Source organism: Mustela lutreola, chromosome 7 (assembly GCF_030435805.1).
Source record: "Mustela lutreola isolate mMusLut2 chromosome 7, mMusLut2.pri, whole genome shotgun sequence".
NCBI classification, from domain to species: domain Eukaryota; kingdom Metazoa; phylum Chordata; class Mammalia; order Carnivora; family Mustelidae; genus Mustela; species Mustela lutreola.
In genome coordinates, this window is record NC_081296.1 from 36,816,036 (window position 1) to 36,884,259 (window position 68,224).

The window sequence follows — 68,224 nt, forward strand, 5'->3', positions numbered from 1 at the left end:
GGGCCAGAGAATGGGGGTGGGGTGAGGGGAGCAGGCTGGCCATCTTTGCCATGCCTCTCTTCCTGGAAGTGCGGAGGGGGTCCGGACATGGGGGCTGTTTCACCCCCTTTCAAGCTCTCCTGTATCCTCAGACCGCCTGCCAGCTTGAGAATGAGGAAGGGAGGAGGGAAGAAAAAAACAGGAGAAAGCAAAAGACCAGGGAGGTGAATTATTTACTCTAGACTATGCTGTACTGATGGCAGGGTTTTAATGGCTGGGAAAAGGGAAGTTGGGGGGCAAGTGGCTTTCTCTGTGGCCCTCGCATCACATCAGGCGGGTGCACCAGTCACAGACCAAGTGACTGTGTGATAAGTGTGAATAAGTGGAAGCAGAAACCAGCCAGGGAGAGAGTAGTGGGCCAGTAGTCCCGTTGACACGCCCTGAGGGCTTGGGACTGGGGCGGGTACAGAGGAGGCCCCCCACCTGAGGGTATGAGTATAGGCCAGGTAGGAGGCAGGAACAAGGTGGAAGTGGGTGGGGGACACAAATGAGAAGGACATGGACTAGCAGAGAAGCCCTGAAAGCAGGGGAAGGAAGAGGGGAGGCAGGGAGAGGCCAACAGAGTCTGGAGACCCCTCAGCCTGTCCACCTCTGCCTGGGCCCCAGAGCTGGCTCCTTTTGCCCCAGAGCCACCTCCCTCCAGTGCAGGGACACACAGACCAGGGCTTCCTGAGGTTTCCCGGTGAGAGAAGGAAACAAGTGTGGAGGCTCAGCAGTCCCCCCCACTCCCTGACCCCAGTCAGCTGGGTTTGTGAGGACTCAGTGAGTGTTAACCCCCAGCCTCCCTCACGGCCTGGCTCTCTGCCTCTTTCATCTGGGTCCTGCAAACCACTGAGGGAAAAAGGGTCTGTCCAATCCCATTAAGCAGATGGCCCCTGGAGGGTGGAGTGCTGACGTGGGCCTTGCTGCTGACGCTGTTGAGGAGGCCCACGCACCGCCACCCCCCCCCCCCGCCCCGCCAACACACACACACCCAGCCTGGGGCTCCAGCTTGGGTCTCCTCCCGCTCCTGGAAGGTCAGGAGGGGTTTTTGTCCAGAGACTGCCCAGGGGGGCAGCCTAGGAGCAGCTCAGAGACACAGGCCCCTTCCCGGGAGACGCTCAGGCGAGAAGGCTCGGTGTGACAGCTCAAGTCTTCCCATCCTGGGCCTGTGTCCCCCTCCTTGTCTTCACCTTCCTCGTGCCTCGTCCTCTCTTTCTCCTCCCTCTTCCACCTGTTTCTCCCCACATTACCTACTGAACAGGTTTTATGTTTCGTGCTCTTATTTTACAAGGGAGGCCCAGTGGAAACTTAGCCCTGAAACCAAGCCCTCCTATAGCCGTGCTGCCTGTAAACCTTGGTTGGCTTCTGAAGGCTGGTACCAGGCAGCGGGCACCGGGGCTTGGTCTGTAGCACCCTGTTGCTGTTCAGGACCCTGGGTGGCCAGCTTGCGGTTGGTTTCCTGGACTCCCTCCCCACAAGTAAGTAGGATGAGATTTGTGCTCTTTATTTTTGTTTGTTTGTCTTTGTTTTCTAAGGAATCAGTTGTCATTTATTGATGGTTTGCCACACGCCAAAGGCTTTACAAACAGTCATCCTTTGAAACCTTATTACTTAGGAGGGGTTAATTCTTCATTACACAGCAGGGAAAATAGACTCCAGAGGGAAAGAGACCCGCTCAAAGCCATACAGCGGTGCCCAGACTGGGAGGCGGTTGTCCTGCCTTCTCTTAGTTACACCTTCCATCTCCGAGGTGAAAAGGGGGGATAGGCGTTGGTGCCAGAGACAGCTGTGATCGAACCAGAGCCCCTCCTGGGGTCCCAAGTAATGGCTTAGAGGCCCGACCTTGTCCACTGCACCCCCATCCAGCTGGCTACCACACCCTCTCCTCAAAGCCCAGACCTGTTTCATCCAGCCCCAGGCTGGACCTGGCACCTTCCATCTATGCAGGAACCCCGCCCTTGCCCAGGGGCCCAGAAGGGTAGGGCTTGAACATCTTACAGAGGCTGGCATTGTTATGAAACTATGGGTGAGGAGGACTGTGGGGCTACTAACCCCCAAATTCCTGGAGGTCTGTAAGAAGTGGGAAGATAGGTACATCATTTCAAATTTTTATTTTTCACGGAGCTGACGGAGGAGATCCAGCTATGGAATCCAGAGAGAGTTCTACAGGAACAGAACAGAAATTGCCTGGGCCTGGGTCCAGAGAAGGCCTGGAGCCGCCTGGGCTACCGTTCAGTGCCAGCTTCATCCTTGGCACTCAGCCCCTCACACAGCATCGCTCAGCTCCCGAGAGCCAGAGCCCACGGCACAGTGGCAGCCGCTCCTGGCTATGGCTGCAGCTGTTGTCCTGCCCAAGGAGGAGTGCGGGGTTGGCTCTGAGGGCCAAGGAGGCCAAGCCAGAAAGAGTCTTAGAAATTACCCAGTCCATCCTCATTTTAGAGATGATGCAGTGAAGACCAAAAAGAACAGTGGCTTTCACAGAGAATGAACATGGAGGCTCAACCTTGGGCTTCTGGTCTACTGAGGGTGTCTGCCCAAAGACCCCTCTAAGCATGTCTGAGTGTTGGTGTCTGGAGGGGCTGGCCTGTGTGTGTGTGTGTGTGTGTGTGTCTGTGTTTGCCAGGATGTGTCTGTGGCCCAAGCTTCCACCCATGCCATGGTTTCCACGTCTCTCTAGGTCTCTCTATGGGCGCTCCTGTGTGCAGGAACTTAGGGCCACGGCCAGAGAGGGATGGGCATATTCCTATAATCTTAGGAGGCTTCTCCAAGCTGAGTAGAGAGGGTGGGTCCTGAGGGAAAGAGAGGAATGGGGACTTTGGTCCCAGTGGAGAAGGAAAGACCAGAAGGCAGGATTGGGCCATGGATGAGAAGGGTCCTGAACTAACATGGGATGGGGGGGAAACAAAACTAAGATGGGGTGTGGGTCCCTGGGCATTGAGACATGCTCTTAACCCTCATGTGGACCCCAGCCCTCTGGTCACCCCAGTGGCAACCCCAGGGGGAGTAGTCACATGATATGGCACTTTTCAGCTGATTGCTTGAGGTCCCCCAGTGTGGCCTGGGCCTTGTCCTTGAGTGAGCCGATGTCCAAGCCAGGGAGACTGGCCAACTGCCCGAGGACAGAGGCCCTCTCCTCCTCCTCCTCTGTGTCCTCCGCAATCATCTTAGCCAGCTCCCGGGGCAGCTCCACGTCTCCACCTGCCATCTGAATCTGGCTCTCATCTGTCTCATTCTGAAGGGAAGAGGGGAAGAGGCAGAGTGGGGCTGGAGGCCCAGGAAGACCCAGAGTTGAAGGGACAGTGGGGAGGCCTGGCCTGGGCTCCCAGCCCCTAGATTCTCGAGCCACATGTTCCGGTGAGCTCAGCCCCCACCCGCACATCCCAGGATCGAGCTTTGGACACTTGGGACATGGAGACCTTGCACTTCCACGCCTTGCATTTTATACCACCTAACTTCATTCTGACATACTAAAGACACTCGCATAGTGAATAAAGCAAAATGGAAATGCTTAGGAGTCAAACTGTTCCAGGCAGCTAGGTCATAGGCTGGCGTTCATTGCCTACGCTGGAGGATGTATAGATCGTAGTGATGTGTACCATTTATTAAGTGCCTATTGTATGACTGACATTCAAAATACCCCTGTGAGGTAGGTGTTCTTATTTCTATTTTACAAATAAGGGGAAATTGAGGCTCAGTTTTAAGTAAGCAAATTACTCAACTTAAGTAACTTGTGCAAGTCACACAACTAGGAAGCAGAGGCACTTGTTTTAAACCTACATCATGGGGACGCCTGGGTGGTTCAGTCAGCTGAGGGGCTGACTTTGGCTCAGGTCATGGTCCCAAGGTCCCGGGATCGAGTCCTGTGTCAGGCCCCCTGCTCAGTGGGGAGTCTGCTTTTTCTCCCTCTCCTTCTTCCCCTGCTTGTGCTCTCTCTCTCTCTCTCTCAAATAAATAAATAAAATCTTTAAAAAAAATAAACCTATGGGGCACCTGGTTGGCTCAGTGGGTTAAAGCCTCTGCCTTTGGCTCAGATCATGATCTCAGGGTCCTGGGATAGAGCCCCACATCGGGCTCTCTGCTCAGCAAGGAGCCTGCTTCCTCCTCTCTCTCTCTCTGCCTGCCTCTCTGCCTACTTGTGATCTCTGTCAAATAAATAAATAAAATCTTTAAAAAAAAAAAAAACCTACATCATGGATTCAAATATCTGTGCTCTCTCTGCACACCTACTGGTTGCCATCGTATTTCTCTACCCCTTTGGGGACCCTGGCCCTTTCCACTCTATGTCCTACTCAGTTACAGCCAAGACTTCCCTCCACTCCACCCTACCCCCCGCTTTTTGAAAAAGATTTTATTTAATTGAGAGAGAGAGAGAACAGGCAGGGGATAGAGATGGAGGCAGAGGGAGAAGCAGGCTCACAGCCAAACAGGGAGCCAGATACGGGACTCGATCCCAGGACCCCAGGACCATGACCTGAGCCGAAGGCGGACGCTTCACTGACGGAGCCACCCAGGCACCCAGTCTTGCCTCTTTCATTAGATGCAGGTTCTCTGATGGCAGGAATTGTGTCTCTTAACGGGCTTAGTGCAAGCATTTGAGCAATGACTCCATTCCTAGCTGGGTTTAACTCATTACATTTCCTGGCTTCCTGGACTGGTTTTCCATCTGAGAGACTGGTGCCCTCTGGAGAGTCAGAGGCAGCCAAAGGATCAGTAAAGATTTGTTGAATGAGTGAATGTGATGTTCACATGTCTGATCTTCTAATTTAAGTGGAAGATTCTGGGCACTGGGAGTACTTTGTGCCTCACTTTCCTCCTTAGGCAACAATTCCATGCCCATCCAGTGCTGTAATGCCTGTAGGAGACATTTGGCTGTTGACCAACCAAGGGGCATTTTGCTCTCTGCAGAGGGACTCCTACCCTGGATGGCAGCTGGGGTCCTACAGCAACCTGAGGTTCCATGTTCACAGGCTTGAGCTCTGACCCCGCTCCAACACTAGCTGGCTGTGTGGCCTTGTCATCTTGTAATCTCTCTGAGCCTCAGTTTCCTTATTTGTAGTGTGGGTGATAGCCACCTGGAAACGTTATTGAGGGACTACATAAGGGGATGAAGACCGAGCACCTGAACCACAGAGGGTGCTGCATTCTCTACCCCTGTCCCTGTCCCCCTCCTCCCCCCACCCCGTGTGCAGGAGCTCAGTACTCAACCTCAACCTCGTACTCAACCTTGCAGTAAAATCAACTGCTTTCCGATTCTTCCTCTGCCTGGGCCTGATTAGGGTTTGGGGGAAGGGGACATGGGGGAGAGAAGGGGCTTGAACTGGCTCCAGAAACACAAACCTATCAGTCTTGGGAAGGCTGGGCTTCCTTGCAGCACCAAGCCGTGGCCTCTGAGTCTTCTTTCCTCTGAGAAAGAAGGATCCAACCAAGAACTCCCTGAGTTCCAGGAGCTGAGTTGTGGAGTCCAGAGTCTGGAGGAAGAGTGGGGAGCCCCAAGCTCAGGGTCCCAATGTGCCTAGCAGCCCAGGCTCCTAAGCTTACCTTGGGCAGCCGATATTTATCTCTGAAGTGGCTCCGCAGCGTGGCCCGCTCAGCCTTCCTCTGCGTGAACTGCGCATCCCGCTCCATCCTGCGGGGGCACCGGGGGCGGAGTCATCTCAGGGGCTGAGAGAATGGGCGGAGTCTGCGAGGGAAGGGCCGAGGGGTCTCTGTGCATCCCTTCCCGGGGCGCTAACATCATCCTGCCTGACTCGGCAGTGGCTGTGTGCTCCCACCTGGCGGGTCTTGGGTCTCAGTCTTTGCTGCCTCTCCCCACATCATCGCGGCCCTTTCTCTGCACCTGCCACTGGACTCTCCCGGCAGGAGCGTCAGCCTGTCTCGCTCATTCTGCAGACCCTAATACGTGTCCCTCGCAGCCTCCAACTCCGTCTGTCTTTTCCCTTCCTGACAGATTGTGTCGTGTGGGGGAAAGTATTCGGGACAGACTTGGGTTTGCGTCCCGGCTGCATTGCCACTTTTGGTACGCCACTTACTTCCCTCTTTTGCAACTCACAAAACTATTATCAGGATTAAGCGAAATAATAGCTAATGTTTAATGATATAGCATGTGCCAGGCATTGTGCTATGCAGTTTACATGCGTTAAATAATTTAATCCTTATAAATATATAAGGCAAGTTTTATGGTTACCACCCCCATTTTACAGAAGAGGAAACTGAGGCACAGAAAGGTTTAGGTAACCTGTCTAAAGTCACCCATCTAAAAAGAAGACAAACCTAGATCTGAACCTAAGCAGTCTAGCTCTGGGGGCCAGCCCCAGCTGCCTCTCTGTCCCAGCACTGCCCACACACAAGTAGACATTGAGACTCAGTATCTATGAATGCCCCATCTCAAGATCTGTCTCCGTGACTCTGACCCCCCTCAGTGGCATCGCTTTTCTCAGAACCCTCAGGCTCAGAGGAGCTCCAGTTGGAAGATGGAGACGGTTAGGACCAGATCGGATTAAGGGATTACCTGTTTCATCAGAAATGCACGTGCCCCCACCCCATCCCACAGCCTTTCTGCCCCTGCCCCCACTCCCTCTGGGCCCGGAGTGCGAAGCTGGGACGGGGTCCTGGGTTTGAGATAGGGTGACTCTGGGAGCAGCCTAGAAAGCACATGCCAGCCTCTTACCATGTCTAGAAAAGTAGGGTAAGGGACTCGGGGTCTGAAACCGCCCTAGAGGTCGGCCAGGTGGCTGGAGGGGGTGGGGGAAGGTCGTTGGAGCCAGGAAAGGATCCCACTCACTTCTCTTCCACCAGTTGCTTCTGATACTCCTCATACTCTTCTCGGCTCATGCCCTGCGCTTCGGCCGCCGATTTGTCCCCGTCCCCCTTGTCCTCGCCGCCCCCCAGGCTCCCGGTGAGATTCTTCAGCTGGCCGCCCACCATAGTCTTCACCATGAACGCCATGGTCTTCGCTGGCCCTGGCACCGGGCTCCGGGAGCCAGGCACGTCCGCACCTACTTCAGCACTAGGTCTCGCGGACAGCTCCTGCCGCGGGCAGGCGCCCCACGCTCTGAGCCTCCCGCCGCCCGCCCCCGCCCAGGCCCGCCCCCACCTCCCCAAACCCCTCCTCACGGGGGGCGGGGGGCATGCACGGGGCTGAGGAGGCTGGACCACGTGCCCGCTCCGCACTCCCGCCTCCCCCACGTGCCTCCTACCACGCCAAGCTCCGCCTGGGCATTGCTGACAACAGATTAGGGCCTGTGGGGGTGGGGTCGCTCCCCAGGGAAAGGGGCTGCACTGATGCGCCTGGAACACTGCTCCTCAGTCTCCCCCCACTCCCTCCCCTCTCAGGTCGCTGACAGCCAGGATTTCAGCTAGCTGTTTCAAGTGGTAGCAAGGGGCAAAGATTCTGCCCTGGCCCGTACCCCATCCTCCCCAGCCCGCTGTCCCAACAGCTGCTCAATGAGCTGGACTGGACGCGGGGAAAGAGAGGGAGACCAGAAAGCGGGAATCCCAATTATGTCTCCACGGGTTGCCTCAGAGTTCTCCCTCACACGCCAGCCCCGCCAGCCCCGCTGAACTCTAGAGCTGCAAAAAGTAGAGAAGGGGAGGGTTGTTCATGGTGATGCTGGCTGGGCTGAGCCAGGAAGGACACCTGGAGGTACCACTCTTTGTTCTGGAGGAATTTGGGGATAGACTTATACACGTTTGTGACTTCTACTCCCTCCATCCTCTAGGGCTCAAGCCTTGTAGGGTATCTGGGTTTTGGTAATCAAGTCAGTCCTTGACCCCCTTGCCTGCTTGGAGCCCACTGCCAGCTACCTGTCCAGAGAAAGTGGAAGCCTTCAGAAAGATTAAGGTGAAGTCAGAAGGTAAATGAGCATATCAAAGCACTGGGAGATGTAAATCACCTTTAATAAGACTGGCGCTTGCCAAAAGTAAGGTGTGAGCAGGAGCTGGGCACCCAAAAGGAGAGAGTACTGACCAAGCTCTTTACCCCCAGACACTACCCCCTCCTTCAGGGCTTTCAGGTGAGTCTTGCATGAATGCTAAGGGAGAGAGGCTGCCTCCTCAGAACCCCCAGAGCCCCAGGGTTTCGTGGCTCAGGACACAACCGTTTGCCTGCCGACAAACAGTCCCAAAGGCTCTTGTCCAGCTCCTGCCTACTGTCAGGGAAAGGAGAAGAAGGTTACTTGGATTTCTGCCTTTGGGGCTTTTAAGAACAGCCTCCCACATTAACCTCTCTAGCATCTCTCCCCCAGAGTCTCCCCTGTTCTAGCACCTTTTATGGCTCCCCTGGCCTGTCCCATCAGGACCACATTATTCCCCTGGCATTTAAGGTCTGTCCAGCTGGCTCCAGCCTTATGGCTACCATTGCAAGCCTACATAATGCATATAAGCTTGTCATCATTTCCACTTTGTACGTGTGCTGTTCTCACCTGGAGGCTGTCCTCTCTTCTACTCTGCTTTTAAAGCTCAACACATTTCACTTCTCCCCCGGGACCACTCCAGACCACACTGATTCTTCTTGTCTTGAAATTTCACCAATAAGGACTGTCAGTCCCATTTCTGAGCATCTTAGCACACTCTCCATCTCTAAATGTTTCATTCATTCCACAAACACCGACCAATCAGAATTAGTGACCTCCTCCCTCTTTTAAATTCTCTTTGCCCAATTTCACAAACTGGTCCCATACTTTGCTTTGATAGTACTGAACTTGCCACTTTTTCTCCAGAATATTGTGCCTTTTTCATGCTTCCATGTCTTTTCTCTGCATTAATGCCCTTACTTATCTTGACAGGCTGGAAAACTTCTAGTTATCTTGATGACTCATATCCAAGGTCCCTTCCAGGTCAATGCTCTGATCACCCCAAGCTGGGTCAAGTGTTCTTTTCTGGTACTATCATAGCCCCTGAGCTTCCTGCCATCATGGCACCGACCACAAAACTATCAGTTACCCGTCAGTTTCTTACACCAGCAAGTGAGTTCTGTGAGGGCAGGACTTAGATGGGGCCAGTAGCTACCTGGTGGTCAGTAGAGTCTATCAGAAAAAAATGGGTCCTAGCCTGAGGGCCACTCCTTGCCAGCTGGTAGACCAGGCACATTCCTCCTAGGCCTCAGTGCACCATCTCTCAAACTGGGTAGCTATGACCCAGAATTAAGGAATGCCAGGTGAGCATAGGATGCCTTACCCATGGGAAGACCCACCTGAAGTGCACATAACAGAAGAAGCCAACAGTCTGAATGAGGAGGAAAAACAAGAACATTCTGGGCCGTAGGCACGAGGAGGCCCCTGGGAGTTGGCCAGGTGGGTGAGCGTTCTTGGCTGCTGCTTTCTGAAAGGGTACATTCTAAAGTCTTGGATCAGCTTCTTACCCAAAGGAAGAGGGGACCTGGAATCTGGGCTCTGTGTGGGCTCTAATTCCTTTCCTCAGGCTTGGGGCACCCTGGTTCTCATCCAGGGAACTTGGAGAGGGTTCAGAGTAAAAAGCTGCTGCCCCCACCCTAGCTCCCATGGCTCTGTTTGTGGGAACAGCTGGGAAGGCCTAGGGCCTGGGATCTTCAGGGCTCTGAAGGCTCTAGAGTTGAGAAAGAAGAAGTAGAGAGTGAAAGCCAAGGTGAGGGTGAGGGTGAGGACAAAGGTAAGAGCAAGATGGGGCACAGGGAAGGGAGAGCTTCACTGCTGAGCTCTGAGGACTCCCATTTCCCTTCTGGTCACTGAGGGGGGTTGGAGCCAAGGGTCTTCAGGGCCCTGCTGGCATCGAGAGTCTATGGGAGCTTCCAGAGAGTGGATCGGGCAGAGAGAAGATTACATGCATATCACAGACACAGACATATGTGTGCCTGCCTGCAGTCCCAACAGGGGAGCATGAGGGCATGAGGGCCTGCAGTGCTGGAGGAAGGGGGCTGAGCCTGGACCTCAAGGATGGGGTCCTCCTGGTACCCCTTCCTTCCCACTCACCAATGGGCCCTGAAGGTCCTTCTGCAGGAAGCTCAGGATCTGGGCCAGCTCTAAGAAATGATGCTTGGTGCCCACCGGCAGATAGAAGAGCTGGGCTCTTGAGGCCACGTGGGCAGCTGCATCTCTGGTGGGGGATGGAAACCAAGGGAGATGACTCATTATGCCTTCTAGTTGCAGCCAAACCCCCTAACCACTTAATCCTAGTAATAAGTGGATAATCATAATCTCTAACGGCAGCACCTGGTGGGAAACAGACATCATCCATAGGGCCCCTTCTTAGGGGCTGGTCTTCTTTCCCCCAAAGCTTCATTCTGCATCCCCAGACAGCTTTAGGTCAGAGGAACGTCTCCCTAAAGTTGTCGTCTCAACTCTAGGCTCCCTGGGCTTTGCTTTCCATCCCCAGTCCCTAGGGGATTTAGTTCCTCTTCCTCTTTCCATCTTCCCACCCCTAAGTGTCTAGATGTGGGTAAGGGACCCAGAATCCAGCATCCAGCCTGATCCCTCCTCCATGGCATCAAGGTGACCTCTCTGTGCCTAGAGCTCTATGGGTAGCTCCTGAGACTTGGCCCAGGGTGGGATGTTGGTGGGAGGCAAGGTGGCAGGCAAAAAGCAGTCAGGGACCGCCTCCTCTTCAGCTGGGCCTGATCTTGTTTATGGTTCCTCCAAGAGGGCCATTAAAGCATCTACTCCATGGGGCGCCTGGGAGGCTCAGTCAGTTAAGCGTCTGCCTTTGGCTCAAGTCATGATCCCAGGGTCCAGCGTTCAAGCCCCTTGTGGGGCTCCTTGCTTAGCATGGGGCCTGCTTCTTCCTCTCCCCCTGCCTGGCTCCTCCCGCTTATGCTCTGTCTCTCTCTAATAAATAAATAAAATCTTAAAAACAAACAAAAAACCAGCCAAACAAAAAACATCCCGTCCTTCCAGGAGCTATCACCGAAGGAGGAGGGTTCAGATTTACCTGCCCTCCCTGGGAAGATGGGGTTCCGATAGGGGCTCTCATGAGGGGTTCTTCCCAGGGAAAGTTACTTTTTTTTTTTTTTTAAGATTTTTGATTTATTTATTTGACAGAGAGAGATCACAAGCAGGCAGAGAGGCAGGCAGAGAGAGAGAGAGGAGGAAGCAGGCTCCCTGCTGAGCAGAGAGCCCGATGCGGGACTGGATCCCAGGACCCTGAGATCATGACCTGAGCCAAAGGCAGCGGCTTAACCCACTGAGCCACCCAGGTGCCCCGGAAAGTTACTTTTAAACTAGGAATTTCAGACTTTAAACTTGATACAATTAAGTTCAGGTCCACTGGACAAACCTAACTCTGCCCCAGCCCCTTCCCATGTGTCAGACTTTGTGCTGGATGCTCAGGAAGTGAAGAAAGGAATAGGGAACCGATGGAGGGACTTGAGGCTGAGCAAGTGGGTGAAGCAGGGCTTCTCTGCTCCCCCTCTACCAGACCCCTCCTGGCAGGTGTCTTTACCTCATCTCTTGCAGGTCCTGGAGAAGAGTCCTCTGTCCACGGAGCAGGGCGCTGACCTTGGCCAAGTCCTGCAGGAATGCTGCCCTGTCCTCTAGGGCCCAGAGCACAGCCCTTCTCTTCCTAAAGTCCCTCTTCCCCAAGGACACTGTAGCCCCTTCCTTCTGGAAGGCCTTGCCAGCTTACCTAGCCCCTCGTCAGTTTGGACATGACCTGACACATTGAGTTTCTCCCCCTGTCCAGCTGGGCTTCTGGATTCCTCTTCCTCTCAAACCCCTCCCCCTGGGGGTCACAGGCTTTCTGCCCTTTGCAGAAGTGGTTCTGCCCCTGAAGGAGGCAGAGGCCCAGTCCAATCCTCTGTTATCTACCCCACCAGCCCCCGGGGCACAGTGTAAGATGGGACCAGTGCTGAACAACTCTCAGTGCTTGGGCCTCTGTCTTGCTGAGTGGCCTGGAGAAGTGACATCCCCTCTCTGGGGTAGAGATTCTGGCAGGAGTACGGCTTTGGAGTACGGCCCCATCCCCACTTCCCCCCTCCAGCAGCCCAGCCTCAGCTGCCTGGCCTGAGGACACGAGATGAAAGACCTGAGCTGCCAGAGCCCAGCCAAGCCCCCAGGAGCCACGGGCCTCTTCTGCCCGGCATCTCACAGCTTGACTGAGTCCCGGGCTCTCAGGCCCTGGGCTGGGCGTGCCATGGGACACGGCTCCCTGGAGGAGAAGCCAGGAGAGCAGTGGGGATGAAACGAGGATTCTGGTCCATCTGAGCATGAAGCAAACCATGTGTGAACCAAATCACATGTGGAGCTACATGCAAATTAGCACCCAGTCTATTTCTGGCACATGTCTACAGCCTGCGTCCAAATGCCCAGCGTCTCCCTTCCCAAGCCCTGCCATGTGGATCTGTGGGCTACCCTCCCTCATGCTCCCCTGCCTGACAGGTCCGCCCTACCCTGCCCCCTGCAGCACTACTCCCTGGCTCTCCTTCCCCTCCAGAGTTTGGGGGAGATGTGTTCCTAAGTAGAGTGCTCCCTCCTCTTTCTGGACAGAGGGAGCCCCCTGGGGGCAGGGACCCAGTCCCTGAGGGAGCTGTCTTGTCCAGACCTGCAGGCAGGGCCATGGGTGCCCAAGGGGCCACTCACCCAAGTTCCCATAGGCCTGGTGTGGCCCAGGGACCCCAGCTGCTTCTTCCATTGTCTCTCAGCCTGGGCCAGCTGTTCAGATAGACCCTGGAGAGCCTGCAGGGTCTGGCGGTGTCTGCCCAGCATCTCTGCCAGCACAAAGCTTCTTTCCCCTGGAGATTGGGGCAGAGCTGGAACAGGCAGCCAGCTGGGACAGGGTAGCAGATCCTATCTTTTGGGGGCTCTTTTGGGGGAGCAGAAAGGCATGGCTTCTGCCTCCTAGACTCTCCCCTGGAAAGCTATGTCTGGGTGGTGGAGTGGGGATAGGACAGAGTTCCTGGGACCCAGGGCCTGCTAGATATGCCCTCCTCAAATCTTCATCTCCCCATTAGTTAAAAAGCTCCTGCTTTGAATGGAAGAGGATCCTGCGATGCTCAAATGGGACCCTGCCCTACCTCCCTGCTCCCTTACCCTCTTCCTGGACTTCAGAGCTCCGCTGTGGAATCACGTGCTCCTTGGTGCCCAGGGCCAGCCTTGCCCAAAGCCCTTCCAGCTGCCTCGCCAGCCGGAGCTCCTCCATCTCCAGAAAGGGCTGGGGGGGAGGCTGGAAAAAGAAGACAAAACTCAGGCCTGAAATCCATGGGAGATCGGCGGGTGAGGGGAGCTTTCCCACAAGGTCTCCATTCCCCCTCCTGGAGCACCCCAGCTGGGTCTCCCTCAGCTCAGCCACCAGGCCCTGCAGTTTCTGTCCCACTCTGCTGTTGCCAGTCCCCACGGCCTTCCCTCCTGCTGCTGCCTGGGCCCCAGCAGTTCTCTCAGGACTCAGACCTTTGTCGCTGCTGCTCCTCTGCTCAGCTACATCTCTCTGCCCTTTCAAGCTCATCTCTCCCAGGTGGCCTTTCCTGCTCCCCCTGGCGGGTCAGGACCGTTCGGTGCTCCTACAGCCCACAGCCAGCTGTGGACGTGCTCTGGGACAGGGCCTAGCTCTAGGTCACCTCTGGCCCCCAGCACTGCCCGAAACAAGGCCTGGTCTGAGCAAAGCTCAGAGAGAGAGATAGCCTTAGAGATAAAGGCTGGAATGACAGGACTGATTGCACATGGCGTGAGCAGAAGCATCTGGGGCAGGAAAGTGTCCCTGGGCTGTGTTTCCCCCAGCTCTCCCCTGAAGGCCGGCCCAGGGCTGGCATCACCTTCGGACCCAGCTCACTCAGACTGAAGGTCAGGAAGGACAGGATGTCATGGTCATCTGGAAAGAGAAGAGAGAAGGGAAAGGAAGACGTCCCCTCACCCAGTGGCCCACTTACTCAGCCCTCCTCCTCCCCCAGGCTCCATTACATTCCAGGTAGGCAGGAGATCTGGGTGACTTTGGGCAACTCTAGCCCTCCTCTTGCTCACTTCATAGGAAATGTGTGAGGGTCAGACAAGCAGATGGGGGGCACTGTGAGGGTTGACCCACACACAGAGCCAAAGATGGGCCTGTGGTGAATGGCTAGAGCCAGAGCAACAGGCTGAGTGACACCCTCAGACCCCAGAGCGTGGCTGTTACTGACAGAAGCAACCACACAATGGCCACGTCCTCAGCATGGCTCCAACCATGTCACTCTTCTCCTCACAAACCTTCCATGGCTCCCTAGTGCCTACAGTCTAAAGACAAAAGTCTTGGCCTTGAAGAACTGCTACTCTCAGATTGCACCCTGATTTCCAGTTGTGGGTCCCTCCGTGGACTCTTCATGATATTATGTCCTTTTGCTCCAGTCCCCTAAATGTCCCTCTTCCACTTGCCCCACAGTTCCCAGCTAGAGGCACCTATAGGGCCATCCTTGGAATAAAGACTTCTTGTGCTTTATCCTATTTGAGACTTCCGGCAACTCTGCAAGGCAAACATGAGCTTCCCGATGGTAACAGAGGCCCAGAGAGGGCTTGTGCATGACTCTCCAGGCCACATGGAGAGGAAGTGGCTGACCCACACCCAGAGCTCTTTAGAGGGTGTGCTCAGGGTGGGTCATGGGACATTAGGTAGCACTCCTCTGCTCTTACCTGCCCAGAGGACCCTTACCTGCCAGGGTGTTAGTGGCTGCCGAGACCCCAAAGAAACCTCCAGGAGCCAAGAGCAGGGGCCCCGTGTCAACGCACACCTCCTCTTGGTCACCGGGAGTGAGGCCACTGTTCAGGGACACCTGAGGGGCACAGAGGACTGAGCCCCCTGCACCTGGAACCCCCTGATCCCAGCAGTGGGCATCGTCCCCACCTCTGATCCAGTGGCTCTCCTGGTTCTAAAGGCGGCCACGGGGCCCGATGTCGGAGTGGCAAGGAGGGACACGTTCACCTGGTCTCACGCTAGCTCCCCTAAGCATGTGCTCTGGGAGTTAGCAGTCTGTGCAGGGACCAGAGTGCAGCCCCTCTGTGCAACAGACCCCGCGTGGTGTCACAGGCACCAGTCTGCTGGGGTCACGGGTGCGCTCACAGCAGCTCTGTAGCTCTGAGCCTTATGGTCGGCCCCTCCCTGCCCAGAGAACCAGCAAAAGCAGAAGGGGTACTCACGCGCAGCCGCTGCCCCCAGTAGGTGATCCGTGCTCTGAAGGGGTGTGGTAGGTTGCGGAAATCCCAGCGGCAGGTGCCCAGCTCGCTGCCAGCTCCGTCCCTGTGGGCACTTGGAATCCAGCCGGGCGGTGGCAGGAGTGGGGGCCACTCTGCATGGGCCTACAGCAACCCCCTGACCCCCACTGGGTGACCCGGGGAATAGGACATGTCCCTATGTCTAGCTTGAGTCTCTCTTGATGTAGTCTGCCTCTTTAGTAGGAGACAGCGAGGAGCAGGTAAGCCAGCCTGGCCAGGCAGAGTGCTACCACTCAGAGTTTACCGAAGGGGCCTTCCTGTGACTCTTCCCTCAGGGAGACAGCCTGGGACGTCCTCAGTCCCCCAGGCCCCCCACATCCTCCTACCGTCCCTTCCTTAACCTCCATGTCCCCCTGCGCTTCTGGGAAGTCTTCTCCAAGCTTGAAGCAGCAGGACAGACTCAGGCCAGGCAGCACGAGGCGAGTTCTGTGTGCCTCCGAGGTCCTGAGTTTCTCTGGGCCCAGAGCCACATAGACCAGGCAGTCACTGCCGTCTTCAGCCGAGAGGGAGGCGGCCCAGAGCCGACAGAAGCCACAGCTTGAGCAGCGGCCCGTGTGACCTTGGGCAAATTAACAGGTCCTTCCAGGCCTGAGTTGCCCCATCTTTAAAATGAGGATAATAATTGAAACTACCTCATAACTTTGTTATGAGGGTTAACTAAGACAGTGAGTGCAAAGTGCTTGGCGCTGTGCCCAGGACACAGGTAAGCTGTGCTCCATAAACACCGCAATTACTCTAATTCTTATGAGCTAAGGGATGTTTGCTGAGAAACACTGAGGAGGCAGCTGGGCTGGGTGGGAAGGGCAGCCACGTCATCTGGGAGAAAGGGAAGGCGCTGGCTGGCAGGCGGCGGGGTGGAGGGGCAGGGTGTGGCCCATCTGGCCTCAAATCTCAGCTCTGCACAGAGCTGTGTGACCTCCGGCATGTCGCTCCTCCTCTCTGGGCCTGAGGGTCCTTGCCTGTAGCTGGGGACTAATAATGCCCCCTTCTCCGGAGTGTTGCTGACTGGGTGAGATGTGAGTGAGAGCGCTCAGCACAGGCTCTGCCCTGTGTCCTTTCACACCCCGCACCCCCCCCAAGTGGGGGCTGTTAGGTTGTACGAATTGAGGACTCAGTGGGGCAGTTACCGGGCCCATTTGGGACCAAGCGGGAGGGAGTTCAGGGCAGCAGCAAGCAGCTCAGATGAGAGGCCCTCGGGGAGGGGACAGTCCTGGTGGGGTGGGGTGGGGGGATCCCATCAGAAGCTGGGGCAGGGGCCTGAGTCTGCGGTGTGGTTAACCGCTGAGGCCCTCGTGGCCCAGGAGAGGGGTAGGAGTCTGTCCAGACAGGGCCTTACCCACGTGCCTCATAGCGAGTGTGTCCGTCGCTGGCCAGCACACGGATGGCGGGGCTGTTCTGCACGGGGGCGGGGGTGTGTGATGGGCAGCCTGAGCCATGGGCACAGAGATGAGGGGGACAGCGTGGATGGTGGGGGGTGGGAAATTACTCTCACCTGGGTGTCCTCATCTGAGGAGTCGAACAGGATCCCGATGCCATCCCACGAGGTCGGCCCCTCCGGGACGGAGCCTATTTGGCCTCTGTCCCGGGTGTACCACACGGCCTGCGGGTCCCCAGCGGCTCAGTCCCCGGGGTCCCTCAGGACAACGGAACCTAGGCTCACCACCCATCTTCCTGCCTCACCCCCTCTGCCAGGCCTTGGTTGGGGCCACTCACCACGCCCCGGGCTCCCCTGTGCCTTGGCCCAGTCACCCGCATCTGCACCTCCACCTCCCAGGCAGAGAAGAGGACAGGGACCCTGCTCCACACGGCGCCACTGCGGTTCTGCATGGACGGGACCAGCCGCACTTCTTCCGGGCCCAGCATGGCATCTGCAGACCAGGGCAGCTCAGGCCTGGGGCCCCACCGTCCCCGTTTCTCCCATCATTATCTCTCTGCCTGGGCTGGGACCGGGGAGCAGGGGAAAGGAGGGAACATCAAGGCCTGCCAGTAAATAACAGGCCTGTTGGATGCGGGAACCCACTGAGGAAGGGGGAGCTGGAGCCCAGCACAGCTGGGTTGGCGGGGGGGCTTTGCCAGGGGAGGGCGACGGACCCCAGACCCACGGGGTGGTGCTTTACCTGACTTCTCACGCAAGCCTCCCTACAAGCCTGTACGGCCTGCTTTTTAAAGACCCCATTTACACAAGGAAACCGAGGCTCCGAACGGTTAAGGAACTAAGTGGATTCGAACTTGGCTCCATAGGATTCCAAGTACAGCTGACCCTTAAACAACATGGCCACATATGGCGCAGGTCCATTTATATGCAAATGTTTTTGATAAATGCAGTATGATACTGTAAATGTATTTTTTTCTTTATGTTTTTTTTCTTCTTTTCGAAAAATGTTTTTAGAGTGTGAGAGAGCAAGAGCGGGAACAGGGGGAGGAGCAGAGGGGAAGGGAAAGGGGCCAGAAGGAGTCTCAAGCAGACTCTGTGGTGCTGAGTGTGGAGCCTGATCCCTGGACCCTGAGATCACGACCTGAGCCAAAACCAGGACTGGGTGTTTAACGGAATTAGCCACCCAAGCTCCCAGCTTCTTCATGATTTTCTTGATAACACTTTCTTCTCTCTGGCTTACCTTTTTATAAGAATCCAGTATATAATACATGTAACATACAATATGTGTTACTTGGCCATCTGGGTATCTGTAAAGCTTCTGGTCAAGCTATGAACAGTTAAGTTTTGGGACATAAGTTATACCCTAATTTTGCACTGTGCGTGGGCTTGGCTCCCCAGCCCCTGTGTTGTTCAAGCGTCAGCTTTTTCTACCACAGGAGAGATTTGTGTCACCCCTTTCCACGTCTCAGGTGAGAAAATAGGCCCTGCGAAGGAAAAGGATGTGCCCGAGGCCAGAGGACACAGCAGAGTGCTTTGCAAGAACAGCCACGCTGGGGTTCAGGACTCCAGGCTGGGGAAGTGGGGAGAGACTCTGGTGTGGCCAAATGAGGCCGGGGACTTCTTGGTGGGGGGGGGGGTAGGGTACCTAGGGGAAAGCATGAAAGCAAAGGTGGGAACTGGCTGGCAGGACCATGAGGAAAGGGTGGAGGATGAAGAGTGTGTGTGTGTGTGTGTGTGTGTGTGTGTGTGTGAATTCTCAGTGGCTGTGCCTAGGGGGAGGCCTGTCTGGGAGGAGGAGGGAAAGGGGAGAGAAACTGAGGCAGGCTTGGCAGGAAATCAGGGGTAAGGAGATCAGAGGCCTCACCCCAGCTGGTTCCCCACCTCTCTGGCCTGCCAGCCTGGAACCTGGCCCAAGGCCCAGGCCTTGCCAGGACTTTCCGGAGACGGCTAATCCAGGGTGTTTGCTCAGCAAGGCCAGGGCTGGGGGCAGGGAGGCTCAGAGGCGGCAAGGCCAAATGTCCCTGGGAGTCCTTAGAAGCCACCACTGCCTCTGAAGTGACTTGCAGGAGGCAAGGATGGTCTGCTGTACAGGGCACTAATGCATTCAGCTTTACCTGGCTTGTCCGTGAGACCTCACCCTCAAACTGTGATTCCTTGAGGCTGACGGCCCCATGTCTCTGGGCTGGGCACAGAGGGCCGTGCTGGGGGAAGTCTGGTATAAGGATGAGGAAGTGCACGAATGGACAGGACACATATCACCACGTGATCTCAGAGAATGTGCCTCTGCTCCCTCATAGGGTCTGGGACACTCCAGACTCAACCGGGCCCAGAGCAGGGTGTGTTTTACAGGCCCTGCCATCGTAGGCCTGAGGCAGGGTCTGGCTTGGTGCTGTGAGAATTGGCCCCTTTCCTTGTTTACCTCCCATGTGTCTGTGAGGAAAATTGGTCCAAAGACCCTTCTGACAGAGCCTGTCATCTTAAAGGGATATTCGTTCTGGTCTCAGTCAGGAATCATGCCCTTTCTCACAGACACAGAAGTACATAGTGGATCTGCTTTCTCTCTTTGCTTTGCTTGCTGGGTGGCTCTGAACCAGATCCATGGCCGAACTCTGAAGGGCGGGCAGACCCCATGGCCTGTTTTGGTGACAAGCCATGTTCCTGGACTCGTGTCCTGCCTCAGCCTTAACCCTGAGTCTTGTTCTCCTTGGTACTACATGGGTCCTTGTAAGTCCTTGGAAAGCCTTTTTGACAGGTACCTGGGTGGGTTAAGCATCCGACTCTTGATTTTGACTCAGGGCATGATCTCAGGGTTGTGATACTGAGCCCTGCCTCAGGGGGAAAAAAAAGTCCTTTTTGAACAAGATCGAGTAGAAGACAGACTATGGAGGCCTTGGCTTGGGAGTTTCTGAAATATCTGAAGGAAGTTTCTGAAGCATGCTCTCACGCCTGCTTCCAACCAACACAGACAAAACAGCTGGCCACGAGGGTACCTCCCTCCAGCAGCCCCCAGTTCTCACGGACATCCACAGGCCTGGCAGCAAGGTGCAGGGAGAGGGGAGGCAGGTGCTCGTCCAAGTTGCCCTTGCATCTGTGTCTGGGACTCAGCATGTGAGCAAGCGTGTGTGTGTGCTTATGGGTCCGGCAGGCAGAGGAAGAAGAGGGGGTCCGAGGAGAGGCAAAAGGAGAAGAGGGAAGTCCTAGGGCAGAGAAAGAGAGGCAGAGGGGAGAAATGGAGACTGGTGGATGGCAGAGGTGTTGTGGTGAAGGAAGACAGGCCTGGGAGGGTTCCTGGGGCTGAGGCCACTGCCTGCCCAGGCCTGGCTCCATCTTGGACAGCAGCTGGTACCAGCAGGCCCACTCCCCACTGAGTCACAGCCATCTAAAGCTGGTCAGCCCCTCCAGAGGGTTCAACCCCACCCCTCACCTCCATGATGACTCCAGAAGGGTATTCCTGCCCCAGGCAACGCCAGTCTTGGTCCTTTGAAGCTCAGCTTGTACTCAAACCTTCTGTGAGGAGGACTGGCCCCCACAGAGCTATAGGGGCCCTGGAGCAGGAGGAGGAGAAGGCAGAACAAGGGCTCTGGGCCACTGACCACCAGCATTGCGAAGGGATCTGCTGTCTGGGCCCCTGGGAGGAGCTGCCGCTGGCAGGGCAGGGAGGGGCTCTGGGGACAGGGCCAGGTGGGGAGGAGCTGGTTTCTGGCACTGTTCTCTCCCTTCATCCCTGACACAGACATCCTGTTCCTTCTAGGCCTGACCTCAGGCCCAGCCCCTCCCTCATCTCCAGCCTGACCCCTGGCCTCTCACCCACCAAGCTCTGCCCCTGCTCCTGGGCTCAGGCCATCTTCCCACCTTCTATCAGCTCCAGCAGCCGAGAGGCATCAGGGATCATAAGGACAGGCCTTGGCCCCCAGCAGCCCTAGCCTCTCCCTTTGCTCAGAGCCTCCACCTCCTGCCTCCTTCCTGCAGACAGGAGTCCCGACCTGTCTGGTCATTATCCCCAACCCACCCCCAGCCTTCCCTGTCCCACTCGCTCTGCTGAGGCGCTCAGCGCAATCCCACATTCCTGACACTCAGGCCTCCAAGCAGCCTGGTTTCCTCCACACATAAATTACATGAGGAAGAGAAAGGGAGTCCCACCAGAGCAAATAAATGCAGTGTGTGGACCTTGTTTGGAGCCTCCTTTTAAACAACCAATTAGGGAAAAATGAGACTATTGGGGGAAATCTGAACAATGAATACTTGATTAAAATAAGGAATTATTGTTAAAGACTTTAGGAGTAATACTGGTATTGTGGTTACATGTTTTTAAAAAGTGTTTTGGGGGGTGCCTGGGTGGCTCAGTGGGTTAAAACTTCTGCCTCCTGCTCCAGTTGTGATCTCGGGGTTCTGGAATCAAGCCGGATGCATCGGGCTCTCTGCTCAGCGGGGCCCCTGCTTCCCTCTCTCTCTCTGCCTGCTGCTCTGCCTGCTTGTGATCCCTGTCTGTCAAATAAATAAACTCTTTTTAAAAATATATTTAAAAAAAAAGTGTTTTGGGGGTGCCTGGGTATCTCAGTTGGTTAAGCATCTGCCTTCGGCTCAGGTCGTAATTCCAGGGTCCTGGGATTGAGCCCCATGTCGGGTTCCCTCCTTAGTGGGGGGCCTGCTTTTCCTTCTCCCTCTCTCACTCCCCCTGTTTGTGTTCCTTCTCTCGCTGTGTCTCTGTCAAATAAATAAATATTAAATTAAATTTATATTTAATTATTATCAATTATATATTAATATATTATTGATAATATAATTATGGGTGTATTGTCTGGGGGCCCTATATTATATAATATATAATATTATATATTATTGATAATATGATTATTAAATTATAATTAAACGATTAATTATTTAAATTTAATTAAAATGAATTAAAATAAATAAAATAAGTATTAAAGTATTAAAAAAATGTTCTGTCTTTTAGAGAAACATATGAAAGCTGTACCAATGAACTGATATCATGTCTAGGATCTGCTTCCACAGGTCCCGGAGCTTAGAGCTTGGTGGCAGGTAAGGGGCCACAGAGGACACAGGATTGGTCTGGAGCTGCTGTTCAAGTTGGATGGTTAGGATGTGGGCATTCATTAGAATCTTCCCTCTACTACATATGTTTATGTGATTATTTCCATACTAAAAATGTTTTAAAAAAGAAATCCTACATTTGAAATATTTTCACTCAAATAAATGCTCATTTTCCAGAGTGGCTGGCTCATTTGCCAAGAATTCTGGCTAGCTGAAGTTTCACTGTACTTTGTAAGTTCCCAGTAGGATTAAGTTACCCAAGCTCTACAAATTAATTAAAATCAAGGCGGTAAGTGGAAAATTTTAGGACACGCTAAAAGGAAATCTTCATTTCTCAACAGTAAGCCTTTAGCCACCTCCACCAGCTGTCCCCATCAGCTTTGCGAGCACGGCCACAGCCACGCTGTGGAAAGGCAGGCCCCAATGCAGCCCAGCTCCCTGGTCTGCCACGCAGTCCTTCTGGCTCCTGCCCCCACTGCCCCATGACAACCGCTCCAGCAAGGCCTGACAATAACCCTGTTCTTTGTTTCTAGTGGACGCTTCTCCACCTGTCTCTGCCTTGTGGAAGGCACCGGAACATCCACTTTCTCTGTTCCCTTCCCCTGCTTGCTCCTGGAGGCCTTAGCTGCTCCTCTGCCACCACCCTTCCTCCCTGGTCCCTCACACGGCAGCTTCTTGCGCTTGTGCCTCTCCTCTCCCTCCAACTGCGTCCATGCCAAGTTGGCCCAGGCCAACAGCTTCCAGTGCCATTGCTCTGTTCCTGACCCCCAAACCTCTGCTATCAAGCAGGCTTCTCCTGGAGCTGTAGGCCTGAATGCCTAATCCTGCAGGGGACATCTCTACCTGGATGTCCTGAAGGCCCCCAGACAATACACCCATCCCCAGCTCTCCTGTTCTCCAACCTCTGGCCCATCCTTGTCCTAGGCTAGGGTCTCAGGGATGGCAGCCCCTCCCCTGCCCCGGTCAAATTAGAGCCACCACTTCAATTTCCTCTTGCTACCCCTAGACCGCCATGCCTGATCCTCTGGTTGCCAAGCCTGTTTCTTCAGCATACATCTCCATGCTAAGATGGGGGACATGAGATGATACCTCTAGGGTCTTGAGAATAGGGCCTGGCCTGTAGTGAGCGCTCAGATCAGTAAAATGCTAACTGCATTCACATTCCTCTCCACCTCTGATGGCTTCTCCAGCCCAGGCCGTCGCCAGTCACATCCTACCTGGCCAGCTGCTGCCTCCCCACTGTCTCCCTGTCTCTACTCCGTACACTCCCACTCCCAGGGCCAGATTGTAGCCAGATCATTTTTCTAAGATGCAGAGAGGACCACATCACTCCTTGGTCCTCACCACTGGCCATCTTTGTGCAAAATCTCATGGGATCTGCGGGGCTGGGTGGGGTCTGGGCCCTGCTTTCTCTCCAGCTTCGTGTGTTCCTGAAAGCCCCCTGTTGGCACCTGAGGACCAGACGCACCAGGCTAGAGCCCCCCAGCACCTTTGCCCTGGCAGTGCCCTTCCGTTGTCAGAAGCACCCCATTCTCTGCCCCTGCGGCTCCTGCCCCCTCCACCTCACCAGATTTCCAAGCACCAGGTTGAGCCTGAGTGGGATCCCTATTAATCACAAGCTCCACGAGGGTAAGAACTGTGTCTTCCTTGTCTATGCTAAGCCAGCAGCCAGCACATGGCAGAAGGATGAGAGAAAAGGAAGGAGGGAACAGAAATGCCATAGGCCAAGTGAGAGAATGCAAGGAAGGAATGGGGCAGACTCGAGTGCCACTGGGTGGAAAGACGGGAAGCACCTGGCTATCTGGGCTGCAGACCCACGGGTCCCAGTCCACCTGCCCCCACTTGTTCTTTGTTCCGATTCTACGGCCACACACTGTTGCAGGGCTCTGAACCCAGGCCAGTTTTCAAAATGCCCTGCCAGCAAAGTCAGGCTGGTGGTTTGACACTGGCCATGGCGAGCCCACCATACATGTCAGCAAACTCTGAATCAGAGCTCCCTGCCACCCTCCCCAGGGCTGACCATGACCATCACCACGGTGCTACCTGTGGCTCCCTCCCTGGGAGCTGGCTCCCACTGCAGGCCCACCCTCTGTGCTCTGGCAGGCGTCAGCCACCCCTCCCACTCTAAGGAAGGCTCCCCCTTCAATCACTGCCATGCCCGCATCTGTTTTTTGTCCCCTCCGCATGTAGGCTCCGCCTGCAGATAAACGTTCTTCCTGTTCACGCCCTGCTCATGCCTCTGCTGCCTTCAAATCCCCTAACTCATCCTCTTTCCTCTTCTTACAGCTCAGTCCCCCAAGATTGGTGACCCTCCCGCATCACTCACTGCCTAGCCAGGCTTGGAATCTGCAGCCCCACAAACTCAGGTTTGGCTAAAGTCCCCAGCGGCCTCCTTGTGGCTACCCAGGGGCAAGCTCTGGTCCTCTGGGAAGAAAGGACCTGCTGGCTGGCCCCTTTTCACCTATGACATGAAGCCACTGGTAAGCTCACTCAGCTGCTTCTCCTGTCCCTCTGGAGGCTGTCCACTCCCGCCATCCCCTCCTGCACTTGTCAGTCTTCCCTGTGCTCCCTGGAACTTCTCCATCAGCAGCCCAGGTGATTGTTCCTTCCTGCTCAGAACCTGCTACTGGCATCCCATGGTTCTAAGGGTGACAAAAGCCAACCCTTCCTCTGGCCTCCCCTCTCCACCTCAAGTCTCCCTGTGTAGCTTCACCATGTTTCCAGAGACCCTGGATCGAGCTGCCTCCCTCCAGTCCCAGCATCTCTTCCTGGAATGCTGCTACCCAACCCCCACACCTCCTGTTTACCCTGATCTCAGCTTACATGCTGCCTCTTACAGGAAGCCCTCCCTGACCTACAGACAAGATCCCATTCCCACATCACGTTTTTTCCATAGCACTTCTCAGTTTGGCACTTCTCAGTTTGTAGTTGTCCGTGTGACTCCTCCTGACTGGAAAACTCCACAAGGTCTGTTTCGCTGCTGAGCCCCAGTCCTGGCACAAAGCAGCTATTCAAGTAACTCCTATTGAATGAATGGTCTGGTCTTGGAAAACGAGGCTGGCGATGTGCAGACAGGATGGACTGGGGGAGGCAAGGAGGCTTTTGCTCTGGGCTGAGGGGGTTGGGGCCAACACCAGCAGCTGGGCTGCAGGGGGCTGAGGCACAGACACGAGACACACAGCGAAGTTCAGACCTCCCTGGACTTCAGGGCCTGTTGGTTGGGACTGGGTCAAAGCCACAACCGGACAAGGGGACCCCCTTGCCCACCCTCCCCACACCACCAGTGCCTGTCTCTGTGAAAGAAATGAGCCTCCCCAATTCTTTACAGCTTCTACACTGACCACCGACCCTGGACAACCTGAGTGAGGGGAGAACATGCCAAGGCTGGTCCTCATTCTCCATCTGTGGCCCCCGAGGTGGGGTGGGGAAGGTCTCCACCTCTGTATCCTCAGGCACAAGGCTGGGCATGCGCTGGGAGGTGGCGGTGCTCTTACATCTGGGGTGAACCGTGAGAACTGCCAGCAGCTCAGAATCTTCCCCTCCCTCTCTATGGGCAGCACCTTCTGAGGCATGAGACATTTATCTTGCCTCCAACCGGGGTGCCCTGCTTCCATCTGGCCGGGCCTGGCTGCCTTGCCCATCCTTGGCTCCAGCCCTCCTTGTGCTGTTAGCTAGAGCAACAGGGCAGGGGAGGCAGGTAGGCCCCACACACAGGACCCTGTGGACGGGGTCCCAAGTTCAGGACGGCCCTGGGGCCCAGCCCGGGCCACAACAGGACGGTGGGGGAGGGTTGGTGATGAGGGCTCCCCCACGGCAGACACAGGACACTCGCTCGTGCAGCTGACACAAAGCGGCGGCTACATCTCCCGGCCGTGCTCCCCACGCCCCTCCCTCCACTCCCAGGGCAAGCACAGCCCCACTCACAGAGACAGGGGGATGGACAAGATGGCACAGGGACAGGGGGCCGGGCGGGACAGGCAGGCTCGGCGGAGGAAGCGCCGAGGCTGGGCAGCGGTGTCCTCATGGAGTGGTTTATTACGGTTCCATCTCACAAGGCAGGTGGGTGGGCGGCAGCGGCACACGAATGAACTCCAAGCCCCTGACAGACGTCTGCCTCGGGCGCATGCAAACAGTGCGACATGGTCAAGCGCAAACACGGGGCGACCGAGGCGACACGGGACACAGAACACGGAATGGGGAACAAGGCTGGGGTGATGGGTCCCTAGAGAGGGGCCTGGTCTCCCCAATCCCTGGGCAGGACAGGAAAAATAAGATTCGTACTTCTTGTAAAATGCCCATTTGCTGGGTACTTTCTTTCTCCTTATCTTGAAAAATAATAAAAAATAAACACACGGGAAAAAAATCTCAAAAAAGGAAAGGAATAAAACTCTAAGAAGGCGAGAGATGGGAGGCCAGGAGAAGCCTGACCATGGCAGAAGGCATCTGCCTCACGCTCCCCAGCCTCCTCCCTTCTTGGCCCTTTGGTGGGGCTCCCGAAGCCCCTTGGGTGGGTCCATGAGAAAAGGTGCCAGGCCTAGGCGGGGTCTCTGGGGGGCCAGAGGGGGCGCAGGCTGGGGCAGAGGAAAGAGGCCCACTGGCCTGCTGGGCTCAGTTCAGGCTTGGGGCCAGCAAGTGGGGGCACCAGGTCCACAATCTCTCCAGGTTCAGTCCCTGCAGGTCCCCGACCTGGGTCAGGGGGTGCGGGGGGTAAGGGGGCCAGAGGTCACAGGTGCAGCTCGTGGGTTTTGATGTGCTCGAGCTGCTCCCGCAGCTGCAGGAAGGAAGGCCGCGTGGCGGCATCCAGATGCCAGCAGTTCTTCATGACCTCGTAGACTGCAGGCGGGCAGCCGTCGGGGGCGTCCATCTTGTAGCCCTTCTCCACCCGAGGGACAACATCCTTCAGAGGCTGCGGGCAGGCGGGTGGGGTCAGTCTGTGCAGGGAGTGACTCCCCAGTGGACCTCGACTCAGCTTCAGGGATCCCCTTCAGACCCAGGCCTCAGAGCCAGGCCCGGGAGGCTCCTGGAAAGTCCTGAGGGCTGCTCTGTGGCTAAGAATGGAAGGCAGGGCCCAGAAAGGCTGCCTCTCTGGCCCACCCCTTCCTCCTTGCTCCAAAAGCCTCCCCGTCAGCCCCAGCCATGCCCCGGCCCTGGCCATGACCCAGCCCCAGTACTCGACTTACAATTCTTGGATAAGGCACTCGCCCAAAGGAGTAGATTTCCCAGAGAAGGATTCCGAAACTCCACACGTCAGACTTGGTGGAGAATTTCTGCCACATGGGTGGAAGAAGAAGTGTCAGATCCTGGGAGTTTGGGAGGTGGTGGGGGTGGGGGGTGGGGAACCCAGGACCCCTACCTCCCACTCCTCAGGCTCTGGGGACAGGCCCGTTTCACCTTCTCTCTGAGGGCCTCCGGGGCTGTCCACTTGACTGGCAGCTTGCCTGTGTCCTGCGTGCTGGAGGCCTCCTTGGTGAGGCCGAAGTCGCTGACCTTGGCCACGTTGTCCTCTGACACCAGCACGTTGCGGGCAGCCAGATCCCGATGCACGAAGTTGTTGCCCTCCAGGTACTCCATGGCCTCACAGACATCTCTGGGAGAGAGCCGGACACGTGTCCCCTCAGACAGGGCCCCCGCAGCAGGCCAGGGTCCCCCCCAGTGGGTGCTGCGTCACTCACAGTGAGAACTTGAGGAGACAGTCTCCGCCCAGCACCGACCGACCCCTCGACCGCAGGTAGTCCACCAGGCTCCCCTGGGGCAGGACAGACAGACCAAGCGGCCCCCCAGGTCAGACTGGCCCTCCAGCCCTCTGGAATCATGGGCAGGGCTGGGTGAACACATGAGGGCGATACGAGCAGGGGGAGGAGCAGAGAGGCCGGGACTCAGTGCTGAATGGGTACCAGGTTCTATGAGCCGGCTACCACACTCAGCGGTTTTCATGCATTCGCCCTTAAAACTCATAAATCTCTCAGAGGAACTCTGATACTATCTCCATTTCACAGATGAGGAAACTGAGGCTTGGCAAGCTACCCAATTTGTCACACGGAATAAATGACAAGTCAGGACAAAAGCTGACTTCAGAGAGAGAGGGGCCTGAGGGAGCAGGGGCCCGAGGACAGTGAGGGGTTTGGGACAGCTGGAAGGCCCAGGTGCTCAGCTCCAGAATGGGGGCGGGCCCTCCGGGCAGGTGCATACCTTGGCCATGTACTCAGTGACGATGTAGAGCCCGCCTTTCTCCTCCAGGATCACGCCCAGAAGCTGTACCAGGTTGCTATGCCTAAGTTGCCTGGGGCAGGAGGCAGGTGGTCAGAGCCTGCTGAGCCTCCCTATCTCCTCCCTGTCCCGGGGTGACCTCCGCACCCACCCTTGGCCCCGGCTCACGTCATGACAGAGGCTTCAGCCAGGAAGGCCTGGGCAGTGGCGTCATTTTTAATGCACTTGACAGCGACTTTGTTCCCTCGGTAATCACCTAGCATCACATCTGGGGAAGGAGGGCTGGAGCTTGTTCCCGGAACTCTCCACAGGCCCTTGCCCACCCCCCCCAACGCTGCCACCCCCTCCCGCTCACCTCCAAACTCCCCCTTCCCAATGGTCTGCAGCAGCTTCAGATCCTTCATGTTCAGTGCCCAGCCGCCTGGCGGGGGGAGGGGGTGTCAGTGAGGGGTGAAGCCAGAGCAGAGCTCACAGCGGTCACAGCCTGGACCGTGTGTGTGGCGCTCCCTGGAGGTCTCCAGAGCCTCTGGGATGGGGGCAGTGCCAGGGAGCCTGGGTGGGAGGAGGCGGGGAGTCAAGTGAGGACTGGGGGCGGGGATGGCACTCACTGCGGAAGAACTCATCCTGGGCTGCCACGGTGCCCTCCATGACCTTTGGCTTGATGAGCCGCGTACAGAGTCCGTCTGCGTCTGAGGTGTAGTGCTGCGAGGGCAGGGCAGGCACTGAGGGCCAGCCATGAGGGCCACCAGCCACTCCCATGCACTGCCCGTCTCTAACCGCCAGAGGGCGGTGGAGGCCGAGCCCACCCAGCCTGGAGTGGCTTTGTGTTGGGAGGAGGGCTTCTCACTTCCAGCCAGGGGAAGGATTTGGGAGGCCCCAGACTCAGATTGGTGACCCATTTCCCAGTCACATCCAGATGCTGGACAGACACGGGGCTTTTGCTACTACTCCGGGCCTCGGGCCTCATCAGCATCCTGAGGCAGAAGGCAAGCCCTAGCTCAGTACAGATGTGCCCGGGACCCTCCCCAGCAGCAGGAGGCATCTGGGGGGCCACTGGGGCTTCTGGAAGCCTGATATGGCCTCAACAGGGCTGGCAGCACTGGCCTTGGGAGATGCAGGACCATGTGGGCAGATCGGTACGGGTGCAGGAGCCTGGGGCCATCAGGGTGCAACTCAGGAGGACAGGCATGGAGTTCTGTAGGCCTGGAAGGAAGCCTAGCCCTGGGATTGGCCAGTCTCAGCTTCTAGTCCTGGCACCGCTGATTTATAGCTGTGTGACCTGAGGCAGATCCCTGCACTGCTTTGAACTTGTCTCCTAGGCTGTGACATGGAGACAGTGCCACTCTCCCTATGGCAGCACTGTGGGCGGTCAGAGGGCAATCCTGGCACGGAGCAGGAGCTTTGTCAAGGCAGAGGACACACAGGCTCCCAGGGGCCAGGAGAGGTGGGACGGAACCGGAAGGCTGGCCAGGCTCACCTCGACCAGCTGCATGAGGTTCTCGAAGTACACCTCCTCGTCGATGCTGAGCTTGCTGGCGTGGTACATGATGCGGTAGTGCTCCACCTTGCCATCACAGCTCACGCACAGCGTGTAGTCCCCGGGGTAGTTGGTGCTCTCCCGCACCAGGAACAGGCCCGTCTCCGGCGGGCACAGAAGCCGCTCTGCCTGCTCCCGTGTGATCTTGCCGTGGAACCAGCTGGGGGGAGGCCAGATCATGGCTCACAGCGGCTCGAGGTCACCAGCCCCCACATGCGTCCTCCAGGCTCCACTCTCCAAGGTGCTCCCTCTGCCCCGCCCCTCACCACAGCCCCCAACGGCTCAGCCAGGCATAGGAGGCCCTCATCTCCTGCTTCCCACACTTCCTCCTCTGGTCCTCCCAGGCCCACCCCCTAAACCTCTGAGGTCAAGCACCCATGCCCTTCCCCTTATCTCGAAGTCTTCACACATTCCCACTCCTACTCCGGCCTCTCTGTTTCCCTGACTCCTCTAGGGGGAATCAGGGCTTCCCTTACTCCTCCCTCCCCACATCTCAGACCCCGACCGCTCCTGGGCAGTACTCACGGCATGAGGCTGAGCTTGGTGCCAGCCTTCACGCCCTCCCGCTTCTGGACGTAGTTGGCTGGGATGATGCCCTCACGGCCCACCTTGTTCTTGGCTTTGTACCAGTTTGGGTCCTGGGGAGAGGGAGCCCAGACACACTCTCAGGCCCACCGTCACCTGCAGGGGAGACCGGACCCAGCAGGAACGCCTGGAGGCCAGACAAGGTGTGGCCATGTGAGGCCCCCCCATTACCTTGGTGACCGCCACAATGGTGAGCACGTCTCCTTTGCAGAAGGGAAGATCCTGCTCAGCAGTGCCATGGAAGTTGTATTTGGCAATGCACTCTGTACCGGAAGGCCAGGCGGCCTGCAGGATAGGACAGGTGGGCAGGTGGAGGCAGCCCGGAGGCTATCTCCACCCACTTGCCCACCCACGCTCAAGGTTAGAGTCTCTTGGCCTGCCTTTGTGAGCCAAAGAGAGGCACTCCCCACCCCTACCCCCAAGAACTCTGGGTGCCTTGCAGCTGATATTCCCCCACCACCCCCAGATCTTTACTCCCATCTTGAGAACCCTGGGTCTAATAGCGCCCCCTGAATTTTCCTTTGTTGAAAGCCAGGGTTGGGCCAAGGGGAACAGATTGAGCAAGCCCTCATTCTCTCTCTTCCACTCAGCACCCCTCCAGAGGTGGGGGGACACTCAACTGCCCTAGACCCCTACCCCTGTGGTACCTGGATTGCTGACATCTTCTCAGAAGATCTGGCTTCCCCGTGTCACAGGAAGGCCACCCTGCCACTTGGTACCATGAGAGCTGCAGGGAGAAGGGAAAGACCAGGGAGGGGGTGAGGAGCTGGCCCCACCCAATCACTGGGCTTCCATTCCTTCCCCGCAGAGATGTGAACAAGCACCAAAGACCTCCAGAGCTGGGACTTGGGCAAGGGCCATCCATCCTCTCTTCCAGCCTCAGCAGCCTGAGAGCGCTGGATAGGAAGAGGCAGGAGCATGAAGGCTACAGCGTGCCAGGGACAGAGGGGTCCCCAACCCTAGGCCCATGGAGGCTTCCAGCCCGACCGACTGGCCAACAGAGGCAAAGGAAGCTGGGGGGGGGGGGCAGCACCAGTGCCACCTGACCCCTCTCCCAGCCCTAGGTCCGGATGTGAGCTGTGTGGTCTGCGGGGGAAGGGAGCTCGAGGCAGCTCTGTGAAGCTGGGGAAGGTGCAATGTGACTTGGGAAAATCACTTGTTCTCTGTGAGCCTCTGAGTTCTGCTGCCTGTAAAAACGTGACTGGGAAATATGTCTGAAGTCGAAGGTATGCCGACCTCACAGCCCAGTCACCCCACTGCTAGGTACACACCCAAGCGGACACAGGGCAGGTGTCCAGTGCCATGGGCATGAGAGCACACGCGCAGCACAATCTGTTGCCAGCCTCGCACTGGGGGCGGCCCAGTTGCTCATTGGGGGTCAGCTGCCAAACCGTGCAGCTTCACAGAGCGGTACTCTGCTCAGTGGCAAACACCAACACTCTGAGTAATGAAACCACGATGACGAATTTCCCGAGTGGTATTAACTGAGAAGCCGGTCAGAAGAACACAGGCAGTGAAATCCCATTTATACTGCATAAAGTTCAAAATCTGGCCAAGTCCACGGTGTGGGATGGCAACTGCCCTCGGGAAGGCTAGTGCCACCAGAAGAGGGGTGAGTTTCCCTTGTGGTATCTCACTGAGCTGCATCCTTATGATGGGGGCACTTTTGGGACTGTAGGTTTACTCCAGTAAAGCGGAGCCCCTCCAAGAAGCCTCCAGCCCAGCCATACTCCAAAAGCAGCAGCCACACTGTCCCGCATGCACATACTCTGTGGCCCTAGCCTGGTGCCCCTCCAGCACGGCCATCTTCCTCCAGCCCCGAGCCCCAGCTCCTGTCTCAGGAAGCAGCGGGCCTGGGGCTCCTGCTCTCTGCTGCCAGACAGGAGACTGAGGCGGCTGAGGCTCAGACAGGCTGCCGATTCCTCCACGGTTGCAGTATGTCAGGAGGAAACCTCCAAGAGTCCCATTCCCAGGCTCATCGGACAGGATGGACAAGGTCTAGGGCCAGGCTGCAATGCCACCTCCCCCAGGCCAGGTAGGGGGAGGCAACGCTTGAGCGCATGTGCCCGGGTGTGTGAGGTGAATAAGGACTGCAGGGCTTTGGCGGGCTTCTTGGAGGAGGGAGCCCCAGAACTGAGCCCTGAAGAATGGAGAGCTTAGGGACAGGAGACAAGCAGAAAAGGTGGCCCCGGTCTGGGGTGACAGCAGAGCAAGGGGTCAGGTAGACAGGGACCACTGAGAGAAAAGGGCCCGGCTGTGAGCCCACGGGAGGGATTGGCAAGCACACCCCGACCATCCAGGCATACTGGCAGTCTGCTAGCGGGGGCTAGTTTTGTGGTGGTGGTGGGTGGCCTGCCTGGCATCAACCCTGCAGGTCAGTAGGGGCTTCAAACGCCTAAGTGAGGAATCACATTCTGCTCCCAGGGCCTTGGCAGAGAAGCATGTGGCTGAGGAGAGCAGAGGCTGGGGAGAACCAGCACCCCTTCCAGGCCTTGCTCCTGCTTCTGGTCAGGCAGACCTGGCTCTGTTGAGTTTGCAACTCGGAAGAATGACTCAACCCTTCTGAGCCTCAGGTCCCTCACCCTGACAGGCAGGGAGGGACAGGCCCCGCATGCACGCAGGCTATGGACAGAGCAGAACAAGACCCCTGGACTGAAAAGGTCTGGCGCAGGGCTTGACATAACCCCTGCCCCCAGCAGACAAAAAGGCGACCCTTCCTCCCAGGATACACAGTGCTTTTTGTCCCCAGAGGCCAGCCCATGGATCTCTGCTGTCTGCACAGGGAGACTGGGGCCCAACAAGGCTGAGCAGATATGCCTCCCCACCCCCCCCAACCCCAAACACACATTCACATGACTGAGTTGGGGACAGGAACCACCCGCTGGGCTCTTGTGGTCCACAAACTGTGGTGAGCTGTGAGCTCTTCTTACCCCCATTTTATAGAAGTAGAAACTGAGGCTCACAAGGTTGAACAGCTTGGGTAAAGTCCTATAGCTAGTTAGGGGTGGACAGCCCAGAACCCAAATGAGGGTTCCCGAATGAGGGCTGGTTGGGTCCCTGATCTTCAGGCCCTTCTGAACAGGGGCTCTGCTAGCTTTCCACATCCCCATGTTTCCCCCCACTCCTCCATCCCCAGACTCACCACCACTGCACCACCAGGGAGGGCAGGGCACCCTTAGTCATCCTCCTGGCTGTCAGTTTGCAAACACTCCCTTCCCAGCCTGCAGCTGCAGCGGCCGCCTCCCCACTGACTTGATGATAATAATACAAATAATAATAGGCCCTGTTTTCTGAGCACTATTCTGTGCAAGGCCCGGTCCCTAGCACACTACAGCTCATCAAATCCTGTAAGACGGAGGCTACTCTTACCACATTTTACCGACAAGGACCCTGAGCAAGGTCAAGGAGGCAAGGTGGCCTTGCCTGAGGTTTAAACCTTAAGCAAGCGCCCTGACCTGCTCAGGTGTCAGATGCCCCAAGGCCCCCTGCACCACACCCCAGGAGCTGCTGTGGGCCTGGGAGAGCACAGGGGAGGAGAGAAGCAGGGCCCAGAGGAGGGACAAGGCCGGCTGCAGTGGTGCTAGGGGGGTTTCTCAGGGGGCTGCAACCATAGATTTGGAAAGCAGGGGAAGGAGCTGGTCCTTCCCCTTTTTTCTGCTGGCTAAAACTTTAGGACCTGATTTCTCATCTGTACAATGTGTTGGTGAAAACCCTGCAGCAATCAGGGCCGCCTCAGGAGACTGGAGTGGGCATCTCCTGCACCAGGAGCGAGACCTGCCTTTGCGCGAAAATGCCGAGTGCAAGACGTGGGCCCTGACAGCTCTTCCCTGGTGAAGTCCCGAGCCGAAGCCTGAGCCCAGGGCGGCTTAGCAGTCTCCCTCCCGCGGCAGGGGGCCAGGGTCAGAGAGAAGAGCCAGAATGGCTGGGAGGGGCTGCAGCAAACCTAGGCCTCTAAGCCTGCCTGGGCCTGGCACACAAGGGTTCTGTGTGCCTTTCAGGCCACTTTGGGGAGGCAGTACAGGAACACTGTTCTGGGACTGGGGGACTCTCAGTCCTGTTTCTGGACCTGCCACCAATTTCCTGTGTGTATATGACCTTGGGAAAGTCACTTGACTCTTCTGGGACTTGCTGGCTGGCTCTCCAACACCTCAGCCAGACCTGTGTCCCGCCTGCTTTCCTACCTCCCTGCCTGGCCATACCTCTCCACTCACTCCCTCTTCTCTACCCCAAGGAACTTCCTTCCTCCTCTCAACCTCCCGGGCGCACCTGAGGAACTGCTTCTGTTTCAAGTGTGCCTACAAAATCCTTCTCTGTGGCAGCAAGAGACTGGGAGATGATCTTTATGTCCATCAGTGAGGGACCAAGTGAAAAGACAGCCAGCTACCCCTAAGAGGGAATGACAGTTCTGGTGGTGACGGAGCCTGAACAGACCTTTAGGGGCTGAGAGCACAGTGCACCAGACGGTGAAGCAAGTGGAAACTGCAAAAAGCCAGTTGAAGTCGCTTAAGAAAAAGCTTCTGGGGGGAACAAGACAGGGACACTCAGGATTACTCAGAAAGCAGCAGCCCCTGCACAACAGGCAGGCCTGGCAGATATACTGTTAACCGTGCAACCGAATTAAGCATCACCCATGATTAAAGAAATGACGCCAAGTGCCTCCTGCTAGGATTTCGGGGTAGGATTCCCGCAGAGCCCGTCAACCTGACTAAAACCAGGAAGATGCCATCAGGCACAGACTCAACAACTGGCCGGGACTTTCCAAGTTAGTGTCTTGAGAGACAAAACAAAGGGGACACCTGGGTGGTTCAGTGGGTTAAGCCTCTGCCTTCAGCTCAGGTCATGATGGCAGGGTCCTGGGATCGAGTCCCACATCGGGCTCCCTGTTCAGCGGGGAGCCTGTTTCTCCCTCTCTCTCTACCTGCTGCTCCCCCTGCTTATGCTCTGTCTCTGACAAATGAAAAATAAAATCTTTAAAGAAAAGACAAAACTAATGAATAGGGGCTAGAGAATGTTCTTGATGAAACAGGACACAGGACACAACAACAAAATGGAATTTACTGGAGGTGAGCAGGTGTTGACCAAGCCCACTGAGGTAACTGTTTAGCAACACACATACATCAGTTCCCCTTGCTGTAAATCTTTAACTCACACAATACCGTACGTCAGTTACAGCTCCATAAAGCCGGAAAAAAGGGAGAAGGCAACAGGACAACGAGATTCAATGAATGATCCTGAATTGGATTCTGGCTCAGAGGGAGAAAAATAGTAGCTATAAAAATCAGTGGATGACAGTTGGAAAAATGGAAATGTTAGGTAATATTAGGGAATTTTAACAGCAATTTTCTTAAGCGTGATCCCGGTGCTCCGATTATGTAAGCAGTGCATGCTAAAGGACTTGGAAATGAAAGATAGATGGCTGTAACTGACACTCAAACGAACCAGTGCCAAGCCCCATGATTACACATGTACGTATATAAAAGAGGTAACCAAATGCGGCCAAATGTTAAGATCGGGTGAATATGCGTGAAGGATGTGTGGGTACTCCTTATATGACTATTTCAGCTTTTTATGATAATTGTCATTATTTTTAAAGATTTTATTTCTTTATTTCAGAGACCACGTGAGAGGGCACATACAAGTGCGGGGACAGGGAGAGGGACAGGCAGATTACCCGTGGAACACAGAGCCGGAAGAGGGGCTTGATCTCATAGCCGCGATGGAAATCAAGAGTCCGCCGCTCAACCAACTGTGCCACTCAGGTGCCCCTATTATTATTAATCTTTTTGGTAATCTCTATACCAGACGTGGCTCAAGCTCACGACCCCAAGATCAAGAGTCGCGGGCTCCACCCACAGTGCTGGCCAGGCGCCCTAGTTTGGCTTTTTTTTTTTTTTTTTAGAAAGGTATTTTTTTTTTTTTTTTAAAGATTTTATTTATTTATCAGAGAGAGGGGGGGGGAGAGAGCAAGCACAGGCAGACAGAATGGCAGGCAGAGGCAGAGGGAAAAGCAGGCTCCCCGCTGAGCAAGGAGCCCGATGTGGGACTCGATCCCAGGACGATGGGATCATGACCTGAGCCGAAGGCAGCTGCTCAACCAACTGAGCCACCCAGGCGTCCCCCTAGTTTGGCTTTTTAGTAGGTTTAAATACTACGAATACGAGGCTGTGAAAAAAGACACGGTGCAGGGGACATACAAATCATCCCTAAACTCAAATACACACGGATTATCCTTGAAAGCCAGGAAATTGGCAACACGAGTTGTCTCTGGGCTGGGAAGTGGGGGGAGTCAAGTTTAAGGGAAAATTACTTTTCACTGTGTATTTGCTATTTTGTCCTTTTGGACTTTTTTTTCTCTTTTTTCGAAAACCGCATGTATCTATTACTAACCTCTCCCTAAAAATAAGATTGAAAATAAACCACTTTTTGAACCCCATCCCCCTGCCAAGAGCCTTCCTTGGTTCCCCAGCTGTGCTCGCGGCTCCAGGCCTCCACAGCCTCTCACACATCCCTGAGCTCTGGTGAGAACCTCACTGATCCTGGCCTGGGAGCTCTGCGGGGGGAAGGCTGGGAGCTGACTCATGTCCCCAGCATGGGCTGAACCCAGAGTGGCTGCTCAGTAAATGAGTACCGAATGAATGAATGAACCAACAAAGGAAAGGAGGAAGCTAGGCCATGCCACACCAAGGTCCCCTAACTGCCGGGACTATATTTAACCCCAAAGGGACAGCAGCTGTCGGCACACCCGCCAAGGACCAGGGGACAGGGGCTTTGGAACTCTGTGAAGTCAGCGCTTCACTCTGACTTCCTGCCCCAAACTCTGCTCCCAGCAGCCCTTGTGCTGGGGTCCCGGGAACAGGCTGGGCTTTGTGCCCAAGCACTGAGGTCAGTGGCTGCAGCCTCAGGCAGGCCTTTCTTGGTAGCCTGGGCTGGCAGGGAGGGGGGAAGAGAGGAGTACTGGGAGCCCAAAAACTCCCAGGCTGCTCTTGCCCTGCCCTGGGGGCAGCCATGGACCACCACAGCCTAGCATGTACCAGAAGCTGGGGCAGGTCAAGGGTCTCCTGCCCTGCCTCTTTCACCAAAACTCCACTGCCCAGTGGGGCGTGGGAGCCTTCAGTAACTGTTTACACCCAGCTAAAAATATCCACTGAAAAGGGAAGTACACAAGAGACCTGGGGGGAACTCAGGCCGTGGCCCCCAGAGACTTTGGTTCTGCCACAGGACCCAGCTGGAGAGTCTGGGGGCAGGGGCAGCTGCCAGAGCAACAAGCAGGTTCACTCTACCTTATTCTTCGAGCCAGGTTCCTGGAGCCTCACTGGTAGAGCCCCTGCTAGGTGAGCCAGGATGGAAAGGAGGAAAGGACCCATGAGACCCCAGGGGGCTCTAGGAACCCCACTCATCTATCTCCCCTGTGGGCCCAGCCTAAGGCCACCACCAAAATGTTGCCTTACTTCTGTCCTCCTGGCTACCAGACAGCCAGTCATGGCCAGGGGTACTTGGAGTCCCCACTGACAGAAGAGACAGGGGCAATCTGGGAAAGCTTCCAGGAAGAAGGGGAGGGGAGCTGGAACTGGGAGGATTTCAGTGGAAGCAATTGCAGGGGGGAGGGCGTGGAGCAGGTGCTAGACTAGGCCAGGATTAAGCTACCCAAACTGTGGTATGGAAGAGTTAATGTTGGCAGAAGGCAGCTCACCGTGGGGGTGCACCAAGGTTCTGACCAGCCCGGAAGTTCTGACAGGTCACAGAACAGATAACAAGCAAAACTGAGCTTCCAGATTCAGGCACGCCCCTCAGATAGGGCAACGGAGCACCTGAGGAGGGCGGGGCTCCCAGCAGTTGGGCTGGTTTGGCAGCAGTAAGATCAGCCCCACCTCTGGTTCTGCAAAGGACACTCAAGCTAAGGGCACCATGAGGCCCAGGCCACACACCACGCCGTGAGGCTGTGGGGCTGGAGGGGCCCGCTGACCCAGGAAGGCGGCCCAGAGCGCTCAGCATACCCACTGCACACGTGTCTCAGGGTCAGGTACTGCAGTCTGGCACGCAAGACCCCAAATGTCCCTGGGGGTAAGGAAAGGGCTGGAAGGATGGCCCTGCTTTGGCTCCTGGGTGTGTTGCTTGCCCTCCCTCCCCACTAACCTAGGTCTCCCTCAGTCTTCAGGACCCCTGCCCTATGGGTAGGGGTGACTTAATGGCTAAAAAATGTTTGAAATGAAATTATAGCAACTCACTGCCTTTTTCCTGCCCCCAGTGACTCCTGGGACCGGAAATCCCCTCTAGTGGTTTGGGAGAGATGGGGGCTGGCGTGAGAGAAGGCTAATGGGAAGCCGCCTCCCCCGGGCACTGCTGCGGTGTGAGGCTGACACTTCTGGCCCAGAAAGGTTTCTAATTACCGCACAGGAGCCTAATTACCTACATGCACTGGGCAGCAGAGACTCGGGCCTTCCCCAGGGCCCTCACACAGGCCTCTGTCCCCCTGTCCCCCAGCACAGGCTGCAGGCTTTGCATGGCCATTTGCCTACATTTACATACAGCCTCTCAGTGCTGACTTCCAACAGCCACTTAATCATGAGTGTCCTTGTGCTTTATCCTGAAGTCTCCCATGCACATTACTGGTGGGGGGCTGAGGCCCAGAGGCTCAGGAACTGCCTAGAACTTTGGCCCCCAGATTCTTGGTCTGTCTCAGGACTGTGACCCACAAAACACATAGCTCAAAAGATAAAACTATGGGGGCCCAACACAAAGGACTTATAGTCTTGCTACACACCTGATGGAGAAGGAGATCATCAACACCTTCCCCTGGCAGGATGGGTGATGAAAATGAAATGAAATGGGCACAAGACCATGGGAATGAAAGCACGGGGATGACGGCCCAATGGTCCAACCCTGTGTTATTTACTTAATCCTCAAAAATCCCTGTGAGGTTTTACTGTTGATCGCTGTTTGACTCAGGAGGAACCAGGCTGACAGGTTGTCCAGTTTCCAAGGGGGCAGAGTAGAGATTTGAACTCCGATCTGTCTGAACTTGGTCAGGAGAAAAACCCCAGCCTTTCCTTGCGCAGGACAAATGACCCTCTGAAAATGGGCAGCTAGGTGAGAGCAGGTAGCTGAAGAGAGATCTGCCTAGAGCTTGACCCTCCTGCTCTGGGAAGCAGAGGTTACATTCGTGCGCCCACTCCTTAATCGTGTGCCATATTCTGCTTTGCACGGAGAAACCAAGAGTTTGCTCACGGCCATCTAGCTACTAGTGAAGCCAGCAACCTAGGGTTCTAGAGAAGGCAGAAATTCCAAGCAAGGAGCTCAAAACTTTTTGATTTTCATGGCCTTTCCCCTCCAGGAAGCCCTCCTGGCTGCTCCAGCCTACGCAGACCCCCCCAGCTTCTGAGCTCCCCACCAGCCATGACAGGAAGTTGAACCACAGGCTCCCCCGACTCCTCTCTGAGTCTGGTCTCTGCTGGCAAGCAGGGGAGCTCTCAGGGTTCCTCCTTCCTTTTCCCTTCCAGTCTCCCTACGGCACAGGACGCCAGCACAGGTGCCCAGAACCAACACAGAGACCGGGGTGGGGCAGGGCAGCCCTGAGAAGCAGCAGCCAGGGCAGGGTGGGCAGGCATCAGATGACACCCAGGTTTTCACCCCTATAAAACTTCCAACTGTGCAGAGAGCAGCATAGGCAGGGGTGGGGGGGTGCCTCTCTTCTGCTTGTTCCTGCAGCTCTGGGCCCTGATCACGGAAGGGGCGGAGATGGGGGGGGCAGGGGGACGGAGGGAAGCTGCGGTCAGAGGCCCAGCACCCCCGAGGCGTGCATAGCTGGTGTGTGATGAGAAGCTCCTCTCATCACAGTACCTCAAAACCAGGAAGAGAAACTGAACAGGCAGAAAGGATGAACTGGGCTGCGTGGGGCCCTCGGGTCCCTGGGTGCCTGCCAAAGAGAGCTCTTGGGCAGTGGCTGGACAAAACACTTCCCCCTTTTGGGCCTCAGTCTCCCCAGGGGAAAAATGGGATTCTCTCCCTGGTGTGGCTAGACTACCCAACTGGTGCCGGATAAAAGAGATGCCCTCTCCCCACCGGTGGAGGAGTCCTAATGCCCCAGCGGGCTTTGGCCTCTCCCGGGAAGCTAGCCTCGCCCTACTCGCTTCTCCCCTCAGCCACGCAGGGAGCACACTAGCTCTTCCTTTACCAGCTCTTTATTTTTAGGTCTGAATTTGACTTTAATCATTACTTAGCGGATTCTATTTCCAGCCCTTGAATGAAGGGACCCACAGGAGAGAAGGGAGGAAGGCAGTGCTCCCTGCCCGCTGTTGGGGGCAGCCTGCTCCTCCACCCATCCTGTCCCCAACCAAGGCGGGGGGACCAAGAAACACCCAAAGGGCTTGCCCCAGCCAAGCCAGCATCTTGGAGGGGACCCCACCCAGTGACCTCATCCCAGCCTAAGCTGTGGGACAGGAGGGTAGTTGTAATGCCTACTTCCCCTGCACCAAGACCAGGGAGGAGGGAGACACTCCACAGGCGAACTCTAGCAGGTAGAATCTGAGATCAGGTGCCTGGGGGATCTCTGCACTGAATGGGCCACATGGCGGAGGACCTCCTGCCTAGGTTAGTCCTGGATTACCCTAAGGTCACCTGGGGCTATGGTCTCTCAAGCCCAGGAGTGCCAAGGTGAGACTGATTTCCTCCTACTGCCCAAGGCATGGCTCCAGGAGGGCACTCCCAGTTACTCTGGTCTCCGCAGAAGCCCAGCAAGAGGAAGCAGGGGATGTCACAGCTGTACACACTCAGGTCAGAACCAGGTAGCACCTGGCGAAGAGGAGGCCGCTAACACACAGGACTTCCCCACTGATTTGTGGAGCACCTATGCTCCCTTCCAACTCCCATCTGGGAGGCCAGAAACCCTGACACCCCATCCCCAACCACCACCAGTTTTCTTCCCTTCCCCGCCCTACCCCCGCCACTGGGAAAGGGTAGGGAGATGAGGCTGGCATGCCATCCCTGGGTTGGGGCTCAGGATGCCTGGGCTTATTGCCCAAGTAGTGGTTTTCCCAAGCTAAGTAGGCCTCCAGCTCTGCTAGGGAAATCTGGGGTGGCCTAGGAAGTAGCATTAGCTCGCTTGGGGCAGAAGGCAGGCAGGCTCTCAGAGGAGAGGCCTTAACCAGTCAGCTCTGGAGCCGGGAGACCAAAGGCGGACAGGGAGGGTCAGGTCCAAGTCCTGGACCAGCCAGTGCCGTGCTGATGGGGGGCGAAGGCCAAGGAGGTGGGACAGGCACTGGCCGGTGTAGTCCAGTACCTCAAGAACAGAGGGTTTCGAAGGGCTCCATGAACCAAGACTAGTCCTCCCTGGCCCAGGTGTCGTCCCCACACACTGAGGGAGCCCGCAGTGGGTACTCTGTGAACAACAACAATCTCTCCTTACAAAGTGCTTACCCGAGGCTAGGGATGGTGCTGGGTACCTTCTAGTACCTTGGTTAGTTCGTTCGGACTCCTCATATCGCCTTCTGCCCCGTGTATGGCCACCCCGTGACAAAGGATCCCCATCTCTGAGGTGACCAGCCTTAACGGTGGCGCTGGGCTCAGGACCACATCGGCTGGGTGCCGAGCTGCCCACCCTTTGCCATACCCCAGGCTGCTCTGGGGGCCTGTGGTCCCACCAGCTGGAGCGCCCACTGCGGTGTAGAACAACGAGCTAATTAGTCAGGGGGCTTGGGGGAGGCCTGGAATCCAGTGGCAAAGTTACACCCTGTGTGGCAGCATGAGAAAAGGCCCAGAGACACAGAACTGAAAAGAAAAAAGGTGTCATGGTGCACATATTCAAATGACAACAGCAAGGAAGGAAAAAACATGTCAGGAAAGGACAGGGAGGGAACTCCAAAATGCAAACAGTTGCTCCTCTGATGAAGAAATTGTGATTCTTGTGGTGTTTTCTAAGTTTTCTGTGGTGCTGTGTTGCTACTTTATGCATTAAGAAAGTAATATGTACATAGTTTTCTCCTGAGCTCACATCTGCTTCCCTGGGATCTGACTGCCCCCCCACCCCGATCCAGCCCTGACCTCTGGGACATCTTCCATGGGATGGCCTTTCAGATACGGAACAGTCCCTCAGGCACCTGCAGGGCTCTCCCTACCTTCTCTTTCCTAGACTCTCGGACCAAACACCTCTTTCTTTGGGGACTACATGGCAAGGCTTCAAAATGCCTCAAAAGATAGAGGCCAGAACTGGACCCAGCCTGTTCTGCCCTATGAGGCCAGCTGGCAGTTTGCTCGGGCAGCTGCATCCCACACTGTGAATCCTGGGCCTCAGCCCCCATCTGTACTCGGGGCTGCTCCACAGTGGCTCAGCCTCTTGAGGTCCGGTGCCCCCTGCAGTGGTCCTGGGGACCATCATCTGGTCCTTCCTCACCCAGAAGCCAACACAGAGAGAAGCGAAGCCACTTCCGAGAGGCAGGAAGACACCAAGCTCCCCAGATAAAAAACACATCTCTGCAACTGTGCTAACCTGAAGCCAGACCCTTTTTTACAAAGGCCTGGGGACCCAGGGTTCGTCTCCATACAGCTCATAGTCGGTAGGAAAGCCCCCAACCTTCGGGCCTCAACCCCAGGCCCCAGGCTGGAAAGAAGTTAGGGCTGGGTGTGGGGAGCCTCACAGGCCCACCACATCTGGGTCCCCTCCACTACCCATGTTGGGGCAACTGGAAAAAAACTCTACATCAAGGGCAGAGTCTTGAGCAGGACAAAACTACCAGTGGCCCCAAGCAGGCCCAGACACAGTTCAACATCCTCCAGGGAACCTCCTAACCTCCAGGGAGCAAGAGGATACCACCACACTCTCAGCCTCCCTCCTGCTGCCTCTGCCCTCTTCTTGTTAGGGCCCCACCACGAAAGACACTGGAACCACCCAAGTGTGGGGAGCTTGGAAAAGAGCCCCTATGGTGCCCACTCTGGCAACACTCCTGTGCCAAGGCTGTGGAAACGGGGCTCTCACCTTCCCCATCTGGATCCCATTCATGTTCCTAGGCCAGCTGGGCCACATGTGTGGGAGGCCTGGGGCAGGACAGACCACCAGGCTGTTTCAGCTGAGCGCCAGGGCCACACCAGACACGGCGCCCCTTCCCATCACATCCCCTGCTGGTGGGACCCACCTTGGGCACCCAGGGGAAATCCCATGGGTAGTACCGATGCTGCCTGAGCCCAGACCTTGGCAGAGCTGGGCCCGGAAGCCCTCTTTGGGAAGCACGTGTTCACCCCACAAGGTCCCTTGGGTCAAGCTGGGGGCCTGGGTCCTTGGTGGGTGAAGGTACCTGCCTGGTTTCCCTCCACCCACGGCAGTCCAGCTCGGTGGAGCAGAGAATGAAAGGACAGACAGCCTGACTCTGCCAGAGACCTGGGGTAGCAACTCCATCCCCTGAGCCTCAGTACATTAGTCCCCAAAATGGGAGGGGAGGTGAACCTCTAGTTATGCTCCAAGGCTCTGGTGGCTGGACACGCCTCTTCCTGACACCTGGCCTGGGCCCTGAGGAGTCTGGGAGAATGAAATGACCAGGCTGCCAGAAGGTGGGGGCATCGTCCTAATGCCCAGTGTTATGTCCACCCACATAGACGCCCTGCCCAGTTTCCCCACCCAAGGGTCACAGGTCCCTTGGCTTAGGCCTGGTCTTTTGGGAGGTGTAGAGGCTCAACCTCTGGCCAAGTTCAAGGGAGGTGGTGGGCCCTGGGCTTCCTAAGAAGAGCCATTTGGCTCCTCGGTGAGGGAATGAGGAAGGGTTCAGAACAAGGCAGGCCAGAAGACCTGCAGGGAGGGCCTGGACAGTCAGGGAACGGCAAAGTGTCCATTCTCCAGGGTCCTGACCCACGCTTCCCCCTCCCTCCAGGCTCCACACAGCCCTGACACGGGGAGGCAAAGAGCGGACAGACAGACTCGGAGTGGCCTGAGATAAGTCCGTGGGGCTCCCAGGGCAGCACCTCCCTGGTGAGCTCCCCTCCCAGTCGGGCTGACAGTGACTCCCGGGAGAATTCGAACCGGGAAGGAGGGGGGTAAGGGAGGTGGGGGATGGGAGTGGACGTGACCGCAGCTGCAACGGAAGCAATAGAAGCGGGACGCGCGACCTCCACCCTCACTCCCTCGGGAAGCACTCAGACGCCCACCCCCTCCAGACTCTCCAAGCACTCACCTCTCTCGGGGCACTGCGGTCCGGGCCACCTCGCTGCGGGCAGCATCAGCGGCCTGCGGGACGGTCCATGCGGCCAGGGGGGAGGGGAGGGGCGCAGGGGTCCCCGGGGGGTGCGGTACAAAGAGGTATTGGTGCGAAAAGAGGGGGAGGAGGGACGGCCAGACAGAGGCAGGGGGATGGCCGCGCGGCCCGGGTCGGGGAGGGAAGAAAGGCGGGGGAAGGGGGGCGGGAGGGAGTCGGGGGGAGGAAACAATGTAGCCGGCGCGGCCCCGGCAGAGTTCCGCTTCCGAACGCCGCCACCGAGGTTCGAGTTTGGAACGTCGCGCGGGCTGCCGGGGGCTGCCCCGGACGCTGGATCCGGGGCCGTGGAGGCTCCCCGCGCTCCACGCCCCGGAGGCTCTGGCGACCACGGGCTGGCTGGGGCGGGAGGGACGGCTGGCCGGGGGACGGCCCCGACGGCGGCGCGGGGGGGGGGCGGTAGCCCCGCTCGGACCCCACCCCGGCAGGCCCCCCGGGCAGGGTGCGGGGTGGGGCAGGAACGGGAGGACGGCTGCGGTGGCGACGGCGGCGGCGGCGGCCAAGCTCGGCTTGCCCGGGGCTCCGCGGGGAGGAAGCTCACAGGCCTGGCGAGAGGAAGCGCGGCCCGGATCCTCCGCCCGCGGCAGCGCGCCTGCGCGAGGGGGCCTGCCCGGCGCGCGGCGGGGCGTGGGCCGGAGGAGCGGCGCCCCCTGCTGTGCACCGGCGGCACTGCGGGGGGTGTGTCTGCGCCCACGCCCTGCCCCCACCTGCGGTCCCGCGCTGAAGGCTCGGGAAGGTCCCACTCACGAGGGCCCACCAGGCCGCAGTGGGGCGACCTCAGAGCCTTCTCTGGGCTCCGGTCCCCCGATGCAGAGGCGATTGAGGCGTGACCTGGGCCTCTGTCCTCGGATCTGTAGTGAAGAGTAGGCCTCATTCGCGGCTACTAGTAAGCATTCATTCACTCATTCAAATGTTTCCTGGCTCTGACAACGTGACAGGTTCTGCTCTGAAGTCTGCTAGGCCACCTCACCTTACTGTCAGGGGGTTCTCAGTAGGATAACTGACAGGCCAACAAACAAGTGCGAAGAAACTGCTGAGAAAGGTGGAGAGGTGGTGTGGGAGGTCCACAGGAAGAGGAAAGAGGGGAGGGCTATCGGGAAGGCTTAGTAGGACGGGGAGCCCAGGTAAGGAACAACAGCCAGGAGGAAGGCGGGGAATGACGAGAACACTTGAAGGCTCGGGGAACCCTAAATAGCTCAGTATGGTTGCAGTTTGCTGGGTGGGTTCAGGAGAGTGGAGGGAGATGGGGGTCTCTGCAGGGACAAGAGAGCCAACGAACGTCGTGGGACTTTCTTGGACTTTATTTTCAGCCTGGAGGCAATGAAGTTGTTGGCAGTAGCTGTGTGACATTGGGAAAGTTACTTAAACTCTGTGCTATGGTTTCCCCATTTAGTAAAATGGGGGAAATAATAGCACCAATTTCTTAAGGCTTTGTGGTGAGGAAATGAGTTAAATCATTTAAAGTGCTTAGTGCGCACTGGTTGGCACATGATCAGCCCTCAGCTAAGTACCACTGTTACATGTCATAGTTAATGAGGAGCAGGGAAGTGGTCTGCTCTGAGCTATAGAAGCAGACAGTGTGTGTGGTTGTGTGTGTTGCGGGGGCGGGGTGCGGTGGTTAGTGATGGAGGAGAAACCAGACTCTGGTGTAGGTAGGAGGCATCAAGACACTTCTTAGGGACTGGGCCTTGGAGGAAGAATCAGGGTTGGGTGGGCAGAGAGGAGGGGCACTGTCTGGTGGGGGAAATGAAGCATACTGGCAAAGCGTAGTATACCCAGACTGAACGAATGAGAGGGACAGTAATGGGCCCTGGGGAGAGTGAGCTGGAGAGACAGCCTGGCTGAGTGTGCAAAGAGCCTCAAATGCCAGGAGCACGAGTTGGGTGTGCCTCCCCAGACAAACCACAGGCTCGCCCTGTGACCCACTGCACCCCTGGGCCAGCTTCCCAGTAAGGGGCTAGCCCTTCAAGGAGGTAAATAGGGGCGCCTGGGTGGTGCAGTCGGCTAAGTGTCCGACTCCTGATTTTGGCTCAGGTCATGATCTCAGGATTATGAGATCGAGCCCGGTGTTGGGCTCTGCGCTGGGTAGAGGAGCCTGCTTAAGAGTCTCTCTCCCTCCCCCTCTGTCCCCCACCCCCTACATGGGCACTCTTCCAGCTCTCTCAAAAATTGATTAATTATTTTTTAAAAGGGGGGAGGTAGTAGTCACACCTCTACCCTTTGAGGAGATATCCAGTCTCAGAGAGTGCTGTGGTGTAATGGAAAAAAAGCACGGATTGGGGGTTCAAATCTTAAGTTAAATCTCAGCTGAGCCACTGACTAGCTGTGTGACCTTGGGCTAACTACTTAAGGTCTCTGAGCTCAGTTTCCTCTTTTGTAAGATGAGGCTCAAAATATCCTTATGCTCTTGAGAGATGCTGCAGATTCAGCAAGATAACCACCCTGGGGGTGGCGGTCGGGGAGGGTGCTCAGCCCTGGTTGGTTTCCCTTTCTTTCCTCTGAGGTCAAGATGGAATGATAAGGGAGAGCTGTGTGGGGCCACCTCTCAGCCTGGAGGAAAGTAGCAGCTCTGCAGAAGGCTTCTGAAAGGGAGAAGTTGACAGCTCCCCTCCCCCCACGGGGTCAGCTGGTGAAATGGGAAAGGACTGTGGGGATTTGGGGAAAATGCTCTAATTCTTGTCCCAGTTTTGTCACCAAGCCATCTTCCTTTATCCCCCACACATTTGATTTTCTCCCTTGGTTTGCTACGGCCACGAGTGTGAACTTTGGAGTCAAATAGAATTGCATTTGAATTTTGGCTCTGCCTCTCCACACAGCAGAATGAAATACATTTTTTTTTTTTACCCTCCCTGAACCCCAGGTCCAGGAGACAAACCAATTAAGTACCCTGGCCCATTGGGTGCACTCTAGGGGGAGAGCTAACTTCCTACTTTCCCAGTCCCTTAGCATTCACTCACTCGACAAACCCTTATTGAACACCTACTAAGTGCTTGCTACAGTCCTGAAGGCTGGAGATGAAGGCACAAGCAAGGCCCCCATGGCTCTCGCCCAGCAGGATAAGCAAATGGGGTGATTAGATGCTGTGGCGAAAGACAGGAAGTCATGAATGCTGGGTGGAAGAGCACAGACTAGCGGAGCCAGGCACAGAGGCTCAGCAGCTTGAAGGTTGGTCAGAAGGCCAAGGGGACACAGTCCACAAGTGGGGAAGAGAGGTATTGGAGGAAGGGGCCAGATCCTGGGGCGCCTTGTTGGCCAGGTGTCCTATTACATGAGTTTAGTTTTTTTTTTTTTAAAGATTTTACTTATTTATTTGACAGAGAGATCACAAGTAGGCAGAGAGGCAGGCAGAGAGAGAGAGAGAGTGGGGGGAAGCAGGTTCCCTGCTGAGCAAAGAGTCCAATGCAGGGCTTGATCCCAGGACCCTGGGATCATGACCTGAGCTGAAGGCAGATGCTTTAAGCCACTGAACCACCCAGGTGCCCCTATTTTATTTTTTTTTTAAAGATTGTATTTATTTATTTGACAGAAAGAGAGAGAACACAAGCAGGGGGAGGGGCAGAGGGAAAGGTAGAAGTAGACTCCTCACTGAGTAGGGAGCCGGATGTGGGGCTTGATCCCAGGAGAGATCATGACCTGAGTCAAAGGCAGATGCTTAACTGGCTGAGCCACCCAGGTGCCCCAGAGTTTAGATTTTATTATAAGGCCAGTGAGGACCCAGAGGTGATGGGCATGGGTCCCCACGGACAAAGAGGAGCCACATGACAGCTCTTGCTCGGGTGCTGTTTGTGGGGAGTGAGGCCACAGGAGAAAGCAGGCCTAATCCTTGGGTATGGCTGGAGCATCTGGGAAAAGATGGGACTCCTTTGCCACAGTGCAGAGGACTTGGGAGAGGGCAAGTGTGGGAGCGCTCAAGAGCTGATTTGAACAAAGCAGCTGTAAGGCCCCTGTGAGACGTGGAGATGTCGGGCTGGCGTCTGGAGCCAAGTTCTACAGACAAGGCCACTGAGGCTTGAATGAAGTAAAGAACTTCCTCAGGGTCCTACCCTCCCAGGACTGGGATTCCGGTCTGAGGAGCTCCAAATGGCCTCAGAACTCAGCAGACTGTAGGCAAGGAAATCATCCCAGGAGGAAGGTCCTTGGGTTTTAGGACTGGGGAGGAAATTTAAGAGGAGCACCCCCGCTCTGCTTGGTAGGCTCCAGCACTTGCTCTCCCAGGCTGGGCCACTAGTCTCCACGGTGGGGGGAGTAAAAAAAGAGAGTCTGGAAACGCAGGATGGGGAGCACGGAGCTCGGGACTCCTGGCTGCATTTTTTTTTTTAAAGATTTTATTTATTTATTTGACAGAGAGAGATCACAAGTAGATGGAGAGGCAGGCAGAGAGAGAGAGAGAGAGAGAAAGGGAAGCAGGCTCCCTGCGGAGCAGAGAGCCCGATGCGGGACTCAATCCCAGGACCCTGAGATCAGGGCCTGAGCCCAAGGCAGCGGCTTAAACCACTGAGCCACCCAGGCGCCCTCCTGGAGGCATTTTAACAACATGAGCAAGGCTAGCTCTCCGCAGAGTTGGATGGGTGGTTGGTTGCCGGAAGTCCAGAGTTTAAGCACCTTTATGGCAGGACTGTTCTGTGTTCCCAGGGTCCCTTGAGAAGGCGGAGGACCTCTCCTCTCTTCCTCCTGCCTCCTCCCCTCCCCCTGGGCTCTGAGATGACAGTTTAGAGAAGCTGGTGTGAAATGGTTTGAAACTCAGACCTTCTGGGCGGTCCCCCAGGGCAGAAAACAGGAAGCCAAGATTAAAGGCAGATTTCCAGCAAAGTCCCCTTCTAACTTCCTGCCAAGCAGGTGCTCAGGCTGAGCTGGCTGTGGCAGTTGCCCTTGCCTGACAGCACCTCCAAGGCCTCCAGCCCTGGGAGCTGTTCTTTGGCCTCGACATCACTATCTCCACTTGGGGAACAAGGCTCCTCCAGAAAGGGGGTGTGGAAGGCGGAAAGTTCAGAAAGTTCTGTCCCTGGGGAAGAGGTCTAGGGGCACTGATAAGAAATAGCAGCTGGGACCCCCAGGTGGCAGTGAAACCAAGTGGAAAGGGCGTGGGCTTCAGGGGTCACTCAGGCCTGCGGTGAATGGCACTGCCATGCTGCAGGGTCTTGCTGACCCGAGGAGTGGTGGGCGACGGGGAAGGGTGGAGATAGTAGAAAGAGGGTCTTGAGGGAAGATGGCCAGGGAGACCAGACGTGTGTCAAGGGCTGAGATCCTTAGGGAAGCCAGGGGCTGCTTGGCTAGCTGGCCATGTTGATGCCCACAGCTGCTAAAAGCGCAGGGAACCAGGGGCCAGGGTGGGCTTCCCCTGGGCCCTCTTTCCCTTCCTGATCTGCAGGACGGCCGGCTTCCCGGGCTCCATCAAGTCAAGAAGCTGCACCTGCCTCATGTGGGGGCAAGGCCTTGGCAAGGCCTTCGAGCTTCAGCCTGAATTCCCACCCTTACAGAACTGTCCTTGGGAGTGAGTAGGCTACCTGGAATCCAGGGGTATCACACATCACCTCCCTCCTCGGGCAGGTGGAGTTTATCATGAGGATGAGGTGTTGGTCTAGGAAATCAAGGCTCTCGGGACAGACCTTTGCTTCTTTTTTTTTTTTTTTTTTTTTTTTTTAAAGATTATTTATTTATTTATTTGACAAGTAGGCAGAGAGGCAGGCAGAGAGAGGGGAGGAAGCAGGCTCCCTGCTGAGCAGAGAGCCCGATGCGGGGCTCGATCCCAGGACCCCGGGATCACGACCCGAGCCGAAGGCAGCGGCTTAACCCACTGAGCCACCCAGGCGCCCCCAGACCTTGCTTCTGACTTTGGGTGAGGCCTCCCTGTCTAGGCCCCAGCTTCCCCACCTGTGTCCTGAAGGGTCACGGCTGTCCCTCTCCTACAGCTCCAACTCCTCGTGCACGAGTGTAGGTGGCTGTTGGCCGACCGCCTCCAACTCCTCACTCCCCAGGTCCAGGAAGCTGCTGTTTGCTGAGTACCTATGTGATGGGTGCCCTTGTTACTATTAGTGATGGTGATGCCCAATATTTACTGAGCGCTTACTCTTGTGCAAGCATTTTTTTTTTAAATGGCAGATTAAGGTCTGTTCTCTTCATTGCCCCTCTTTGCTCCACGGCAATTTCCTGGGAAGTCAGTCTTTGTTTCCGACATGATGGTGGTTGCAGTCTTGGTGGAGGTGTTTTGGTGGCTTGGTGGCATTAGTGGTGTTGGTAGCAGCGGTGACCCAATTGAAAGGTCATTGGGGCACTGGCAGACCCCACTCTTGTGGCCTGAGGCCGCCCGCACACAGGCACTTCCCCACCACAGGGGGGTTAACTGGCCAGTTGTCTGCCCTCAAAGGTCATGGGTACTGTCTTGCCTGACTTAGAACCTCCCGGAAGTGGAGGCTGCCTAGCGAAGTCCGTGGCATGAATTGGTTAAGGTGCCTGTCGTCCCTGCTAGCTGTCTCAGTGCTGCCCTCATAGCACATGTTTCTCTCTTCCTCAGTCCCTGTCTTCTTGGAATGTTCTGGTGAATGGGGCCCGGGTGTGACGAGGTGATGAGAGTTACTAGAGGGGGTGTACGAGTGCACTGTGAGTTCAGAGCAGAGGCCTCCTCACCTGAGGGCTCAGACCCAGCCTGGGAAGCAGGCAGAGGCAGTGGAGCTCGAAGGGGTAGAACTTTCGAGAAGAAGGATGAGGCCAGGATGGAGTGATGGACAGGGTAGGGGGGCAGGGGGGCAGAGCCCCAGAGTTGAGCCTCCCGGGACCTTAAGCGTCTGTGGACCTCCTCCCTAAGCAGAGGGACCCTGCTCTTTGAGGGTTTTACCACAGTGATGGCTGTGCCTTCGTATTTTTTTTTTAAGATTTTTATTTATTTATTTGATAGACAGAGAGAGATCACAAGTAGGCAGAGAGGCAGAGAGAGAGGGGGAAGCAGGCTCCCCCGCTGAACAGAGAGCCCGATGTGGGGCTCGATCCCAGGACCCTGAGATCTTGACCTGAGCTGAAGGCAGAGGCTTAAACCACTGAGCCACCCAGGCGCCCCTGTGCCTTCGTATTTTTATAGATATTCCTCCTCACAGGTGGGGAACTGATTGACTTTCTGTCCTCTGGGAAGCAGCAGTGATCAGCCCAGGTCCCAAGGCTAGGTCCCTCCCTTCTGCTGGGCCCTGTCAGCATCACAGCCCTGACTACCCCTTTGTGGGGGGTTCCTGATCTGCTCTTGGGGGCTAAACTGCAGTGCTCAGAGGTTGGTTGAATGAATAACATGAATTTGAGGTAACAATAATAATGATAACTAGGTAACACTCATAAGAGGCTAACAACGTGCTGTACTTAGCTCCTTACATGTCTTTTTTCTTTTTTTTTTTCCTAAGATTTTATTTTTTCATTTGACAGACAGAGATCACAAGTAGGCAGAGAGGCAGGTGGAGAGAGAGGGAAGCAGACTCCCCGCTGAACAGAGAGCCTGATTCGGGGCTCGATCCCAGGACCCTGGAATCATGACCTGAGCTGAAGGCAGAGGTTTTAACCCACTGAGCCACCCACGTGCCCCATGTCTTTTTTCTTTTTAAGATTTTATTCGTTTATTTATAAGAGATAGAGAAAACGGAAATGAGATGAGATGGCGGAGGGTCTGAGGGAAAAGCAGATGCCCCACTGTGCAATGCGGGACTCGATCCTGGGCTACCCAAGAATCTGGGGTCATGACCAGAGCTGAAGGCAGACGCTTAACTGACGGAACCACCCAGACATCCAGCACTTTACATGTCCCTTTTTTTAATTAATTATTTTTATTAACATATAATGTATAATTTGCCCCAGGGGTACAGATCTGTGAATCGTCAGGCTTACACATTTCACAGCACTCACCATAGCACATACCCTCCCCAGTGTCCATCACATAACCACCCTCTCCCTAACCCCCTCCTCCCAGCAACCCTCAGTTTGTTTTGTGAGATTAAGAGACTCTTACGGCTTGTCTCCCTCCCAGTCCAACCTTGTTTCATTTTTTTCCTTCCACTTTACATGTCTTAATGGGCATTTCATCCTCTCAATATACTCGCAAGGTAAGGGTCATTGCTATCTCCGTTTTGCAGATACAGAAACTTAAGAGGGATTCTGTGAGGCAGCTCAGTTGTCAGATCCTGGGTAGGGGAGGAAGAACCCAGGATGCCACTGCATTCTTATCACCCAATTTATTTTATTTTATTAAATATTATATTTCTTTATTTGATAGAGAGAGTGAGCACAAGTAGGCAGAGCAACAGGCAGAGGGAGAAGAGAAGCAGGCTCCCCGCTGAGCAGGGATCCCGATGTAGGACTCAATCCCCAGACCTGGAGATCATGACCTGAGTGGAAGGCAGACATTTAACTGACTGAGCCACCCAGGCACTGCTCACCGAATTTCTTTTAGCAGCTCTGTGTTAGAGTCTTGGCCTCACTCCTGCCCAGCTGTGTGACCTTGAGCAAAAGTCACTTAACTTTTTTGAGGCTCAGTTTCCTTCTCCATAAAATGGGCACAGGAGGTCCACCTCACAGGGTACTTAGGATGCTAACCGGCGACCATGAGAAGTTAACCACAGAACCCAGTGCTTTGGCACAAAGCACGCTCTCACTGTCCAACAGGCAGAAGAGAATTTTTGCTTTGACTCCCAACAGGCTTTGTGGTCCTGGCTCCCCCATCCCTTGCCCTCTAAACTCTAAACACTGCTCCCTGAGGCTTCTGTCTGGGCCTGCCACTCCAGCTGACTACAGAATGGCCTACTAATTCAAGCTCTTTTTCAGCCGTTCACCAAATATCTAGGGTGTGTTTACTAGTACTACTCTCCAGGCTGGAGAACACCTGGGATCAGGCAGGGCCAGAGCTTCCTTGGTTGTCCCCTGGAGTGCTAGGCTCACAAACCCTCTTCTAGGTTGATGCCCCTACCCCCAGTGCAGCTCAGAGACTCTCACCTGCCAAGTGTCATCTTTGAGCTGAACCAACCTCCATCCAGATGTGCCCAGGCTCTGCTTTGCAGATTGGAAGCCCCAGTTAATGCTGTTTTGCCTTCTTTGAAGAAACGATTTGGGGGAAAGCAAGAAGAGGGGTCCTGGGGTTCTCCGAGGTGCAAAGGTCAGAAACTTGCTCTGGGGTGGGGGCTGGCACCGAGAAGGAGCAGGAGGTTTGCCTGGCCTGGGAGGCAAGCTGGAGTAGCTGGGCGCTGGTGAGCCTCGGGTCAAGATTTGCAAATCACATGCAAACCCTCTTGCTCAGGTGTTGCACCCATGACTAGGCCTGTGTGCCAACCCCTGTCCTTGTTAGAGAATAGGGAAGCTTTGGAAAGACCCCTCCCTTGGTTGGGAGCAGAGTGGAGCTGGGCAGAGAGGGGACCCTCCCTGAGCTGAAGGAGGTTCCAGAAGCCCCCTGAACCAGGAATGAGGCTTGAAGGGCTGCAGGGGGCCTGGAGGGAAGCGTTCCCACACCCTGGTTGTTAGGTGCCCCCAGAGTTGAGTTCTGAATTGTGGGTATCTGGGAGGGTTGAGCTCTCCGAGGACAGGGGCTGGCTTCTTTTTTCTCTGTCTGTCCACAAGGTGGCACAGAGCCATGGCAGGGCCAACTCTGGTTGAAGAGATGGCCCTCTCGTCCCCTAAGGACCCTGCCTCCACCACGGGGCCGGGGGGGGGGGGGGTGCTGGGGGGGGGCTGGGGGGGCAGGCAACCCCAGTTCCTCAGTCCCCAGTAGTGCAGCTGGCCCTCAACCCCCAGCTCCACTGGCCAGGCAGCAGGGAAAGTAGCAGCTCTGGGGAGAAGTCAGGCCTACCAGGGGCTGGGAGCCTGGGTTCTAGGTGCTTCCTGTTGACAGGGGCCTAGCATTGGTTGAATGAGTGAAGGATTAAGGTTGGAGTGACAGGACCAAAGCTTGGGAGAAGCAAGCGGTTCCCCCTGAGCTCGTGGCCCAGAAAACTGGAGGCTTCAGGGCAGCTAGGGTAAGGGTGTGTGGCGGAGGGACACAGTGCCCCAACACCAGCGACCCTTGGAGATTATTTTCTGAGAGGCCAGGGACAGCATCCTGTTCAAACCACACCGAAGGCCTGATCTTAGCTGTCTTCTTGTGGCCGTCTCCCTAGGAGGACTGCCACTTCTCCAGCATGGTTCTCTGCCTTTGCTGCTGCTTTTGGTCACAGCCCGTTTATTTCTTGCCTCTGTGAGCCGGAGGTCAGTTTCCGTTTGTCACTTCGAAGCCTCCCCAGTAGCGCGGACCCCACACCCATCGTGTGGCAGGAATATGAGGTAAGGTCCTGCGTGGGAAGTGTCAGATTCATAACGGTGATTAGACAAATGTCATTTTCTTCTTCTTGCACTCCCCGCGATGACTTGCCTTCTGCTCTCTTTTCCAGCGAGTTTGGTCTCTGAAGGTGCTGGTCTGTGGGCTCACCGGGTCTGAGGGGGAACAGCGCCCCCTGGTGGCCAGAGAGGAGATTGCCAAGGGAAAGGGGAGACAGAGGCGCTGGAGGCGGGCCTGTGTCACAGAGCCCTGTCTGGAGAGCTGGGGCGTGTCTTTTCTGGAAACAGTTGGCAGCTAGGGGCCTGGACAGGACCCTGTTCCAGACTCAGCTAGGGCCAGAGCCAGAGCTGACCCTCTCCAACTGAGAGTGTTGCAAGGCATGCTGTGGGCAAGGCTGGCCGATGTAGATGAAGACAGGGAACCAAGGGCAGCTGGAAGGGGAAGAGATAACGCCACTTCCGGAAAGCCTGGGCGGGTTGGTCATCCCTTCACAGAAAGGCAGAAATCAGCCCTTTGGGGAACCACTCCTAGTGGCTGTCCGCCTGACTCTGGGATGGCTTTTTCCAGAGCAGGTGCTAAGTGGGGGACGTTGCTGACCTCACTGGGGTTCTCCTGAATAACAGAGCAAAGGAAGGTGAGGACAGCACCCTTTTGGGAACACTTACTGTGTGTTCGGTTTTTGTATGCTTGATCTCATTTGATCATTATTTTTCAAGGAAAACAGTGGTCTCTAGATCTTACCCGTATAGCAAAAGAGGCTCACAGAGGTGATTTGCAGGACCATCCCAAAGCCTGGGCTCTCTCTCCTACCCCACGAGAGGCTCTCAGACAGTGGTTCCAGAGGCGAACCCCAGGTCCTGGGTTTGCTTGGCATGAGAGGGCAGTGAGCTGGGGGAGAGGTTTACGGCCCGCCTGCCAGTCCTCCCTTGAGGAAGAGAGGAGTTGCCAGTACAGAGTGATTTCCTGCCAGAAACAGTCCAGGTAGGAGGGTCTGGGCAGAATGGTCCTAGAGCCCAAGGTGGGCAGCAGAGCTGGGGCATGGGTGGAGGCAGGCCTGGGAAGGAGGGCATGAGGGGGCAAATGAGGGTCAAACTCCTGGCCTCACTATTGGCCCTGAGCTTTCTTAGCATGCCTGGCATAGGCCCAGGGGTCATGCTTTGGTGTAAGGAATTCTGTGTGAGCTGCTGGAGGCCCCAGCAAAGCTAAGGTCAAGTCCAACTCTGGTGGGGTCATCCTGGGAGAGGGACCTCCCTTCTGCCCCTTGTCCCCGTCTGCCTGGTGGGCATGAGGATACTGCCCTCGCAGAGTGTCAGAGAACCAAGTGGGCCCAGCAGAAAGCAGGTGCTTCAGACCCCAGGCAGATTCTCAGGCAGACTCAGGGGAACATCCAGACTCTAGGAATGCATCTTCTGGACTCTGACATTTCATTTCTTGGAACAGAAGATCCCTGAGAAGAGGTGGGCGAGGGTGGAGGCGCTTCTGGAGCAGGCAGCTCTCTCGGGGGCCCTTGGGGCTCGTATAACCCGCATTCGCTCATCCATTGCTCCAGGAAGGAAGCAGCAGGAGCATTCCCGGAGGCCAGGAAGGGTCTGCATCAGCAGTGTTCCTGGTCGCTCCAGCACGGAAAAGATGATGGGTCAGCCTCAGGGGTAATGATTCCCTGAAAGTGGAAGTAAGTTGAACTCTTGGCAGGGAGTTGGATAAAGAATTTCTGCTTTGGGTCGGTCTTTGTAGATCAAGCCAGGGAATGATGGGGAAGGTAGTGGGGGCCAGCCCAATCTTTTGTCTACAGAAATTTTCTTTCTTTCTTTCTTTCTTTCTTTCTTTCTTTCTTTCTTTCTTTCTTTCTTTCTTTCTTTCTTTCTTTCTTTCTTTCCTTCCTTCCTTCCTTCTTTCTTTCTTTCTCTTTCTTTCTTTCTTTCTTTCTTTTTTTCTTCCTTCCTTCCTTCCTTCCTTCCTTCCTTCCCATATATCTATATGTCTATTTATATTTTATTTCTTTTAAAGGTTTTGTTTATTTGTCAGAAAGAGAGAGGCTGCATTTGCAAAATGAACATACTTTTCCTTAAGTCGTCTCTATGGGATGGGGTCGCCTGGGCGACGGGTTCCCGTCCGCGGCTCCTGGAAGCCTTTGCTTCTCTAAGTGGCCACCAGGGGGCGTCCCAGACCACATTCTCTCAGCTCCAGCTTCCGTGCGCGGTGGGGTGGGAGAGGGAGGATGGCAGATGACGGCCCCGGCCCGAACCTGGGAGAGGGGTGCAGAGCTGTGTGGGGTGCGTGAAAGGGCCACTCTCCTTCCCGCAGATCACAAGTCTGACTTTCTTGGCAGGGACTGGGTGGGCAGGTGGGAATATTTCCTTTGAAGGAGCCCTGGTACTGGACAAAATTTATAAAACCTGAAGACTGCCACTGTGGCAAGCTTGGACCAAACGTTCCAGCTTGACATTTAGGAATAGACTTGATTCTCCCTACCTCCTCTGACAAGCCTGCCTTGATCAACCCGGCTAAAGACATTGTCTGTATTTGTCTCTTCATAGTCCCTTGCATCCTCTCCCTTTTTAAAAAGATTTATTTATTTATTTATTTATTTATAGTTTTATTTATTTATTTATGAGAGAGAGAATGAGAGCGAGTGTGAGAGCAGGTGGGAGCAGCAGAGGGAGAGGGAGAAGCGGGCTCTCTGCTGAGCAGGGAGCCTGATGGTGGGACTTGATCCCAGGACCCTGGGATCATGACCTGAACCAAAAGCAGATGCCCCCAGGCTTATTTTAGAGAGAGAGAAAGAGGGAGAGAGAGAGAGAGCATGAGTGTGGGGGAGGGAGGCAATGAGGGAGAGGGGGAGGCAAAGAGAGGAAGGGCAGTGGGGAAGGAAGAAGTTGGAAGAGAAAATCTGAAGTAGACTCTGCACCGAGTGTGGAGCCCATTACTGGGCTGGGTCTCCTGAGGTCATGACCAAGAGTTGAGCACGGAGCCAGCTGCACCACCCAGGCACACCACACCCTTGGTTCTTCATAGCATTCATTATAATTTGTAATTGGGTATTTATTTGTATATTATTGTTTTGTTTTGTTTTTTAAAGATTTTATTTATTTGACAGACAGAGATCACAAGTAGGCAGAGGCAGGCAGAGAGAGAGGAGGAAGCAGGCTCCCTGGGATAATGACCTGAGCTGAAGGCAGAGGTTTTAACCCACTGAGCCACCCAGGCGCCCCTGGTTATTGTTTTTAGTATCTGTCTTGTTAGTAGACTATAAATTCCACGAGACCAGAAGAGAACTGTACTAACCTTCTTTATTGCCTCCTCTCCACAACACCTAGTACATAATAGATGTTCAATCAATGTAACATAAAGTCCTTTTTTTAAAAAAATAGGAAATCTATAAACAGGGTCCAAAATCCAAAAGTTACAAAAGGATGAATTCTCCCTCAAACCCATGTCCTCTAGATGTGCATTGCCTTCTTTAGAGAAGAGCCTTACTTTTTCTCATACATCTTTGCAGGATAGTCTCTGCATATATTAGTACACTGCTTTTAAAAACATATGTGGGGCGCCTGGGTGGCTCGGTCGTTAAGCGTCTGCCTTCGGCTCAGGTCATGATCCCAGGGTTCTGGGATCGATCCCCACGTCGGGCTCCCTGCTCAGTGGGAAGCCTGCTTCTTGTTCTCCCACTCCCCCTGCTTGTGTTCCCTCTCTCACTGTCTCTGTCAAATAAATAAATAAAATCTTAAAAAAAAAAAAACCTTAAATGGTAACAAAACTAGACACACTGTCCTGGAGAATCTTCCATAGCATGCATAACATTTTGTATGGATCTATTATAATTTACGTAGTCATTTCCAGATTATTGGGATTAATGGGATGCTACCAAAAATAAATAAATAAATAAATCCTTGAACATATTGTCATTTGCGTAAGCTTAACTGGAGGATGAATTTCTGGAAGTGACATTGCTGGGTCAAAGGTATACCTTATTTTTTCTTTTAAGATTTTTTTTTTAAGTTATTGCTACATCCGATGTGGGGCTCAAACTTATAACCCCAAGAGTCACACACTCCACCAACTGAGCCAGCCAGGTGCCCCTATCTTTAGAATTTTGACAAATATTGTCAAATTCCTTTTTTAGAGGTGTATTTTCTTAAAATATTTATTTGAGAGAGAGAGAGAGAATGCCCATGAGCAGAGGGGAGGGATAGAGGAAGAAAGAGAAGCAGGCTACCCCCTGAGTAGGGAGCCCACTATGGGACTCTGATCCCAGGACCCTGGGATCATGACCTGAGCGAAGGCAGATGCTTAACTGACTGAGCCACTCAGGCGCCCCAGAGGTTTATTTTTTAACTAAAATTCACTTTCAACAGTAATGAATGTGAGTGCCTGTTTTCAGACCCTTGCCAACACAGTGTTATCAGGCATTTCATGTTTGCCAAACTGGTGAAAAATTGTCATTTTAATTTTAAGTTATATTTCTCTTATTATATGTAAGTGAGGCCAGGCATCTCTTTATAGTTTAAAATTCAGTTGTGTTTTCCTCTTCTGTTCCTAGTTCATGTTCTTTGTTCACTTTTATTAGATTATTGTTTTCTGTAGGAACTCTTTGCATATTAAGGAAATTAACCTTTTATCGGGTGTCATGTAGGGTTCCAGCAGGAAACAGAGGGCATTCTTAAATCAGTTTAATTTGAGGTTTAATACAGGGATTATTTTCAAGGGTGTAGGCAGGGAATCGAGGGGGCTTGAGGGGCAGCAGTTGTCCAAAGGATGCTGCTGGAGGGAATGGTTGAGCCCCAGGGAGAGAGCTGCCTGGGGAGGGAAGCCTGAAAGGACACATTCCCCCATCTTCCATTACAACTTCCATTCCATGAACCCAGCTAGAAACCAGAGGGCATGAGAGCCTATGACTAAGGCTTCTGCAAGTCAGCTTCCCACAAAAAAGAGCAGGGTAGAGAAGGGTAGAGGGGGGAACCTGGAGGGGCAAAATGGAAGATATCCAGCACACATTCACTGTAAGTCTTTTGACTTTGTTTATGATTCTTTTCAATGCAGAAATGATTTATTTTTATGTAATAAAATCAATCTTTTCTTTTATAGCTTTTGGACTTGGGTCCAATTTAAAAAGGCTTTCTCCTAGGGACACCTGGGTGGCTCAGTGGGTTAAGCCTCTGCCTTCAGCTCAGGTCATGATCCCAGTGTCCTGGGATCGAATCCCACATTGCGCTCTCTGCTCAACAGGGAGCCTGCTTCCCCTTCTCTCTCTATGTGCCTCTCTGCCTACTTGTGATCTCTCTCTGTGTGTCAAATAAATAAAAATCTAAAATAAAATAAAAAGGCTTTCTCCACTTTGAGATTATTTTAAAAAATCAGTTGCTTGTTTTCTTCTGGTGGGGTCTTATGACCAATATTTAAATTTTAGATCCATTTGAATTATTTTGGCATTAGGAAGGAGGTAAGCATCCAATTTTTTTCGACATTATTTATTCAATAACATTTCTTTCCCACAATGATTGGAAACAACACTTGGTAATAAAAACATGTGGGAATGGATAAGTGAATGAATGAATTGGTAGGATTGCTGAGAACAGAAGTCATTGGCTACTCAGTGCCAGATCCCAAAGCCCAAGTTATTCCTGGGCTTTGCCTGGGGTTCATCTCCAAAGTCCTGGTATAACCCTAATGTCCTCTGAGCCTCCAAAGTGGACAGGGTATGGGTCCACAAGATGTAGGTCCTGGGGTGGCCCAAGAGTACTGGTGGGCGAGTGCAGAGTGGCGGTAGGCACAGGTGTGCATATCAGGTGCTGGTCCTGGAGGTGTGGGTAGATGGCTGTGGCGGGGGGTGGGGTGGGGTGGCGGGAAGAGGGCGCCCACTCTCGGTGGGTAGGTGCCCATGGGCAAGTGTAAGCCTGGAGTGATGCAGTATATGTGTGCGTGAGTTTGCCAGGTGTGTTCAGGTGGATTGGCACCCCAGCCAAGTCCATGCGTGCTTGCAGCCAGGCGTGTGTTTGCAGGTTTGTCTGCTATCGTCTGTGCCCTCCGGGCCACGGGAGCCTCCCACTCACGTGCCTGAGAGACCTTGTCCCGGAGCTGAGAATCGTGAGAATGGAGCGATCTCTCAGTCCCCAGACTCGTGCTTCCTCCACAGTGGGGGTGGCTGTGGGTTAATTAGGCAGGTTTGGGAGGTATGTTCTGTCTGCTGCTCACTAGCCTCGGTCACACCCAAGACCTTGGAGACCTGGACCCAGTGGCGCCACCTCTCCAGGCAGGGGAAGCAGAGACACTGCCCAGGGCTCGGGGGTTGGTGGGGGGCACCCGTGGAAAACAAGTAGCTGGGGCAAGATCCAGCCAGACCTCGGCTTCCACGACAAGGCTGTGCTCTGGGACCCTCTGGTCACTAGGCCACCTGGAGTGAACCCTCCGCTGCATGCTGCTGGGTGTGGACAGGCATTGGGGAGGAAGAGCCCCCCACCTTCCCCCACCCTCCTCCGGGACCTTAGAGAGACTCTAGTCTGCAGGGGGAGATGCTGGACCCACCTGGAGTGAGAAAGTTGGGGTGCAGGCGAAGTTACTGCTCTGCAGGTGAAACCCTGCAGGACTGTTGAGGGAGAGCAAGCCCATCCTTAGTGCCCCCTCCCCCCCACTGCAGGAGGCCTTGTGCTCCCTGGAGGGGTTTCTGAGGCCCTGATCTCGTCTTCAGTATAAGTCTTGCCCAAGATGGATCTTTCTCTCTCATCTTTTCTGGTTCAGCACTGGGCTCCTGACCGACCGTCCTGGACTGGCTTCCTGCACTCGCTCACTCACTCAGTTGGCCAACCTTCACGGGGACTGCTTGAGCCAGGCCACAAGCTGGAGACACCAAGATGAGATAGGAATCCCAGGCTCTTGGGGAGGGGGGCAGCGGTGTCTTTGCCAGAAGGGGTGCAGGAAGCCTTGTGGCCAGTCCGGGAAGCCAGTCCAGGATGGTCAGTAGTGACAGAAAGCACCCACAGCAAGAGGTCTTGAGTACACGGAACCCCTCCCCTTGAGCAGCATGGGGGTCTCCAGGCGTCCCTGGGCAGGCGTCAGGGGCGGGTGGCCCTTCCGCCAGGAGGTAAGTTTCCTTCCGGCAGCTCCTTCTCACGCAATGAGCCGGAAGGGGTTGGGGGCCTATTGTTCCCTGGCACGCCAGTACCCCCAGCCCTCCCCAGCTTCTGGGTGGGGGGAGCAGCGGAAGGAAGTGGGCTGAGTCCAGGCCCTGGCAAGCCCCCAGTGAGAGGGTGTAGGGTCCGGGAATGCTGGCTCACATATGTGCGCCTGCTGTATACACAGCCTCAAAGGCAGCACGCATGTCATGGGTCTGGTCTTGCCCTGAGATGACCCTTCCCAGCATTCCTGGTATGTGCGTGTGTGCGTGTGGAGCATCGACCCAACACCTGGCACTTTACACACCATATCTTATCAAGCCTCCCAGCAGCCTGTGGGACACGACTATACATAATCCCCAGTTGCACCGTGAGAAAAGCTACACTCAGAAAGGTTATGCAACTGCCCCAGGCTAGTGGGTGAGCTGGGATTTGGACTTCGCAGTGAGCTGCCCTCCTCTCTTATCTCCTTTCCTTTTCTAGGCCCTGCTGGGAATTGCACTCCAATCGTTACCTCACCAGAAGGAAGTAGGAGGTGCAGAGGTGAAAGCCCAGCATTGGGGGAACCTATCAAATATCTCCATGTGATCCTTCTAAAACCAGAACAATCTGCTGGCTCATGGGGGCCCCCCGGGGAGAGCACAGGTGGCCTCAGAGAGGACATGAGGCGTCCCTCCTCTCTAGTGCAAGCTGAGGGTTTTGCAAGAGGCAGGCTCTTACCCCAAGGTTCTCCCTTCCCCTGTGTAGCCTGCAAGCATACTGCTCCAGGGGGATCCCAGAGCCTGCGGTGTTATGTCATAGGGGCATAAGTGGAACGCAGGGTCTTGGGGCTAACTTTGAGGGCGGGGCTCATAGGGAGTCTGGGGAGCTCAGCTGAGGGTGCGATGACCTCTGGTGGTAGTCCCCATTCAGGAACAAGAGCCGGGATGAGGTGGAGGGCAGACTCACAGACGGAATTTCTGAACCGAATAAACTTCATGCCAGGAAAATCCAGCCTCTGCTTGGTTTCCCAGATGTGCACCCACCACCCTTCTTTCAGTCTGTCCCCTCCTCAGATTTCTTTGTGGAATGGATCATCTTTCATAGAGGGAGCAAGTTGCCCTAGGTCTGAGGCTTAGCTGGGCAGCTCTGGATTCATTTGCATAGGGCCCTAGGGGATTCTGGGAGAGAGGTCACCCTTATCGTAAAAGGACTAAGGCAGGACCACTTGGCTCAGCCACAATACCAACTCCACAAAAATTGTGTTACCTCAGAGTGCTTCTGTAGCTGAGGTGGTGGTTCTGTGTCTTGGGGTGAACATACCTTGCTTCTGTGACTGTGTGCTGTTGTCTGAGTAAATAACGTTGAAAAGGTTTGGGTCATAAGTCAGTGTTAGTTAAAGGACTTATAGCTACTGTTTTGCTGGTAGTGTAGTAGTAATGTTTTATGTTGATTTATCATATCAGCTAAGCCAGGGTTTGGGCAGCAGGGGTTGGTGTGTGGGCAAGAAGGGTTGAGGTCAGGTTTTCTGCTATTTTGTTGCTACCATTTTTTTTCATTTAAATATATATTTATTTGAATGTACAACAAATTGTCAAGTTTTCTCATATTTCTACAGATAATCTCAGTATTTTATTATTATTATTTTTTAAAAGTTCTTTTCAGCGTAACAGTATTCATTGTTTTTGCACCACACGCAGTGCTCCATGCAATATGTGCTCTCCCCAATACCCACCACCTGGTTCCCCCAACCTCCCCCCTCCTTCAAAACCCTCAGGTTGTTTTTCAGAGTCAGTAGTCTCTCATGGTTCACCTCCCCTTCCAATTTCGTTCAGCTCCCTTCTCCTCTCCATCTCCCCATGTCCTCCATATTATTTGTTATGCTCTACAAGTAAGTGAAACCATATAATTGACTCTCTCTACTTGACTGATTTCACTCAGCATAATCTCTTCCCGTCCCGTCCAAGTTGCTACAAAAGTTGGATATTCATCCTTTCTGATGGAGGCATAATACTCCATAGTGTATATGGACCACATCTTCCTTATCCATTCGTCTGTTGAAGGGCATCTTGGTTCTTTCCACAGTTTGGCAACTGTGGCCATTGCTGCCTTAAACATTGCTACAGATGGCCCTTCTTTTCACTACATCTGTATCTTTGGGGTAAATACCCAGTAGTGCAATTACAGGGTCATAGGGAAGCTCTATTTTTAATTTCTTGAGGAATCTCCATACTGTTCTCCAAAGTGGCTGCACCAACTTGCATTCCCACCAACAGTGTAAGAGGGTTCCCCTTTCTCCACATCCCCTCCAACACATGTTGTTTCCTGTCTTGCTAATTTTGGCCATTCTAACTGGTGTAAGGTGGTGTCTCAATGTGGTTTTAATTTGAATCTCCCTGAGGGCTAGTGATGATGAACATTTTTTCATGTGTCTGATAGCCATTTGTATGTCTTCATTGGAGAAGTGTCTGTTCATATCTTCTGCCCATTTTTTGGATATGATTGTCTGTTTTGTGTGCATTGAGTTTGAGGAGTTCTTTATAGATTCTGGATATCAGCCTTTTGTTTGTACTGTCATTTGTAAATATCTTCTCCCATTCTGTGGGTTTCTTCTTTGTTTTCTTGACTGTTGCTACCACTTTTTAATTTTTGTCTTAGTGGCTTCTTCCCGTAGGGTTTTGTCTACAGCCTGAGGGGCAGCTGATAGAGGGGCTGGGTTGCTCTTGGCCTGAGCTTCCAGTTGTCGACTTCGGAGGTGGCTGAAGACTGGGGTTAGAGACCCAGGGATAGGGAGGAACTTGCCCCCGGTCACCCACACCTAGAACCTGAGCTCAGGGCTCTCAAAGCTTGTGTTCCTTCCAACTTTCCCCACGACTCACTGATCAAGCTGCCTTTCCAAGCCCTCTGGTTCTATTGGCTACTGGGGGGAGGCTCTGTATACAGGTGCACAGCCCTGAGTGTCCCCCTACCCCCACCAGTCACAGAGCATGCTTTGAGATGGGGGCTCCCTATCTCCAAAGAGGGTGGAATGGCGTGTGTCCTGCGCCTGCCCAGGAAGGGATAGGCCAGAATTGTTCTGGTCAGCCTCCAACCTGCTGTGAGGGGCAGGAATGGCTAGCAGGGGTGAGGGGTTGCAACGTCTCTTTGTCCAATTCCTTCGACTTTGGCTCTGGCCAGAGGGGAGCCCTGGGCCATCCTGGGTGAGTTAAACATTGGCCAGGTGTGCGTGAGAAGTTCAAGCCAACTCCTGATCACAGGGAGCTGGCCAGGGTGGTGACCGATGAGTGACCGCTGGGCCTGAAACTCAGCTGGGGTTTGGCTGAATCCTCTATTGACAAAGTATGGCTTGTTATGGCCTTCCTGTGTGCCACAAGGGTGCATCAGTGGTTTTCCAGCAGGTAAAGGCTCTGAAGGATAAAAGCATGTGCCCCTCAGACTGGAGCTCCCAGAACAAGGCACTGTGTCCTTTCTCAGACAAGACCATGTTTCCTGAGATTCCCAGGACTGGGCTGCCTCCCCCTCCAGGCTGGGAGTCTCAGAGCAGGCTCATTTCCCCCCAAGAATGGAGCCCTCCAGTCAGGCTATGTCTCCTCCCTCACTTTGTGGTGTCCAGGAAAGGGTCATGTCGGCTCAGTCTCAAGTTCCTGGGGTAGGGCTCTGTAGTCCCCCTCAGGCTGGTATTCCCTGGGGCAGAGCTGTACCTCTTCCTTCTGATAGGCAAGGTAGGTTTTTCTCTCAGAGGGAGGTTCCTTGGAGATTTGCTTTTGGTTTGAGGATGGGCATGGACACAGACAATTGGAGCTCAAGTGAGATGCTTTTCTTCCCTCCAGGATTTAGCACAGACTCCAGCTGATTTTACTCCTTAAATTTATTAATTTTTCAAAGTCACAGATAACCATAATTGTTTCCAGAATGTTAGAGGCTCTGGAGGAACACTTTGGAAATGAAGGTCTGGCTCATCGTCAACTCATCTCAGAGAACTGTAGTTTGTAGGACAGGTGAGGCTGAGGCTTGACTGGAAATAAAGCGACAGTGAAGGAATGAGTCAACAAGAGTGTAGAAGATGTCTGTCAGGTAGCAGCTCCTGTCGGTCAAGGGCGGCCTTTTGCTCAGCCCTCTTAGTCTTTGTGCTGACTGCTCAGATAGAAGCGTCCAGAACTGAGATCTTGTAGCTGTGTGTAACAGCTGCTTGGCAGAGGTGCTGGCTGGGACAATATACCCAGAACTAAAGACCTACAGGTTGCTTACCATTTAGATCACCTTATTAAGTTTGAACTGTGAGTAGGTACTTTCCTAAGAACGCATCTCTAATACGGTGATAAGAGCCATAAGAAAGTAGGATTCGTTTGGCAGAGACTCAGTAGGCTGCCCATGTTGCTGGATAAGTTTATTCTAGAAAGTGGGGGTCATGATAGCTGGAGAGGTACAGACATTCTTTCTGTGTCCTACGTCCTTCAAGGACCCTTCCTGAAGATTCCAACATTGTGTTCCTTCCTCCATCCCAGTCACACCCACGTGGGTACTCTGGAGTCACACTCTAGTCAGTTGGTCCCTTCCAACATAAAAGTGTGTCCTTGCAAATAGCCTGAGGCCAAAGGGGCATTAAGGAGGCAGGTGGTCCTTCTGGTGTGTATGAGCAGGGGGTGGGGGGAAGAAAGAAGCCCCAAATCTCAGCATGCTCTGTTTTCCCATCTGTTTTCATTTTTCTGTTTTGCAGAAGGGAGGAGCCTTGTTCACACATAGGAGATAAAATATGATGAACAGCCTTCTCTTTTTTGTAAAGAACATAGCAAACTTCTTTCTTTTTTTAAAAAGATTTTATTTACTTATTTGAGAAGAAGAGAGTATGAGTGCAGTGGAGCAGTGGGAGAGGGAGAAGTTGATGTCCCGCTGAATGGGGAGTCCTGATACGGGGCTCGAACCCAGGACCCTGGGATCATGTCCTGAGTGGAAGGCAGACACTTAACTGACTGAGCCACCCAGGTGCCCCCAGGTTCCCTCTTATTAACATCTTGCATCAATAGGCTCCTATTACACAGTTGATGGACCAGTATTGATAGTTAACTAAATATTGTTTATATAATAACATATTATTATAATTTATAAATTTAAATTGATAATTTATAAATTATACAATATTTAAATAATAATACATAGCTAAATATCTAGTTAAATATTTAGATTATTAACTAAAATCCAGAGTTTTACATTAAGATTCGCCTTGTGTTGGGCACTCTGAGAGTTTTGACAAATGGATCTACCATTAGTCTCATATAGAATAGCTTCGCTGCCCTAAAAATCCTGCGTTCCATCTGCTCATCTCTCCCCCAGTTCCCAAGACTCCTGCAAACCACAGATCTTCTTACGGTCTCCATCATTTTGCCTTTTCTGGATGTCATATAGTTGGAGCCATAACGTAGGTAAACTTCCAGACTTGGTTCTTTCTCTTAATGATAGGCATTTACAATTCCTCTCTGTCTTTTCCTTGCCTTGGTAGCTCATTTCTTTTTATTGACCCACTATTGCCTTGCGTTACTTGCTTAAAAAAAAAATTGTGGTAAAGTATACATGACAAAATTTACCATTTTGGGGCACCTGGGTGGCTCAGTGGGTTAAGCCTCTGCCTTCGGCCCAGGTCATGATCCCAAGGTCCTGGGATCGAGCCCCGCGTCGGGCTCTCTGCTCAGCAGGGAGCCTGCTTCCCTTCCTCTCTCTCTGCCTGCGTCTCTGCCTACTTGTGATCTCTGTCTGTCAAATAAATAAATAAAATCTTAAAAAAAAAAAAAAAATTTAAAAAAAAAAATTTACCATTTTATTTTTAAAGATTTTATTTATTTATTTGACAGAGAGAAACAGCGAGAGAGAGGGAACACAAGCAAGGGGAGTGGGAGAGGGAGAAGCAGGCTCCTCAGCAGGGAGCCCGATGTGGGGTTCCGTCCCAGGACCCTGGGATCATGACCTGAGCCAAAGGCAGATGCTTAACAACTGAGCCATCCTGGTGTCCCAAAATTTACCATTTTAGAGGCACCTGGCTGGCTCAGTCTGGAGAGTGTGAGACTCTTAACCTCAGGGTTTTAAGTCTGAGCCCCACGTTAAGTGTAGAGATTCTTTAAAAATAAAATCTTAAAAAAAAAACTTACCATTTTAACCATTTTTAAGCCTATAATTCAGTGACATTAAGTACGCCCACAGTGCTGTGAAACTATCACTTCTGTCCATCTGCAGAACTTTGTCATCACCCCAAACTAAAACTATCCACTGGACAATAATGCCCTATCCCCCCTCCAGCTCTTAGTAACTAACTACTGTTCTAATTTCCATCTCCCTGAATTTAACTATTCTAGGTGCTTCACTCAAGTAGAATCATACGCTATCTGTCCTTTGTGCACATTAGTTCACTTAGCATAATGTTTCAAAGTCCATCTGTGTGGTAACACGGGTAAGGATGTCATTCCTTTTTATGGCCAAATAATATTTCATTCTATTCCTATGTGATATTGTGTTTATCTGTTCATCTGCTGTTGTACATTTGGGCCGTTTCCTCCTTTTAACTATGGAGAATAATGTTGCTATAAACATTCCTATACAAGTTGTTTTTTGAACACCTGTTTTCCATTCTTTTGAGTCTATACCTAAAGAGCAGAATTGTGGGGGGTCATATGGTGATTCGATGTTTAACCTTTGGAGGAACTGCCAAACTGTTTTCTACAGTGAC

General features: G+C 54.5%; 3 protein-coding genes across 5 annotated transcripts; all 3 read right to left on the reverse strand.

Annotated features, from left to right (window-relative positions):
* Positions 1-1,552: 1,552 nt before the first annotated feature.
* Positions 1,553-7,083, reverse strand: CPLX3 (complexin 3). Its single transcript, XM_059179588.1, has 3 exons — positions 6,803-7,083; positions 5,560-5,647; positions 1,553-3,253 (listed from the first exon to the last, which is right to left on the reverse strand). The coding sequence occupies exons 1-3, from the start codon at positions 6,964-6,966 to the stop codon at positions 3,029-3,031; spliced, it is 477 nt and encodes a 158-aa protein (XP_059035571.1). The 5' UTR covers positions 6,967-7,083; the 3' UTR covers positions 1,553-3,028.
* A 451-nt stretch (positions 7,084-7,534) lies between these two features.
* LMAN1L (lectin, mannose binding 1 like) lies at positions 7,535-21,330 on the reverse strand. Of its 2 annotated transcripts, none has more exons than XM_059180372.1 (13): positions 19,961-21,330; positions 16,875-17,029; positions 16,654-16,761; positions 16,498-16,556; positions 15,087-15,186; positions 14,602-14,722; positions 13,736-13,791; positions 13,017-13,149; positions 12,567-12,718; positions 11,431-11,498; positions 9,966-10,089; positions 9,212-9,339; positions 7,535-8,165 (listed from the first exon to the last, which is right to left on the reverse strand). In XM_059180372.1, exons 1-13 carry the CDS (start codon positions 20,271-20,273, stop codon positions 8,030-8,032), a joined length of 1,653 nt encoding a protein of 550 aa, XP_059036355.1. In that variant the 5' UTR covers positions 20,274-21,330; the 3' UTR covers positions 7,535-8,029. The 2 variants fall into 2 exon arrangements, with proteins under 2 accessions (XP_059036355.1, XP_059036354.1); XM_059180371.1 differs by having other exon boundaries at positions 7,535-8,168.
* Positions 21,331-25,598: 4,268 nt separating this feature from the next.
* On the reverse strand, positions 25,599-44,209 carry CSK (C-terminal Src kinase). Of its 2 annotated transcripts, none has more exons than XM_059180373.1 (13): positions 44,071-44,209; positions 30,565-30,644; positions 30,089-30,202; positions 29,858-29,970; positions 29,273-29,492; positions 28,404-28,497; positions 28,151-28,216; positions 27,964-28,063; positions 27,778-27,868; positions 27,261-27,334; positions 26,980-27,175; positions 26,769-26,855; positions 25,599-26,494 (listed from the first exon to the last, which is right to left on the reverse strand). In XM_059180373.1, the coding sequence occupies exons 2-13, from the start codon at positions 30,577-30,579 to the stop codon at positions 26,312-26,314; spliced, it is 1,353 nt and encodes a 450-aa protein (XP_059036356.1). In that variant the 5' UTR covers positions 30,580-30,644; positions 44,071-44,209; the 3' UTR covers positions 25,599-26,311. The 2 variants fall into 2 exon arrangements, with proteins under 2 accessions (XP_059036356.1, XP_059036357.1); XM_059180374.1 differs by having other exon boundaries at positions 26,355-26,494; positions 26,942-27,175.
* Between the last annotated feature and the right edge of the window lie 24,015 nt (positions 44,210-68,224).

Bases quoted from the DNA above. Each gene is read 5' to 3' on its own strand.
- CPLX3 (XM_059179588.1), bottom strand. From the start codon at position 6,966: ATGGCGTTCATGGTGAAGACTATGGTGGGCGGCCAGCTGAAGAATCTC. The intron at 5,648-6,802 runs GTGAGTGGGATC...GTGCCCCCGCAG, and splicing joins AAGCAACTGGTGGAAGAGAA to GATGGAGCGGGATGCGCAGT. The intron at 3,254-5,559 runs GTAAGCTTAGGA...TCTTCCCTTCAG, and splicing joins ATAAATATCGGCTGCCCAAG to AATGAGACAGATGAGAGCCA.
- LMAN1L (XM_059180371.1), bottom strand. From the start codon at position 20,273: ATGTCTGTGTCAGGGATGAAGGGAGAGAACAGTGCCAGAAACCAGCTC. The intron at 17,030-19,960 runs GTGAGGGGTGGG...CCTGGTCTGCAG, and splicing joins CTTCTGGAGTCATCATGGAG to ATGCCATGCTGGGCCCGGAA. The intron at 9,340-9,965 runs GTGAGTGGGAAG...GTACCCTTTCAG, and splicing joins AGGACCTTCAGGGCCCATTG to AAAGCAGCAGCCAAGAACGC.
- CSK (XM_059180373.1), bottom strand. The intron at 27,869-27,963 runs GTGAGCCGGGGC...CTCCTGCCCCAG, and splicing joins GCTGAAGCCTCTGTCATGAC to GCAACTTAGGCATAGCAACC. The intron at 27,176-27,260 runs GTGAGTGACGCA...GCTCTCTCCCAG, and splicing joins TGTCTCCTCAAGTTCTCACT to AGATGTCTGTGAGGCCATGG.